At 46.7% G+C, this 69890-nt stretch overlaps 2 protein-coding genes and 1 long non-coding RNA gene across 3 annotated transcripts in view; all 3 read left to right on the top strand.

The window, feature by feature from the left end:
* Positions 1–23256: 23256 nt before the first annotated feature.
* TOP3B (topoisomerase (DNA) III beta) lies at positions 23257–38210 on the top strand. Its single transcript, XM_014943976.1, has 18 exons — positions 23257–23299; positions 23652–23822; positions 24565–24696; positions 25315–25421; positions 25861–25935; positions 26869–27065; positions 27497–27653; positions 28749–28862; positions 29751–29841; positions 30138–30292; positions 30547–30652; positions 32354–32500; positions 33173–33346; positions 34870–34998; positions 35223–35372; positions 35821–35921; positions 36147–36348; positions 37729–38210. Exons 2-18 carry the CDS (start codon positions 23753–23755, stop codon positions 38208–38210), a joined length of 2589 nt encoding a protein of 862 aa, XP_014799462.1. The 5' UTR covers positions 23257–23299; positions 23652–23752.
* On the top strand, positions 38131–58743 carry PPM1F (protein phosphatase, Mg2+/Mn2+ dependent 1F). The gene is made up of 7 exons (XM_014944044.1): positions 38131–38268; positions 46857–46987; positions 47748–47972; positions 48605–48793; positions 49550–49693; positions 50630–50723; positions 51201–58743. Exons 2-7 carry the CDS (start codon positions 46970–46972, stop codon positions 51572–51574), a joined length of 1044 nt encoding a protein of 347 aa, XP_014799530.1. The 5' UTR covers positions 38131–38268; positions 46857–46969; the 3' UTR covers positions 51575–58743.
* Positions 58744–64436: 5693 nt separating this feature from the next.
* Positions 64437–69890, top strand: part of LOC106889173 — a 9531-nt gene continuing 4077 nt past the window's right edge. Inside the window, exons 1-2 of the long non-coding RNA XR_001412268.1 lie at positions 64437–64555; positions 64672–64827. This is a non-coding gene — a long non-coding RNA (uncharacterized LOC106889173). The remainder of the gene's footprint in view (positions 64556–64671; positions 64828–69890) is intronic.

Below are 69890 nucleotides of genomic sequence, written 5' to 3'. Positions count from 1 at the left end.
CGGGCAGAGGCAGCCAGGGCCGGGCGGCACGGGATCCTTGGAGGGAGGAGATGTCGGGAGTGCCAAGAATGGCTGGGATGCGAGTGCGAGCCTGCTCCGGCATCGCTCTCCCCACCGCGCTGGCAGCCTCTCCTCTGGAGCTGCAATGGGTTTCCTAATAGATTCCTTGGAAGTTTCAGGTTGGAGAGCTCTTCCAGGGGCTCTGCCAACAACACAACAGAAAAGAGGATGAGCTCAAATGCTTTTGTAATTAGGAACTGAGTGTTTCTTGCAATTAAAAAGATCTTCCAGGAATACAGGAAATAAAGCCAGTCTTTGAAGGAATTGTGCTTTCTAGACATTAAAAGAGTAAAGGTAGCTTTAATCTGGATTCTGCTATGGAGAAACCGAAGGAAATTTCCCCACTGGAAGCCTTGAGAGGAGAATTTGCTCAGCAGTACAAATGAATAAAACAACAAGGCTTTGTGCTTGAGGATCTCAAAGCGTTTTCTGCTCTGCACCAGGAAATGTAATACCTCCTGGGAGCTGTGCTAAATTGGAAACAGGGACCTTCTAAAAGCTAGCTCAACCCTGCTCTGGCTGAGCACAGCCACGCTTCCACCAGCGTCGGTGGAAAAGACAAGTGATGTTTTGACAACCTGAGTCTTCAGTCGTGACTTTTCTTCGGGGATGCGGGGATTAGCAGGCAGTGCAGATCTAGTGAAGAAGCAGTTCAAAGAATTACATTTGCCACCTTGCACCCAGCCACGCCACAGGCTTTCCTTGGCCTCAGAGTGACAGAAAAATCATCCCCTCAGATGTTTCTTACCTGTGAATCTGCCCGTTTCCAAAAGAACGGGGGTGACACTGGGGTGGCAGCGAGGGATGCCCTGGTTGAGGAGGCTCTGGTTTGGACTGGTGCTTCCCCAGCTCTGTTTCAGAAGAAATGCAGAACTGAAGGAAGCTCAAACCCTGGTTTAGTTTGTATGAATCATCTCCTCTGTTTTCCTCTCATCACTACAGAGCCATTAGGCTGCAGGAGGAGCAGCAAGAGCAGCAGCGTGACTGTGAAAGCGAGGGGCAATAATTAGTGGAGGAGATGAGAACTGTGAGGAGCATCCTGTATCTCAGCTTTTCATCTGGGGAAGGCAAACCCTTTCCCAAGAACCCATCTGGGCTCAAGGGGCACTGAAGGGAGGTGGCTGCTGGGGAGGAGGTGACTGTAACCAAACAGGGGGCTCGTGGAGGAAGGTCTAGTTGTACTGCACTCTCCTACTCAAATGTACGTGGGTTGTAGCTGGCTTTTTGGCCAACTTGTGCAAAATAACTTCTTGCAACTATTTATTTAAAGAACTCATAATTAGAGCAAGTAGAGGAATGCTCAGGTGAGGTTGTGCCCTACCAGACCTCCTGGGAGCCCAGGTTTCATCCATGGTCATGGTCCTGCTGAGTTCCTGCTGGCTCTGCTGTACAACATCTGGCATGGCACCAAGACAATGGCACAGAGAGGTGGTACCTGAGCTTCCCTACCAAACTGTTAGGAATTAAGAAATCATAGGTTGAGTTTATATCAAAGCAATGATTTTTGTCTGTTGTGGCTTTTCTGAACCAATGCTAAACCCCTCCTAACTCGTTTCCACTGTGTTACTGACGTACCTAAGGACTGAGTAGACCCTTTAGCTCCCTACCAATTCCTGTGTTCGGTGGTACATAACATTGTCTCAGCTCCTGATCCCAGAGATGGCATGAGGGTGTACCAGCCAAGGTGGGATACTGTGACTTATCACCACAGAGGTTTTATTTGTTTATTTTAATGTGGAAAAAAAGCCTGTTCTGTTTTTGCACTGTTCTGCATACCTGCATTGACCGGTGCAGCTGGGAACAAGCCCCAGTGCCACAGCAGCCGTGCGTGGGGTTGTCACACACCTTGTGTGACACACACTGGCTAATGCACCTCTGTAAATTAGTCCTTGCGTGATTCAGCCCACACCAGTCAATAAAAGATAGTCCATAAATCTGATGGGTGGGAGTAACAGACCAACAAAGAAAGGGAGAAGAGGTGAACCAGGACTGATGCTGGGATTATTTTTTTGTTTCCCTTTCTCGTGAGCGGGTGAGCATCAGAAGGAAAGAGGAACAGTCTTTGGGACGTGGTGACAGAGAGATTCTCCCAGTAATGGGCTTGACTCAGCAAACAAAATCCTTCCCCATGGAGAGCCATGGAAAGCAGAGGGCACAGAGGGAGAGAAGGGGTGGTAGAGCTGCCCCAGCCCTCCAGCAGCAGCAAAAGCCAGACATGGAAATTGTTCCCTGGGCAGAGAGGACCCAGAGTTGTTTCTTTAGCTTTCCTTTGGCTTTTCCAAGTTTTTCTTGCTGTCAGGAAGAGGTAGGTGAAAAGGGTGGGGAGAGGGGGGATTTGTGCAATTCCTCCACTTGAGTGTAGAGAACAGAGAGCAGAAGGTGCGGTGAGAAGCCTTTTAAAGTGGTTGTAGATGTGTGAGGTCTGATTCTGTTTCCAGCCCCGTATCTGCTAGCGGTAAGTGCATGGGAGGTCATTAAGCCCCGCTGCCGTGCGGGGTGAGGCAGGAGGGAGCAGGGCAGCAGCAGCATCCTGAGAGAGCCACCCTGCCACGGGGACAGCAGGGAGAGGGGCTGGTTTTCGCTCACCTCAGCTAATGTCACTGCCAGCCACGGCCAGACACTCATGTTTAAAATCACACCAGTTGTTTGTGATTACACTGAGGGTTACTCTGGAGATGAGTGCAGCTGGCTGGCAGGGCTTTAAACATAGCAGTCCCTGTCTTTGGTGATCACCTAACATCCTGTTATTTACCAGATCTAAAAATAAAGCGTGTTTTCCCAGAGCAGAGAATCCAGCCTGTACAAAAAGGCAGGTATTTCCAAGTGGCTTTCCCGGCGGTAGGGATCCCTGGCTTATCCAGCAACCCTCCCTTCTTCCCTAACCCTCCTCAAATCACTGCTTACCTTGGATGGATGGGGACTGGGGGCTTGTCATGTGGGCTTTTATTCAATAGGAAAAAAGAAAAACCATTAGTAGTTGTGTGTAGATTTATTTCTGAGGGAGAGGCAGATGTAAGTCTGAGTGATAGTTTTCTGAGTTTATAGGAACAGATGCCCTTTTGGACAAAAGGAAATGGTCTGATATTCACCCTGCACAGGCACAATGTCTTGCCAATGATCACAGTACTTGCTAATTCTTGTTGCATCTGAACTAATCCGTGATACATCTGCACTGGGCCACAAGTGGGGGCAGAAAGGGACAGATAGGAAAGGAGAGATGTGATAGGGTCTCAGCTCTAGGCTGGCCATGGACTGTATGTGACATTCTTGTAAGTAAACTGACAGTGTCCAGGTTTATAATAGCTAAACTCCTCAGTTTCCTTTACATAAACATTTCACTCTAATGGAACATTATACCCAGGACCGTGCTTCAGCAGACATGCATGTATACGAATTGCATAAAGATAGACTAATAGATAAATAGATATCTGGGTTTAATAAACACTCACATTCTAACACTAATAGGCTGGTGAAATCTCACAGAGAGGGAGAGAGAGACTGAAGGAAAATACAAAATCCTGTCAAGAGTTTACAGACTGGCACAACTGGAAGCACTCAGCATCAAAAGAAGGAGGGGAGGAACAGGCCGAGATGGAACAGGCAAATTCTACATTAATAATGTTCTCCCATCTTGCAGCGAGGGATGGTGAACGAGCCAGTGAGGTGGGTGCCTGCAGTTTCTTCAGCAGTGAAATCATCATCAGAACCAAATCAGAGAGTTTCACTCAGGAGCTATGGAAGTAGAAGGATTCAGATATGTTTTTCCAAAATCAGAGGATTTCTAGGAGTTTATTTTCCTTGAAAGTCAGGTAGGTGTTTTTGAAAATTTTATCTTTGACTTCTCTTGGAGGCAAGAATGATTTTCCAGCAGGAGAGATTATCTTCTGGACAATTGTTTTCTGGTATGGTCTTCTTGACATTTTCCCCACTATCATTCAACAAAAAGAGGGGTGAAAAAAAAAGGATCAAAAAAATCCTCCATTCACCATCCCCTTCCAGACAAGTATCTCTTCCAATTCTTGCTCTGGGAACCAAGATCCTGTAGCAATGGCAGGTCCCTGCTGAACTTTTTGAAATGGTACCACTTGAGAGCACACGGTACCGATGGCTGGCACGGAAAACAGGAGCATTCCACATCCCAGAGCCCACGTGGGAGGGCTCAGAGAGCTCCCTTTGGTTATTCCCCATGACTTCAGAATTCAAGGTAACAAGGTGAGAAGAAGGAAGAGCTTCCTGACAGTAAATGAGCAATGAATCTAATGAAAAAAAAAAACCAAAACAAAAAAGGACTTCAACTGAGGAAATTAATTTCTAGATTCCAGCTTGCCCACTCTGGTCTGTCATTTAAATCAGCATTGTCTGTTACCCAAGTAAGGTCAGCGCCGCTATTACCTCAGCCCAGACACCCTTTTTTGCTCTGTTTTCACAGTGCCTGGGTTTATTTTTCTTCCTTGCCTTTGGCTCGGTGCCATGTCTTTGGTGAGGGCTCACCTCGGCTGAGCGTCCCGCCGAGGGGATGCTGGGTGCTCCATCCCCGGTGGGCGCAGCCAGGACCCCCCTTCCCTCACGGCTTCTGCTGCCACCACCTCTGCTCCCTGCCCTCTGGGGAGCTGGTGGCTTCAGGAGAGGGACCCTTGTTCAGCTGTCTCCAGTGCCTGTTTGCAGCTAGACCCAAGAGCAGCTCTCCCCCCTTCGCAGGGAGGCAGCGAGGGGGTGCCCGGCGCAGGGGGCTCGGTGCTCTCCGGCGGGGAGCGGGGCCCGGCACGCAGGGATCGCCTCCGCGCGCCCGTCATCCTGTCAGGCCCATTTACACATCGCATAACAGGGTTAATTTTGAAATCTCTCTCTCCCCCCCCCACCTCCGCCCCTTATTTTTGCTGAAATGGATTTACAATGAAAGTATTTGAAAAGGAATAATTATCTATATGAGCAACAGCAACACAATGGCTGCAGCCGCGGCGCGGGGGTGGGGCACCGTCGGGAGAAATGAGCCTTAAGTTGGAAATGTGCTTTTATACATGTCTACGTATTTACGAAGAGCTAGATGTTTGTAAATACCTATAAAATATTTGCTGGATATGGAGGTGACAGGATTTTAAATTGTGTGTGTACACACCACACGTGTGAAGCCCGAGTTCAGCCTTTGTTTGTCTCGTGCCAAACGCCACATTTCAAAATAAGTAGCCGACCATATGACTGTGTGCATTTTATATCTGGAGTGAAATTCATCAAGCAATTGGTTACTAAAACCTTAGAAATGCTTTCCAGAGCATTCCAGCCCAATTTATATTTTCAAAAGGGCGAGCAGCTCGCTCTGGACGTGCGGGAGAGCCCGTTTCATGCCGTAGTGGACATGAAGCCGAAGCTTTTTCTATAGTCTCTGTCCATTTCTCTCAGTGAATTGAATCCAGTCAAAGGTCAAACTGGCCAGAGGCACTTTTATTGTCATGGCAACCATGACTTAATCAAACAATCCTGAGATTCCAGGTTTGTGGGAACAGGCAAAGATCTGAAGAGACTGGAATTAATCAATCAAAGGGGGCAGGGAAGAAAATCCTAAGATATATGACTTATCCTTCCAAATCTATTACTCTGTCCTTAAACACACAAGAATTATACCTTGGACAAAGCCTCTTTTCAGACCAAATACCTCTGATTTTTGTTTTCTTGTCCTTTGCATCAAATTTCCTAACATACCTCTGTCCTACAGCAATCAAATCTCATCCCAGATTTAACCAACAAGAAAGAAAGAGGGGAAACAACAATTTAGGAAAGATGAAGATTATATTGTAAAAAGCTACTTAAAGAAAAAAAAAAAAAAGAAGAAAAGGAAAACCAAGGAAAAATGCAATCAACCACCTTTGATTTGAAAACCCGTTTAAGTTTGTCAGTAGTGATCTAATGCAGATCTGCAGGCAGCAAATGCATTCTTAAGACTGCTCTGCTTTCTGGGCAACTGCTGCACCTTCTTGTGCCCCCCGGCCGCGGGGCCGCTGCCGTCCCAGCACTGGGGGCACTTGGCTGGGAGAGGAGAATTAGCTAGAAACCTGAAATATCTTTGCTCTGGAGGCTTTGCTGCCGTGGGGTGCCTGGTGGGGTGGGGTGTTGGTCACACAGGACACAGGCTCCGTCACTCGCTTTGTGACAGACACTCATGAGAATGTGGAAGTGCTGCTGGGCCACACTGGGAGCCTGGTGGGGAATGGCATCTGGAGAAGTTCATCTCTCTGCCCTGCTCTTGGGTCCAAGGCAGGCCGAGAAGCAGCTGCCTTATTGTCCAATGACCACTCTGTCCCAGGGAGATTGCTGCTGAAATTTTGCTGTATTCATCTTATAGGAGGAATGCAGGTAATTACTTGCAAACCCCAAACCTAACTATGTTAATGGCAATCAGAGCATGAAAAGAACTGATTGCTTCTTGTTCTTAATGCAGAGGTGTCCTTGCACCCAATTGTACCCTCTCGATGCTATTGTGGGTGACCTCAGCAAGCACTCTAACGGGTGAATTGTCCCAGGAAACAAGCTCCTGTCTCACTGCCAGATGAGCGGGGGGGTCACCTGCAGAGGTAGTTGTTGGTTGTTAATGTATGCAGAAGAAATGTGTGTAATAGAGCATAGCAGCTGGACAGAACTCCGTGGAGAGCCAGGATACTGGCAGGACAGAAGAGAAATTACTGAAGCCTGAGCGTCGGACAGGGAAAGGGGAAATGAGCAGCTGGAGAGGCCTGGACAGAAGGACCACTGATGTGTGTCCGAGAGAAGGTGATCTTCAGGTGTGTGAAGAGGAAGGTCCCTCTTGTCTTGGCTGTAAGGAGACTGCTGGGACCCCTCAGGGTGCTTGTGGAGAGGAGACATCTGAAGCCACATGGGAGGAAGGGGAAAGGGACTCAGCACAGACAAACAGCAAAGTTTAGACAACAAGAGGAAGGAGGAGGAAGGAGGCTGGTCATATCAAGAGAGCCTTTAAGAGGAAGAAAGGCTGTACAGGGGCTATAGTTAGAGATAGTGGTATCAATGAAATTGAGGCGAGTTTTGATGGTTTTTGGTAGGGAGAGGCTTTTCTTAGCTTTTTGTCCAGGGTTTCAAATACTCTTCAAAGACCAGGGCAAAGAGCAGCACTGATAGGGATGGACTGCTGCCTCCTGCAGAAGAGCAGCACCCTTCTACCAAAACTGCCAGGAGCAGCAGGCACTCAGCACCACTGGGAAAGAAGCCATAAATCCTCTTTGTTCCTTCAATCTGTTGATCTTCTCAGGACAAGGTTGAGGAAATCGGTGGGACCAGGGACCACGGGCAGGTTATACGCAGAGCCAGCACCGCACATGACCTACGCTGAAATGAAATGCAAGTCTGGGAGGTAAAAGCCCCTATAAAACCCCTTCCCCTTTGCAAGAATACACTCCAAGTTAGCTTTAAGACTTAAGTACCATGGTTCCTGAATGCTACCTTTAAAGGTTAAAGCATTTAAACTATAGGAACAGCCAGGGGCAAAAAGAGGCCCATTTCAATTTGATATGTTGAGGTCCTGCAGAAAGCCAGGCTGAGGGGTCTCTGCGCTCTTTGTGCTTCCCTTCCCTCCTGAACATGAGATGGCTGTGACGCCCCGGTTGGGCTGTGTTTCACTGCCCTTTCCTCTTCCTCTCCCTGTGTTGTAGTAAATTAGCCATTTCCAAGGGCTGGGGCAGGGAGAAGCTCCCCGTCCCTGGCTGTGATGCTGCACTGGGCTGCTCTGCAGGGAGGAACTGAGAGCAGGTCAGGAAGGACGGGTGCATGAAGAGAAGAGCTGCTTCTCCCAAGCGTTCAAAGCTTTGTGGAGACAAGCAACATCCCTCTGCCACTGAGCACTGCCAGGGACTGGTGGGACTGTCCCCAAGCAGCGTCACTGTCTCCTCGGGGGGGTCATCTGCCTTTGATGGCAGATCACAGGGCACCTGCCCTGCGGGAGGGATCAGGATCTGTCCCAGCACACCCTGAGGGACAGCAGCTTTTTCCCATTTCCCAGCTATTATCGGGTCCCTGTTCTTTGAGGGGAGACCTGACTCCCAGTGTTTCATACAGCACCCACCCTGCGCCCTGGGTGTTCACTGCAGCGCGAGCAGCAGGACTGTCCTGCAGCAGGACCGGTGTTTAACTTGCAGAGATATGAGAACACCCTGCGGACTTTACCCCACGCTGTAATCGAAGGAGCACTCCTGAGTTTACTCTAGCCTAAGCCCTTCTGCAAGCTGCTGCCTTTTAATGTATTATCTGGGACGATAGCAATGATATTAATAGCAGGAACCTTCCTTGCAAAGAACCAATTGCAGCTACAGCGCGGCTCCCATTGCGCTCCGTGCTGGCACTGCTATCTCCCCGCACAAGAAAACACTTCCAGGTTTACTCCAGTGGTTACAATTAATGGAGATCTCCATCCATTTATCCTGCATCAGCATAAACAGTTCTATCTGTAGGTGGTGCCTGCTGTCAGCTCCCACCCTTTAAAATGAGGCTGGAACTTCCTTGTACTCAGAGATGTGAGTGAAGGCTGGAGGTGACTACTGGGGAACAGAAGTGTAAAATCTCCCTTCTGGGAGCCCCACCACAAAGAGATCTTCTACCATTGTGCTTCCCTGTTTTAAAAAGATCTCTTTAAAAACCTTTACAAATATATGGAGGGATTTGCAAGTGATCATTTAAGGGATCAGGAAAGCCCAACTACTTGGTAAAGTTCTTTCACCTTTGGTAAAAGAACATTAATGCTGGAAAGCTGCCATATGATCTCACCGGGTTGTCCTTACAAAGAGATGTCTTAGAATAGCTGCTTTTCAGGAACGAAGAATAGCTGTGTCTGACCAGGAAAGGTTTCTGAGGGTCTCTTCCAAGGCTTGCTTTTCTTCACGGCAGCGGATTAAGCTCTAAGAGCCACTTCTCTGTTACTATGATAGATCTCCTACTGCTATAGCTGTGCACAGCTACATGGGCAGGCTTCAGCCCTTTGGAAGGTAGGTGAGTGTCTCTGGTGAGAGGTCTGGATAACGCTGACTATTGAGTGCTCAATAATGTACTTTTTGGAATCAATTTTTTCAGGGGAAATGTTACCTGCACCAAGCAAAACCTGTGAACTTCATCTATATGTTACGAAACTTATTGTCCAAGTGCTCAGAAGAGACCATCCAGAGTCCTACCAGATGAGTTTCATCATGTTCTCTATCAGATATCCAGTGTCTCCGTTCTACCCCCCGTACAGCCTGGGACTGTGGCTTTGCCAGGGCTCTCTCTATTCCACAGTTTTCTGCTTCCACTTTATTAAGCTCCAATGTGACATTTCTCAATAGCATCATTTGGAACAAGCTCATACAGAGATTAATTTCTTTGTGAGTCTTCATCTGATTTATAAATAATTCTAAATCATCACAAATTCTGGTATATAGCATTGAACAAACGCTGCAAATATATCCTACAATTGTAGACTTTTCACCAGATGTATTAAGGCAGATTGGAAAACTTTGGCATGGAGGGTTTTTTTCCAAATTATGGATGTGTATAATCTTTTGTTGTGAATCTTGAACTCCCTGAGGAAGGACTAAGTGGATATGTCCAAGATGCCTTCCCAGCTGATGTAAGGATAAAGCCCTAAAAGTTAGTTCCGAAACTTCTGTGTGTGAAGGTTGGGGTGGAAAGCACCTGATTCAGTTCAACCAGAGGAGAATCTCTGATACCTAAATGTAAATCGATTTCTCCTCAAAAAAAACCCCACCAAAAAACAACCAAAACCTCCATTAAAACTCTTTTTAGAGAATAAAACTAATTCTACCTACCTGCATTACAAAAACAACTAACCCCAAAACTAACCCTCTTCCAAGCTCAGGAAAAGAGATTTATACTGCTTAACGAAGCCTGGAGTCTTATTCCACCCTTTACAGCAGCATGTGAGTATGAAGTTCATTGGAAGCTGATGAATTTACACCCCTTAGTGTCCGCTGGCAGAGTGTGCAGGTATTGAAGCAGAGCCCCAGCGGCGTGAGACACACAGGCAGGAAGCTGCATCAAGCTGCTTTTGAGGAAATCACACTTTTCAGATAAATATCAGTCAGCTGCAAACATTTTTCTCTCCAGGATGTGCGCGCTCTTCCAATGTTTAGAATAAAAACGTGGTGTTAGGAATTGGGAATATAGTTTTCACATATTTGATTACTTCGGCATTAAAGCAGCATGATATTAGTGGTAGCCTTTAACATGAACTTTGTTCTGTAACTTCCAGGCTTCAAAAACTAATGAGGAGTAAAACTGGGGAAAAAAAAAGTCTTCCGACAAGCTGGTCTTCAGCACCTTTTTAATGGATAACAGATTTGCCGTCATCACGTACCTCTTGGAATGTATTATGACAAGACACACAGGCTGATATAATGCATTGTCTTCAAAAGGCTGATAATGAGAATATATTAGTGAATTTCTCACAGATTGATAGGGGATGAATCAGTTCCAGTTACAGAAGCTTTTGAATAGTTTTCTCTGAAGAACCTGAAACCAAAGCCTCCCAGTGCTGACACCCAATGTAATCAGGCAGCATCACAGACTTTGTTAGAGAAGCTGTAAAATGGTCCTTTTGCTTCTCTGGAATTTGGAAAGCGAAGCATGCAGAAAGTTTCTAACTTTCAACACTGAAGAAGGCGTTTCCAGGAAAGCCCAGGACACTGGCAAGGAGTGAGAAATGTCAGGTTTCCACCGAACTGAGTTCTCCTCCTGGGGTACAGTGAGTTTGAAGCACCCTGAGTCTGGCTCTCTCCCATCTCCAGCGTTCAGCTGTGACTCCTGGGTGCATGTTTCTCAGATCTCCAGGTGACTGACCGCTGGCCACGTCCACGGGTCAGGAGCAGGGAGTGCTCTGGAGAGTGTGAGAGCATGGAGTGTTCCTTCCCACACAGGGAAAGCGGGGTGAAGAGAGATGCAAACCTAAAACTTAAAAACAAATACTTGTGTTATTAAAAGACTAGTACGTGCAAACCACTTTTTTTTTTATTAAAAAGTTTGATCAGCAGAGCAGTATTAGCCAATGTGAACGCGTGTGATGTGAACGCGTGTGATGTGAACACGTGTGATGTGAACACACACTTCCCTGCAGCAGGCGCGGCCGTTTCTCTGTTCAGCTGCTGTAATGTGAACGCGTGTGATGTGAACGCGTGTGATGTGAACACACGCTTCCCTGCAGCAGGCGCGGCCGTTTCTCTGTTCAGCTGCTGTCAATGCTCCCTCTTCTGTGCTCTTTCTTCCCTAGCTGTAAATGGCAGATCTAGAAATATATCCCACTTCCTTGTCCTGGCTTTGCCTTTTCAGCCAAGAAAGTATAGTGCCCACTCAAAACATTTTTAAAAGAGCTCTTCATACTTCTCCAGGCAGGTCAATGGATAGCTGAAACTGGAATGACCCAAGAGCACTGAGTCATCTGCTGACTTTTTTTCCCCTCTCCGCTTCTGCAAGTGATGATTTGTTTTCCTCCTTCCTCTTGATTACCTCTATAATTCTCTCAAATTGTAAAGTGAACTAAATTTCATGTCTCTTATATTATCTGTAGTGTCTCATTAGCCTTGGTACCATTATAACCCCTCTCTGAATCATCATTTGTATATGGATGTTAGACATATCAGCTGATTGTCCCTTTTTCTCTTTCCTTTCCCATCTCTTCTGAAAAACAACGAGTCTATTTCTGTTGATACACCAATATTGCAATTTCTCCCACTGTCACTAATAGCATAATGGCCTTATGAAGAACCTTCCTGCAGTGCATTTTTGCGTGACGTAATGAAAACAAGGTGGAACTCAACGAAAACATCATTAAAAGTTACCCTCTTAAAATTCATTCAGATAAGAATGAGAAGTTTTGACCAAGCAAATGCTGTTTTTCAGGGACTAAACATTGAATCAAGTGTTCCCAGACCAGTGTCAGTCAGGGCAGATGTGAGGTGGGAGAAGGTACCATGATGCTCTTCCAAATGCCATGGGTTTGTCTGCGCGTCCCTGGCAGGAGCTCCCTGAAGAGACCCCTGTTTGTACTCAGTTAATTAAGCATTAACCCACCAGTTTTACCTTGCACAGGTAGGGTCAGGGCTTGCACAGGAATTGCAGGGCTCCCTTTCCATCACTTGCTTTGGTTTGGATTTTGGAATGGGTGCGGGTTTGTTTTCCTCTCCTGAGCAGTCACGCTGTTATGATGGAGAAGCTGAAGGGCCCAATTACCCACCCTGTGATGTTGTTTGTGAAGCAATTAGAACTGACAGAGTGTGATTAAAACCAAGAAGTTATCACTTTTTTCTTGATGCAGGAGGGGTGACTGTTTACAGATGAATACTCACCAAATCTGCAATGGGAATAATTTCCTCACCCGCTCTGTAATCTCCTGTACTTCATTACCAGCTGAATGTATATAGCTGCATAGTTTTTTGCGCATGAATTAACACTTGTAGCTAATAGCAGTAAACTCACAAATGGACTATTACTTTTTATAGCCTTTTAGCAGAGCCAGCCTAATGGAGCAAAACTGTTAACAAATTAAGATACATTTGACAGGGCTTCAAGCAGGAATCATAACCCGGGAGCCACTGCTTGGGATGCAAACGCAAAGCTGTCTGTAGAACCAGCCTGTACCTCAGCTGGTGTGCAGCAGTGAGTGCTAAACCACAGAAAAAGGGCTAAGGCAACACCTTTCTGTTCTTGGTGAGATTTTTCAGAGCAAGAAACTGTCTTCCTTTAACATTTGTAAGGAGCCTGTCACATCTGCAGTGCTACAGGATATGAAATAATAACAACAGTAGTCATAGAAAAATAAGTCATGTCTGTCTACTTATGGTACTGTTTGTATTTTAGACATTGCATGATTATAAGTTACTGTATGTATTTTAGACACTGAATGATTATCAGGCTACAGGAACGTCTCCAGGACATTCCTGTTGTTGGAGCTTGTTGACTATTTGCAGCATCACATCACGCACCTGCGTTATGCTCCTACCGAGCAGCTCAGTCTATGCCACCAGTCCCAATTGCCATGCAAATTAGTAACTCAAAGCCCCAAATTAGAGACATTCAGGTTGGTTTTACTCCTCTTTCTCTATCTTGAACCTCTGCTCCTCCCTTGGCTTGCTAAAACTTCAACATAAGGTGAAGGCTTCTTCTCCCCCTAATACCTTGTGATATTCTACTAAGAACATCCAAGGTTACAGTTCCAGTATAATTATATTTCCCCATAGGTGTAAAATATGTCTGCATCAATAGCTTATTAAGAGTGTAATAAAAATTATGACCTCACAATTCTGCTATTAATATAACAATTCAGAGCCAAGAAAACTCCCTGATCCTTCCTATGCATCTGCTGTAACGTGGTGCAAGAGCAGAACACCTTAAGCCAGTTTAATCCTTTCTTTTCACCCCCTAGCAATATACATTGGCCCAAGAGAACAACATGAATTGAAAGTTTAATTTATTAATATGCAATAGTGATAATGTCAAAAGAACAATATGTAAAACCCCCACAGAACAGGATTACACAGTACATAAGGGAAAGCCTAGAGCTAATATTTAATATAGCAAAACACAGCCAAAAATAACTTCTCATCTAAGGAGCAGAACTGGAAGAACTCTGCAGAGGAGCCTCTGCCCCAACCAGCCTCCTCTGGCCGAGCCTCCTCTCATCATGCTGTGTTCTGTGAGGCTCTGCTCCGCGGGGAACCCACCGAGACCCTGGTGTGCTCCATGAGCACCAACTGCTGGGAATGACCCTGGTGTGCTCCATGAGCACCAACTGCTGGGAATGACCCTGGTGTGCTCCATGAGCACCAACTGCTGGGGACCTGCGGAGACCGCAGTGTGTTCCAACAACTGCTGGGATGGGAGCAGCAGAGGCATGAGGAGAGCCAGCCACGTCCAGCGCACAGCGACCTGCAGCAGCTCAGGGCACTTGGGTAAGTGAAGCATGAAGCCAACTGTTCACTTCAGCTAAATTGTTCATTTAAGCTTGGCTGATTAAACTCTCACCAGCAGCCAAAGTATCCTGCAGCCTTAGCCAGGGTACAGACACATGAACATTTCACCAGCTTCACCATAAATGAGCAATTTGCCCTATAGTCTTAAACCAGTAACACTCATGTGAGTGGAAGATGTTTCAGCCAGAAAGGGCAGAAGCAGAGAATGACAGAGAAGTGCTCAACCAGCAGCTGAAGGACAAACCTGGAAAAAAACTGAGAGGAAATGGGAGAGATTCTGTAGTAAAGGCAAAAAAAGATGAAGATCTGACCTAGATACAAAGGTCAGTCCCATCCTTCCCCCCCTTGCTAGGTCAGGAGAGGCAGTGAGGAGAGCAAGATGTCCCAAGGGCTGCTGTGAAGTCCATCCTAGGTTCGGAGCCCACCTCAGGAGGCTCAGGGACACACAGGGAGCTGTGCCGCAGGGCATGGGAGCTGGCGGTGGCCTGGGTCTGGTGACACCGAGAGTGGGGGACATCACCTTGTTGACTGCATGTTCCCATTGCTCAGCTCCTCACAACGTCAGGGAAAAGCTGAGAGGTGGAGGATGGTGCATGTGGAGACACGGGTGAGCATTATGTCACCCCGCAAGGGAGATGCTTTTACTCGATGCTGGGGTTAACAGCAGCGTCCCAGCTCCCGCCGTGAGCAGGATCTGACTCCTCTGTCCTTTTCATGTGCTTTCCCCTGCCCTGTGAAGGGTCAGGCTCTTGCTGTTGCCCGTCTCAAACTAAGGGTGTGTAGCTCGGCTGAACAATGTAATCTAATGACAATCTGCCAGTAGGTGATGAGTCTAAAAATATCATGAGAAACAGCAGAAGAATATAACTGGGAGTAATAAAATGAGGTTGATAAAGGAAGAGTCACCTGAAGAATCTCTTCTGGGAGGTCTGCTATGCCAAGGCATGGCCTCCCGGGATAAATGTGAGCCTTCCTATGAAACCATTCATAAATTATGTGAACTGTTTGCTTTTAAAAGCCTCGCAGCAGAGACAGCCATCCATATCAGGTCACCTGTTAACTCTTGATACTTCCAGCCCCTTTTCTTCGCCTGTTGCCAGTACCCTGATTACGAGGCTCTCTTACACTGATGAGTTATCCAGCCTTATCTGTGCCATCAAGGCTTGTCTGTGTGGAGCTTATTCACAAGAAATTGAGCAGAAATATTTCTTGCTCAAAATGCAAGCTATTTTACTGGAACATTGATGTCCTATGTTTGTATCCTGGACTTGAAGTAAATTTTTAGAAGTGTTCAAAGTGACAAATTCTAGTTTAATTTTTAAAAGTGACTTGGGCACCTCACTCATGGGGAATTCAACCCATTTGAATTTGGGTCCATTTAAGTTCTGGACCACGTTTGAATCACCTTTTCCTCTGGACGGGCTTGGATCTCTGATTGTAACTGAATCCAGACCCTTGTGCTTAAACTCTCCAGTGTGAACTGTGAAGGAAGAACACCCATGTGGACTCTGTTGATAAAGCCTTTGGGTACTTGTGTGAGATGTATTTAAGTACTGTTAGGGTTGGGGTTTTTTGTGGAAAAACACATTTGACATTTGTTCTTTACTGGTCTTTAGAGGCTGACAGTGAACACAAAAACCTCACGTGTAACATGAAAATAAATCTTTTATCTGCTGGCTTTCATAAACATGGCACACAATGCTTTCTTCCACTCCACAATTTGAGAAAAGAATTGATTTGATCCATTTAAGTGATGAATGCCCAGAAAATAAAACCTTCTTTCTGGAATGATGACCTTGGGCAGATTAGAGCAGCTAGGTAAGAAATCCAGCAAGTATTTATCAAAGGCTTCTAAGACAGTGCAAACTCTAGTGAGTTCAAAAGCAAGAGACTTTTAGTCTTCATACAACTGACAGGGTCATAACGTTTCAAGAATGCCAGGAATCCGTGTGGCTGTTCCATTAAACACCCCTGATTAGTGAACGTGCTGATAAACTTCGAGAGTCAGAGGTCAACACTGTGGAGCCGAAGGTACCCCAGGTATCTGAAAATGTCTCCAGAATTCGTGCTCCTCTCGCCTGGTTAACCCCTTCCATCACTCCACCCACCGAGCCTCAAAAATGGGAAGAGAGTAAGCGTCTTGGACACAATATTTCCCAGATAATTCTGCAGAGATATTGAGTTATTCTGAAAACTAAGGAAAAATGACCTCAGGCACCTCCCATGGAAATGTTCTTGCCAGCTGGTGGTTCTTTGATTTCAGCTTGAGCTCGTAGTCAATACATGTGTCACACACTGCGTGGCCACTGGCTCCTCCAGCCTCTCTGCCCCCAGCTTCAGGAGATACGATGATGGCAGCAGGCCCTGCACTGAAACACCTCCAGAGCTACCGAACTGCCAACACCACTGCGATTTCAAAATCCCCAGACGGGGCCCGTCACACCCCCGATGCAGCACAGACTGGCTTCTGCCCCAGCCTCCCCGGCAGCAACTCTGGGCTCGGGCTTTAACTGCTCCTGCCGTGGTCGGCTTTTCACCCCACACTCTGACTGTGGGCTGGGAGAGGAACGAGCATTCCTGTCCGCTGAGGGCCACAGCGTGACCACATCAGCTTCTTTGAAAATCAATAGGAAAAATGTCGGGGCATGCAAAGAAAGCAGGAACAGTCAAAGTAAAGACAAGTGATGTCCTGTAATGGCTGTAATGATTCTGAAACACGCAAGGTCACAGATAATTAGGAACCTAATTCTCCTTTGAAAGAATCTGTCAAGTTACTTCCCTACCTCAAAAACAATTGCTGATTGATGTTATTTCTGGGCTAACAAACTCATTGAAGGGACTCTGAACGGAGGCTGGACAGCCTCTGCTCTCCAGGTGGGGTTAGGTAGCCACAGCTGCAGAAGAAAACCCAGGTGAAGAGGTTTTCCTTGTTGTAGTGCAATAATCTTGATAAAGGTGCCAGCGCTGCTGGAAGAGAGAGCTGCAGTGCAGCTCTTCTGTTAATCAGACCCTCAGCAGCTCACGCGAGAAGGATCTCCCTGTTTGGGTGCTCTACTGTGTTTCGGTTGCTCAGAACAAAAATTTGAGGGCTCTTTCTCAGCTTGTATCATGGACAACACTTCAGCAGGAGGATGCAGAGCTCTCTTGGCTGCATCTAGTAGGACTTTGAAGCCGGTTTATGCCAACATTGACTACAACGTGCTGCTCAGAGCTGCAGAGCAGGAGAGTCAGTCGCTAACACTAAAGGTCAGACTCCTTCCTCTGTACCATCTTTCTGCCCAATTGGTTTTGTTTTTACTTCTAATTGCAAAGAGCGAGGTTAGTGCTGGTCTCCTGTAGGAGAGAGGTAAGAGGTTTCACAACAAGCAGTTGAGTTGGTTGGGAAGAGAAGCTCTTTTCCCTGGGCTCTGCCTGTGCCCGGCGCTGTGGCGTGGATCCAGACACAAAGCAGCATCCAAACAGGAGGGTGCAAGGCAAATCTGGACTTCAGCACGAGCGTGGGTGTTAGCTCAAACTGTATAACCAAAATCAACTCACAGCTCAAAGGCCAGGGCCACAGCCAGTGAAACTGCAGCTCTGCAGCTCCCAAAGCTGTGGGACTCGGCTGGGTGGCAGGATGAGGCCACAGGAACCTCTCCTGTAGGTAGTTTTAAAAACACTGTGATTGTGAACTGCGTTCTGAGAGGTTTCTGGTAATGAGGGGCCTTAGGGTTTTTTTCGAAGTTGGTTCTTTGTTTTTTTCACAGCTGCTTCAACCTCAGCAAGGCCCTGGACTTGAGGGGAGATGAATGGTCCTTCCCAAAGAAAAAGTGGTGTAGCTACAGCTGTTTGGGTCATTTTGGCTTCAGAGATGTGGGATAGAGAAAGGCCATAAGAGAACATGGTTGCAACAAGAAGGGTAGAATATAAGAAACTATGATTAAGGTTTCAAAGTCCTGAATTCTGCCCCATTCTGTGTGGAATGAGGTGTGAAATTTGGGCAAGGATGAGGTTTTTGGCTGGTTCCATGTGGGTTCTGCTGGGGGAGTGCTCTCAGCACTGGGGATTCAACCCAAGTCAAAGCAGAAATTCCAAGTTCTAAACCTAATAAAAACTCTGGTTCAAAAACCAGCTGAGACTTCTGCAAAGTGGCAGCCAAGAATTTACCTCACCCCTGATTTATGCAACTCGGACTTTTAGAAAGCAAAGGCATGAATAATTAAATATGCAGTAGACATTACAAGGCTGTCTAAAGCTGCTTGTATGGTTATGAATTATAATTTACATATTTCTTTACATCCAGGTATTATTTTTGGTAGCGGGGACGTTTACAGCATGCTGTTGTGTTATCTACATGTGTATCGTTTGAACGAGAACTTCAAAACTGCAAGTGCAGTCCATACCCAACAGAGACACGGCCGGAGCACGTGTCTGTCTGTCCTGCCAGCCCAGCGCCGGGTTCCTGAGGGGTCAACTCGAGCATCTCCCCGTTGCGGTGTCATCGCTGGGAGTGCGGTGTGTGTGTGTGTTGGGGGGGGACTGTCACGGTGCAACCCTTCCCCGCCTGCTTCAATTATTTTATTTACTCACTTTGTAAACCCCTAAAGCGGTTAATGATTGAGTACTGCTAAAATTCAACCTCTCGATCTATCTTACGTCATTAATAAACTTTGAACAGCTGTTAAACCATAACCGTATCAGATATTGTCCTCCGCGATGGACACAGAGCAGCTCTGCACGTGCCCCGGCTGTGCCGGGCAGTTGTAGCCCGGTCTCCGTGCCAGCCCTGCCCAGGGCAGTGTCAGGGAGGGTGGGCAGCAGTGGCTGGTCCTCGGGGTGGGAGAGAAGCAGCCGGACCCAGCGCGGGGTTGGACAAGGCCGGTTTCCTCAGGTGAAGCTCAACCACCGACGGGGAGCCCTGCGCAGGAGCGGGGAAGGAGCTCAGCTCCTGGGAAACTGGCACATCCCCGTCCCCGTGCCAGCGGCTTCCCTGGTGTGGGGGATGAGGATGGCGATACCTGCCCTGGCAGGACAGGCTCTGCGGGACGGGGCAGGGTGCTGGTGGTGGGGGATCCCAGGGCATGTCCCCACGCGCACGGGGAGACGCAGCCGGTGCAGATCCCTCTGCTCAGACAGGCTCCCGCTCTCAGCTGCCTGCCTGGAGGCTGCGACCTGGTGTGGACGCAGCTAAATCGCTGTGAATTTGCAGGTAACCCCCTGAAAGCTGCTGAGGTGTGTCCCTCCTCCGGCTGTACCCATGGGTCTGCCCTACAATTGCATATGCGTGGGGACAAGTGGTTCAAACGGCCACTGTCATGTTGCCTTTGGGTTTCTTTCTACTTTTTTTGATTATTTTTTTTGTTCACTTGTTATCACAGGCTGCATTTGGAGAGGGGCTGTATTGTCCTACCTGGATTATGGATAATTGTCAATGCCAAAGCTGGGCTGGATTATACAGCGGTGCAAGACCAAACCTGAAAAAAATGCATGTGTTTCATTTCTCTCCTTCCATCCCTGTGGATCCACTCCCATTCACACAGATTCCTTCCACGTCTCTCCTTCAATTTAAGGTGGCCTTAAAGTGAGAAGAAACGCTGCATAGAGCAAAACGGGCACTTTAACATCACAGTCTCTTTATTCTGATACTTCCCCCCCTCGTTTTCACAGGTGATCCTTTGTTTCCCAGCAGTACTGCCCCAATTGGCAGACGTACGTTGGATACATATGGACTGAAGCCTGGTGTTCCCTAACACAGAGCTTTGGTTATCTGTCAACTTTTGCATTTTCCTTTAAACAAAAGGGTACTACTTCAGGGGAAAACAGAGTCAAGAGCCAATGGTACGTCATGGGTGCGTGTATGTCTCAGCAGGTAATAATGTCCTGTTTCGTCAGCATTCACTCTGTTCTCTCCCTTCTATTATTCAAAGATTAATTTTTTAAATTTCTTATAAGGGGCACAAGCATCACTTTCACTGCAGCACAAAGCCTCTCAAGTGCTGCTGCTGCTCTGTCTGTGGTAGACTCTGTCTGCTGCTTCCCAGCACTGAAGTATCTGGAGCCCAGATTTGTAGTCAAGATTTCAGACACATTTTTGTGGCCTCATAGTTCTTATTTAGTTTAAAAAAAGTAAAAAAGAAAAAAAAAGAAAAACTATTTTAATAATTTGACCTGCATTTTCATCATTTCTAATGTCTGTGGCATCCTTCCAGATGTGTTCCTGCCTGCCTGACCCCCCTGTCAATACTTATTAATTTCATGGCAATCTTTTCAAGTGTGTTTGGAAACAAACAGGAAAAAGTTACTCTAAGGTCAAGAATGAGCCTGGGGAAATGAAGGAGGAATGATCATGCTCCCTACAATAGTTTATATTTCTGTATAGATTTTTCTATCTTGCTCTTAAAATGGGTTCTACATGTACAGATCTGTAAAACGCCCCTGAAGAGGGAAGTTGCCACTCGAGTGCTGGAGGTGAGAGGAGGCACCAAGGCTTTAGTCACCAACAGTGAGTCACTGCTGGAACGAGGAGGTCCAAGGCTCCAACCACTGCACACGCTCATCTGCTGGAGAGGACACATGGACATCTCAGTCGGGGTGAGAGCTTTGGCTGCTTAGATAACCATCCACTGAAACGCCCCGGCGGGTAAATGGTGCTGGAAAACTTGGGACTTCACAGGCAGCAGGACCAGCGATGTCAAAGTGTCCTCAGTGGGCAAAGTGTACGACCCAGAGCTGTAGCGTTCTTAATTTGATAGGTTTCCCAAGCCAGTGTAAAACAAGATCTAGCTAATGATGGAAACCTAGAAACAAAACTGGTTTTCTCTGAGAAAACCACAGGAGAGGCTATTTACTTTGGTTTTTTTTATTACTCTGCCCCACTCGTACAGCTAGAGCGCTGTGTTTATGGCCTTCAGCTCTTCAGAAGAAAAGTGAAGAAACACCAGCCAGAGCCGAACAAAGTACGGGAGAGGGGTGCCAGCAGTCCTGGCTGAAGCCTGCCCCAGCGCTGGGGGAACTGGAGTCTTGGCAAACACGGCCTCTTTCCCCCGGAGCTTCTCCCAGTGGGAATGCAGAGCCTCCCAGAGCCGGGTGCTCACTGCAGGGGTGGTGGGGTCAGGGAAGATAAATTTTTGGAGACTCCTCAGTGTGGTGAGAAGTGCTTCTAAAGAAAGGGTGGCAGAACCTGAAATAGCAGTAACAGGCGGAGGAGAAGAGCCCTGTGAGAGGAGGTCGCGGCGGGAGCCTCGCTCTCCGGGGCTGTGACAGTGGGCAGGAGCCCGTTCCTGGGGAAAGTACGATGCAACGTGGAGCAAAGTGAATTTACAACATCCCAAGGTGCAGCCCAGTGCTGTGCTAGAGAAAGTGATGGCAACAGGGTAAAACCTGTGTCTCTGCCAAGCGCTATTGTGAGCTCCTGGCCCAGGGACCCCCACAGTGGCCGTGCTCTGCGGTGGCCAGCACCGGCCCTGGCCCGGGAGCCATGCCAAACCTGCCTTGTAGGGCTGCAGAGCCCATCCCCAGCCCGGCCGGGTGACCTGGTCCCTTCGGCAGTGCTGGGACTGATGCGGCTCCACGCTGGAGGGTTGGGAATGGGGTGAGCCTTTCCAAAGTGCAAAGGGCTTCCCAAAACTGCCCTCTCCTGGCTGTGAGCGCTTGGAAGCGACCATCATGACCCGATGTCCGCACCCGGTGGATTAGGCCAAGGAGGGCTGGTGAAGGTGGGCTGTCGGGAACATGGGGGTTCCTCCAAGCTGGGAAAATCTGTGTGGCCCAATGAACCTGCCTCGGATGCGTCCGTACCAGCACGCGGGGACTGGGAGAGCCCACAGACCCTCCCCTCCGTGTCCGAGGGACCCGACTGCGCTTCCGCAGGTACGTGCGAGTCGGAATTTGCATGTTACATTGCACACTTGAAAAGAAAAGTAATGCTGGATTTTGTAGGGGGCTTTTACCAGAGGAAATTGAAAAATATGTATCTGACGTATCTGAAGACTTGGTTTTAACTTGCATCCTGATTGTTCCAGATGTTCCCCAGATGTCAAAGGGAACGAGGCACTGGAACAGCAGAACACATTTGTTTTAACAAGTTTTAACTTCAGTATTGCCAAAGAATTAAAAGCCCTGGGTTTGTTTTGGTTTTTCTTTCACTGGTACCTCCAGTATCTATTAATTGCCTAATAATCTAATTGAAGGTGAATTAGTTCCTTTTTATTCCAGACAGCGTGAGGCTGATATACATCCTGATCCTGGCTGCTTCCCAATTTCTTCTCTTCAGGTTTGTACGGCACAGAGCAGCTTTTGGAAAAGAAGTGCTATAAACCTTGGCAGGGCTTGATGCACCCCACAGGGGTACGAACGCAGAGCTGAGCTCCGCAAAGGCCTTACGAAATCCCTTCGACTTGGGGCTTCCCTGCTCAGCACTTCCCGTGGCAGAAACATTCCAGATGGGTGGGAGAGGAGCAGCAGCAGGCGAGGTGGGAACCTGCCCCGGTTTGGTGACAAATCCTCCCCGGCAGAGCCCGGTGTCCCGGGGTGGCAGCCATGGGCAGGGCCGGGCCCTTCTCCCCCCAGGGACACCGTGCCCCGGCCCGTGCCCTCCCGCTGTCCTGCCCCTCGGCTCCTTCCCGGGGAGAAACCGGCGTCCGGCTGCGAGGGGTTTTTCAGGAATTTGATACAAATTCACGATCATTCAAAACATCACTGTTATTTCCGCCACCTGCCCTGGGCGCAGGGCCCGGGGCGCTCTGGCTGCTCCTGGGGCACGTCCCGGGGCATTGGGGCGGCGCTGCTGGCGGCCGGACAATGTGTAGGGTTCCAGGGGCTGGGCCCGGGGTGAGCGGGGTGTGAGGGGTGTGCGGGGTGAGGGGTTGCGGGGTGAGTGGGGTGTGAGGGGTGTGTGGGGCGAGGGGGGTGCGGGAGGCGCGTGGGGCAGCGCGGACACGGTCCGTGTGGGTGGGTTTGCTCAGAGGCGTCTGATCTGCGTGCGCCCCACAGCCACGGGCCGGGCGGCTGCGGGCAGGCCCCGGGGTGCCGGGGCAGCGCTGTGCACGCGGCCGGGTGGCCGGACAGGAACGGCAGCGGCACGTTTTCCTGCCGTTCCTGTGTCCGGTTACGCGGCTCCCGTGTCCGGTCCCGTGCCCAAGGCCGACTCCCGCCCTCAGCCCCAGCCCCGCCGTGGCTCCTCCCCGCCGCCAGGGGGCGCCGCGCGCTCCCCGCGGAGGGGCGGGGCCGGGCGGAGGCGGGCGGCGCGCTCCTTCCGGCGCCGTGACCCGGAGGCACAAGCGGAGGCCATGGCCGCCTGCTGAGCTGAGGTGAGGCGCGGAGCAGAGCGGGCCCGCCCGGGGACGGGGGCCTTCCGCGCCACTCCTCCCGTCCCCTCCCCTCTCATCCCCTCCCCTCTCATCCCCCCAGGCGGCCCTCGAGCCCCTGCGGGAGCGCTGGGACGGGCGGCGGCGCGGCTCCCCTCGGTCTCTCTCTCAGCCGTCAGGCCCCGGCTGTCGCTGGGGGCTCGGGTGGGAGCGGTGCCCCGGGTGGGAGCGGTGCCCCGGCCGCCCCGCCGCGCTCCTCCCTGCCCGCGGGGACCGGCAGGGTCTGCCCCTGCCTCTCTGGGCCCCGCGGTGGTTTGACTTTGCAGTAAACCTGGTTTGTGCTCCCTCTCTTCAGGGTGAGGCCCGGGTCTCGCTCCCCAGCTGCGTGCCGCCCTCTCAGGGGGACACAGACCCCGCCGTTAAGCCCCGTGACAGCTTGTGTCTCCTCAGCCGAAAATGAAGACTATTTTAATGGTTGCGGAGAAGCCTTCTCTGGCTCAGTCCATCGCCAAGATCCTCTCGAGGGGTAGGAAAGACAGCGTGTTGGTTCAGTCCTTCTGCATGTCGCTCTGCCGGCAGTGGAGTGGGATGAGAGTACTCTGGAGGGCACAGCCCGAGCGAGGGGATGCGTGCTGTGTCGGGGCAGCTGCGTGTCACCGAGGTTACCAGGTGTTGCTGTAGATGAACTGAAGCTGAGAAACACCCTGGTCAGTTCCTTGGTTGTCTTAGGGCAGCTGCCACCTGGGAATGGTGGCTTAGGACAGGCTGCGGTCCGTAGAGGAATTGGGTGGCCCTTCACATTCGGGTGCTTATTCAAGCTGAGAGTAAAGGAATCTGGGTTTCATATTTTATGTAGCCAGAGTATGTGTGTTAGTGCATATGGTTTTTAGAAAGTGCCGATCAAGTAGTAAGTTGCTGTTCTGAGATTTTTGAAGCAATAGTGAATATTTTATAAATAATGTGGGAAACGGAATGAGTTGGTTATAACTGTACTGATCTATAAAACCAGCTGTATTTTCATAAGGGTTTCTTGGTGGGAGGGAGAGGATGGAGGAGGTAGTGGATAGTCTCAATTGAAAATGAAATAGGCTTTAAAAAAGGTCTGAAGTGATAATTAACCAAAATAAAAACTTGGTCAATGAGTAGAATTTTGTGATCAGGAAGACCCTAGATGTAAGATTTAAGAAAAGGGAGCTGTCATTTCACAAAAAATAATTTATTTCAATATTTTTTTTATCTTGTTAATATTTATGATCTTATTTTCACAGGAAACATGTCCTCTCGCAAGGGACTGAATGGTGCGTGCTCTGTGCATGAGTACACTGGATCGTTTGTAGGACAGAGTGCCCATTTCAAGATGACATCTGTGTGTGGTCATGTCATGACTTTGGATTTCATAGGTATTTGTTCATAAAACATTTTAACTGATACAGGTTGTAGAGCCGTGAGGGACTTCTAATAGGAAAGTATCCATGGTGTAAATAACTTGGGGAGAATGTTAGAATTAGGGAGAAAAGGAGGATGAAAAGATGACTTGTGGTCAGCAGTTCTTAATTTTTTGTTTCTAGTTCTCTGCTGACGACTTACACGCCCGTGTGCCACTTGTGTGCGTGTCCCATGTGTGTTTTCTGTGCTGAATTATGTCCCTGGAGCAGGAGGGTTGATGAGGCTCAGTTTGCCAGCCTGTGACCTGGCAGTAAGACAGAGCCCAACGTGCACTTTATGTGTGCACTGTGAAAACAAGGAAAAATAGCTCCCCCCCTTCCCCCGATCGACTAATTGTACAGACAGAAGGTCTTTAATAGCTTGTGTTTCTGAAAGGTGTGCAGTATTTAGCATAGCTGCAATTCACATGGTGCTGAGCGGTCCCTTGATGTACAGTAAAGCAAGATGTGTTAGAGTAACAAGGTTTCCGACACATATCTTGAAAGCCAAGTGTTTTCCAAAGTAATGTTTGCTGTTGTTTGTTTGTTTTTATGTATACATAGAGCTCTATTTAATACGCTTCTGCTTTTCAGGAAAATACAACAGCTGGGATAAAGTGGATCCAGCAGAACTTTTTAGCAAAGCTCCCACAGAAAAGAAAGAAGCTAATCCCAAACTGACCATGGTGAAGTTCTTACAGGTATTCTTTCTTACGAGATTTGAGATGTATCTTTTTTTTTTTCTCCTTGGCATTACTTTTCTTTATTTCATTCCTTGTTTCTATTCTTCCTCTGTTGGAGGAAACAGTGAGACCTATCTTTATCCTGGCTGCACACAGACTGTGGCACTTTCTGAGACTTCTGTCATTGGAAAGTTATGCTGATTTTTTTTCAGGTCCTGCAGAAAAGGACCTCTGTTGTAGGCAGAGTGCTGGTCCCACGAAGCACAGCTCGCTTCTCTCTTCAACCGCTCTTTGAGTACCTGCAGACTTCTTGTCACTTCTGCTATAGTCTTCCAATCGTTTTTGCACGAAAGAAATTTATCCCTAGTACTTTAGAACAGAAACAAAAAGTATACAGTTAGTGAGGAGGCAGGTCTTTTTCTGAGTTGCTGAAGAACTGTGCTAATTTTTCTCACAGGTGGAGGGAAGAGGCTGTGATTGTATTGTCTTGTGGTTGGATTGTGATAAGGAAGGAGAAAACATCTGTTTTGAAGTAAGATTTCCATTTTTAAGACCTATACTCAGTAATAGTTGTCTGTGACATACAGTACTACTGGCATATTGTTTTATAGATATACAGTAAAATTCAAACTAAGTTGAATGAACTTCTTAAAGGCATGGAGGACCTTGGTGGAAAAATGGATGTGCTTTTGAACTCCTCATGTGTCAGTTAAAGAGTATAAATCAATTTCAGAGCTGTTGCTCATCTGAGGTGAACAGTAAGGTATCTTAAATGTTTGAACATTCCAGTGCTTTGAGAATTGGTCTGTATTTCACAGCTGGGGTAATTATTTTGCTGTCCTTACAGAATTTGATCCCCTCTATTAACCTTTGTTCATTAAGCACTTGGACTCTTCTGAGCACAGAGGCCCCTTTTCACTGTAGGCTCACTGCAGGAATGTGGAGTTTGCACACAAAAGGTAGACATCTAAAACTTTGGGGTGTGAAGATTATTTTTTTTAACATCCTCTTTCCAGAAGTCTACATGTCAACATGAAGAGTATTTTTTTTTTAAAGATGACATTTTATCAAGTAATTGTTTTAGGTTCTTTAATTACCACTGTATCATAACTGGGCCCTGCCAATCTGTAGAATAAACCTGGATAGAAACTGGTACATGTTCACCAAAAGGTGCTGCAGCTGCATTGGTGAATTCCTTTGCGCTTAGCAAAGAGTGGGGTTTCCCTTCCAGCAGCTGCTGTTTAATAAATAAATCCTTTGGTTTTGCTAATTCTTAATACAGTTCTGAGTGGACAGAAGAATGTTGCTCTTGCTTACCGGTTAGTGTATCGGTGTGCCATTTTACTGAATTCAGAAAGTAGTTTGTATCAGCAAATGTTATGTGAGTGGGGTGGTCTGTTCTTTAGAGAGAAAAATGCTGACTTTGGCCAATTACTCTTAAAAATATGCTTCTGATCTTCATTAGGTTCTTGATGCTGTTCTTCCTGTTATGAACAAGCCTCGTGGCACTGAAAGGACGATTTATAGAGCTAAATTCAGCTCTATTACTGACACAGACATCTGCAATGCCATGAATCACTTGGGAGAGCCCAATCGCAATGAAGCTCTTTCAGTGGATGCCCGCCAGGAGCTGGATCTTAGGATTGGCTGTGCGTTTACAAGGTGACAGCATAGGTTACAGACAGCTTTATGAAAGATTTGGGAATACTGCTCTGTCCACAGAATGTGCCTTGGCACTCTAGTGGCTAATTCTGCTCCATGCCAAACCTAGCTATTTTACGCACAGACAAATGAAAAGAGATAAACTGTGTTATGGCTTTAACTGAGCCTAGGTAAAGTACTATCAGCAGGTATTGTATGTTCTTATTTTATCTCACACTTTCCTTTGGGAATAAGCAGGATTCTGTGAGGCAAAGTAATTCTGACTTAATTTGCTTTAAGAGCCCGTATTTCTCAGAATGCTCTTTTCCTAACGGCTGAATGTTTTAGTAGGTTACTCATATTTGTTTGTATAAGTTAAAGAAAGCTTTTGTTTTTCAAGGGAATGAGGATATTAATGTACTTATTACTTGCTCTTTTGTTTCCTTTCTTAGGTTTCAGACTAAATATTTTCAGGGGAAATACGGGAATTTAGACAGCTCCCTCATCTCCTTTGGGCCGTGTCAGACCCCAACACTTGGATTCTGTGTTGAAAGGCATGACAAAATCCAGTCATTTAAGCCTGAGACTTACTGGGTGCTGCAAGCTAAAGTAAGTTTTACAATACTTGTTTGTATGTGAGGAACATGTATTTTTACCAAAGAAATGCACTTATATTTTCATTTTATTCATTCATAAAGTTGTAGCTGTTGACAGGAATTCACAAAGCCTACCATTTACTCGTGTTCTCGTTCAGTTCACATGTGTGGCAGCACTCTCTGTAGAACAGATTCCAGGATGTCAGGTTTGTATTAAAGTGGTTATTGTTTGCTGCTTACAAGAATTCTTCAGTGCTAACCATCTAAGCCTGGACTTGGCCAAAAAGACTACTTAAAACGGATTGGTTTTGTTCCCTGGGGTCCTTGGGCTTATTGTGTTGTTAATTTGAATCCAGGAATTAATTAGGCTGCCAACAAACATTGGCATTGCTCACTATTGGAATTTTAAAGCAAATAAAATGCTCATTGTGTTAATTGGCAGTTGAGTCCTCTGAATACTTTGGCAGCTTACAGCAGTTTTATAGCCTTGCTGCTGCCCAGGCTCCGAGAGCAAACCGACATGGTTTTGCTGCTTGCAATCACAAGGAACTTTTAACCAAATAAGGGGTAGATAGGTAAAAAGTTGCCATTTTTAGATTAAAAAAAAATAAATCAATCTGGTGTCTGTTGTCATCTCTTTTCTGATGTGTCTTGTGTGTTGTGCTAGAAATATTTGGTGCCTATTTCAGAGAGTTTTGTGCTCTCATATTGGTTGCTTCATATTTATTTTTGTACATGGGACTTAAATCATGATCTACTTACAGTTTAATACAAATTATTAACTTTTCTAAATCAAAATGGTAAACTTTTGAATTTCTGCCCATTTCAGCCTTTACTGCTCTGGGCATGAAAAATAAGAATAGTATTTCAGTTAACTGCAGGAATAATTTCAGTCATTCCTGTGGTCCCAGAACTCAAAAGTGCTCCCTCTTTCTCCAAAGCCCTGTGAAACCTGAGTGCAGCTGCAGGTTTGGAGCACTGTGGCCTGGGACAGGGAGTACTGGGATTTGCTTACTAGGTTATTGTTGAAAATATGCATTCTCACACTTCCAGTAATAGAGGTGGTGGGAACTTTTCTCTTTTTTTTTTTTTGGTGTGTCCCCACTAGGTGAACCCTGAAAAAGAAAGTTCTCTCACTTTGGACTGGGATAGAGTGCGGGTGTTTGATCGTGAGATTGCTCAAATGTTCCTGAATATAACCAAGACAGCCAAAGAAGCAAAGGTAGGAATATTTACTGAATGTCAGTAGAGCCGTATTTCATGTAAAGGGAATACCATTTAATAATGCATTTGATACATGTTGTTTTTTTATTAAATAAGGATGTACAATATCTGTATCTTGTTTTTTACTCCATTCAAGTTAATGTAAATGAGAATAAAAGGCAGGAGATTTTTTCATTGTAGTTGGTATTACGCTGCTGTGGTCATCTCAGCAGAAGCCCCTCCTTAGCATTGACTTTGGAAATGATCATCACTCATGATAGGAAGTCTCCGTTACTAAACCTGCTATGAAATACTGTTCAGATCTCCAGCAGACCTCTTATTTTGCATGAGACATTGTATACATCAGAATTTAATTACTTATATGGCAATATTCCTGTAGGTAAATTTTTAATCATATGTATGGTACAGTCATAGTCAATTAGCTTCTAATTCTGCTCTGTTCAGTACTTGTTTGACAGTATGTTTGGATTTAAGTGCTTACAGCCATCAAAGTTCAAAGACTGCGTGAAGCTTTTAAAAATCTAGATCCTTATAGTTAGGACCATTGCTTGGAATAAGCACTTGTAGTGCCAAAACTACGTGCTCCTGCGGTAAATGGGAAGTAAGGAGAGCAATAAGCTGCCTTGCTGCATTCCCGGTTACAGGCCTGATCTGGTCCATAGCACAAAGGGACCTTAATACTACAACTTTAGAATTTATTAAAATTATCTCCAGTCAGATTTCCTGAAGTAAAAATATATGGGTAGTTACTGTTTGAAGAAACCCAAACAGGTGTGACAAGAACAGGTAATGTTAGGTGTGCCACATGTTGATAGGCATGGTGGAAATGAAAGGTTTACCAGTTACCAAACTTCAAAACTTTTACTGGGAAAATGCTATTTTCTAGGTAGAATCTGTGAGTAAAAAAGAGAAGGTGAAGCAGAGACCACTGGCTCTGAACACGGTAGAAATGCTACGAGTGGCCAGTGCTGCTTTAGGTATGTGTAAAAGTTCAGATTTTCACACTGTTTTAAAGCAAAGTATTTTGGCTTCTCAGATGAAACAACCCAGGACGGATCAAATACAGTTTGATACCCTCCTCTCCATAAAAAACATCATACGTTTAGAAAGCTTGTCAAAAGTGAAATGTTGAGTAAATCAAGGTGACAAAAGTCTTCTGGAAAGGACAAACCATGATTTATTTGAATGCTTTGATAAGGTATACTTTCAGATGAGCAAACAAGTCATCACAGTGATGTGTAAGTGATTTTTGTTTTCTCTTATCCCATCTTAGGAATGGGTCCACAACATGCCATGCAAATAGCAGAACGGCTTTATACTCAGGGTTATATTAGCTACCCTCGAACAGAAACTACTCATTATCCAGAAAATTTTGACTTGAAGGGGTGTTTGAGACAACAAGCCAATAATCCTTACTGGGCAGACACTGTGAGTACACACAGCAATACCTGCACTGTTTAACAGGTCCTTCTCTGGTCTGTGGTTTAGAACGTATCTTACTTGCTATATTACGACCTATACATCTTTAGAAGCAATAAATATCTGTAATTGCTTTTATTTGTGGAAACTTTGCTTGGAAATTGTTGTATTGTGAAGGATTTGATCTAAAAAGTTTCCTAACCTGCTGAGAGAGCCCCATTACCCACTTCAGCCCACCCAAGTGCTCTCTCTCCCTTCCCCAGGTGAAGGCCTTGCTGTCAGAAGGCATTAACCGCCCGAGGAAGGGCCACGATGCAGGAGACCACCCTCCCATCACACCCATGCGAGCGGCCACGGAAGCAGAATTAGGTATGGGCAAATGCAGCAGTGCTGCAACACTGCCAGCAGATCAGGTCCTTCAGGTACAGGAGCCAGCCTGAAGATCCCCGAGTTCACACAGAAAATACAGTTGTTTGAATGGCAGGAAGTGAGGAAAGAACAGACTTTATCTTGACTTAAACCTCTGGTGACAGGAAAGTTCAGAGCTGATCTGCTCTTCTGGAATTGGTCCTGGGCACCATGGAAAAGAAACAGCCAACTTAACAATGCCTGCTTTAGGAGAAATTTGCCCCAAAATAGAAACTTCCAATTGTTGAAATTTTATTGGATTTTTGTACGGGAAAGTCAAACTTCAACTGCATTTTAATTTAGTCTCTATGGTTTGGGGTTTTTTTTATATTAAAAGGTAACATTTAACTTTCTGTACACTGTTATCCCTTAAAAAGGGATTTTAAAGTGATAAGAAACTGTAGTGAATGTATGGTATTGTTTATTAATAATAGCTAAGATTGTTGTAGGAAATGAATAACTTTTTGTTTTCATGAATCAGTGAAATAATCTCTGATAGACAAATGGTATTGTTTATTAATAATAGCTAAGATTATTGTAGAAAATGAATAACTTTTTATTTTCGTGAATCAGTGAAATCTCTGATAGAAAGAGAAATGCTTTAAAATTTTGAGTATTTGTGTAGGATACTGAATTGCTCTGTAGGATTTTTTTTCTTTATATACGCAGTAAGATGAAACATGCAAAGCACAGGACTAAGACTTAGCAGTTGTTGGTAGCAGTGTAGCCTTGTGACTGTTTGATTTCCTACCTGTAGACTGAATAAGGAAACTTTGCTTGGAAATTTAACCTATATTAGCATTAATAAGTAGTATTTCGGAGCGATCTCTTGCAGTACTTCAAGCTGCCCAGTGCAGCAGTTGCTAACACAATCCCACTTCAGGATGTAGATTAGGGTGTGGCAGTAGGACATTTTATTTCTGTTCATATGTCTTTTTTTTTTTTTTTTAAAAAAATTTAAAGGAAAAAAGGGAAGTTTTCCTACTTTATCCTTTCGTTTTTTTTTTTTTTTAATTTTTAAAGGAAAAAAGGGAAGTTTTTCTACTTTATCCTTTTGCTCAGACACATTGTAAAATTGGGAAATGGACTAAGTTGGCAGTCTTGCTCCAAGAGCATCCACCCGCAGCTCGTGTTTGTGTGACCTGATGGTTCTATGGGCAGGAAGTTTTAGAGGGGAAACTGGATGGACTTTTGAATGTTGCTTTCTTTTACATGCTGTTTTTTCCCGTGATACCCGTGGAAATCTGGTACCTCTTAGTGCAGATTTAACGTGGAGCTGCAGGAGTACTTCAGGATGTAGATTAGGGTGTGGCAGTAGGACATTTTATTTCTGTTCATATGCTTTTTTTTTTTTAATTTTTAAAGGAAAAAAGGGAAGTTTTTCTACTTTATCCTTTTGCTCAGACACATTGTAAAATTGGGAAATGGACTAAGTTGGCAGTCTTGCTCCAAGAGCATCCACCCGCAGCTCGTGTTTGTGTGACCTGATGGTTCTATGGGCAGGAAGTTTTAGAGGGGAAACTGGATGGACTTTTGAATGTTGCTTTCTTTTACATGCTGTTTTTTCCCGTGATACCCGTGGAAATCTGGTACCTCTTAGTGCAGATTTAACGTGGAGCTGCAGGAGTTGAGCCCTGTGGGTAAGATGTTGTTTGTCCCCAGGTGGAGACGGATGGCGGCTGTACGAGTACATCACTCGGCATTTCATCGCCACTGTCAGCGCTGACTGCAAGTACCTACAGACCACCATTTCCTTCAGTATCGGCCCCGAACGTTTTACCTGTATTGGAAAGGTGGTAACTTCACCAGGTAAGACTAACCAGGGAGGAAATAGTTAGCTACAGACTATTTTTTTCCCCATTAATACATTGAATGGATATAAAAGTGGAGTGTTGGGGACAAGTACAACTTTGAAGACATTTTTGAGCTATCGAGACCAATAACCAGATCTTTGTTTTCATTTGCATACTTCAGTTACAGTAGAAAAAGTCCTATTTTTCATGTAGTAGTCTCAAAGATGTAATGCCACATTTGCTAGTGTGAAGACTGATCTCTTTACAGACAGCAAATGCCTTTTGAGGATTAAATTACACAAAGATTATTTTTTTGGGCCTCTGTATAAAGACTGTAGCACCACCACTGAGGTTTTTATGGTAAGCTGGCTGTATAGTCCATATTATATTAATATGACTTACTATTTGTATTTCCTTCGTAAGAAACTTTTCCCATCCATTTTGACACTGTGCTTTCGTTCAAGGAAAGCATTTAATTTTTCTCATGTATCAACCCGCCTCAAGCCATGCACAAAATGCAGTGGGAGATACTGTCTGTGATGCTGTACTGCATGATGTGGCCAACAGCCTCTTAACTTTGGGCTCTCTAATGTGGCCTGTGTTAAAATTAGAAATGTTTACCTTGGCCTTGTGAGAGCTGTGAAGATAAGCTCTCATCATTTTTGTTTGTTTGTTTCTTTGCCTCCAGGGTTCACAGAAATTATGTCATGGCACAGCATCCCATTAGAAGAGAGCCTTCCCCACTGTGAGAAAGGAGATCTTTTTCCAATTGGTGAAATAAAATTGCTGGAAAAGCAAACCAGTCCTCCTGATTACCTGACAGAAGCAGAACTTATCACTCTGATGGAAAAGCATGGCATTGGTAGGAACTTGCTTAGCTTACCTTACCCCGTAATACAGCCACCGAGAGCAGAGTCTGAATCGTGTGTTAAAATTAGAAATGTTTACCTTGGCCTTGTGAGAGCTGTGAAGATAAGCTCTCATCATTTTTGTTTGTTTGTTTCTTTGCCTCCAGGGTTCACAGAAATTATGTCATGGCACAGCATCCCATTAGAAGAGAGCCTTCCCCACTGTGAGAAAGGAGATCTTTTTCCAATTGGTGAAATAAAATTGCTGGAAAAGCAAACCAGTCCTCCTGATTACCTGACAGAAGCAGAACTTATCACTCTGATGGAAAAGCATGGCATTGGTAGGAACTTGCTTAGCTTACCTTACCCCGTAATACAGGCACCGAGAGCACAGCGAGTCTGAATCACTGTGATGCTGTACTGCATGATGTGGCCAACAGCCTCTTAACTTTGGGCTCTCTAATGTGGCCTGTGTTAAAATTAGAAATGTTTACCTTGGCCTTGTGAGAGCTGTGAAGATAAGCTCTCATCATTTTTGTTTGTTTGTTTCTTTGCCTCCAGGGTTCACAGAAATTATGTCATGGCACAGCATCCCATTAGAAGAGAGCCTTCCCCACTGTGAGAAAGGAGATCTTTTTCCAATTGGTGAAATAAAATTGCTGGAAAAGCAAACCAGTCCTCCTGATTACCTGACAGAAGCAGAACTTATCACTCTGATGGAAAAGCATGGCATTGGTAGGAACTTGCTTAGCTTACCTTACCCCGTAATACAGGCACCGAGAGCACAGCGAGTCTGAATCACTCCTCTGAACAGTCTCTGTGGGTAATGACCTTTCAGTGTTCGTTTGTGTAGGTGCAGTAACCATCTCTTTTCCCCCTGCAAACTGCAGTGTCTGTAGCACTTCTTGGCAGGTGGTAGATTCTCTCTCCCCGACATTCCTTTCCCTTTCTTATCCCTGTGCCTGGTTTCTGGCCAAAGTAGTCTCCTTCCCTAACACATCCTTGTCACCTCTCTGTCAGAAGGAGATGATGTTGTGTTGAAGAATCCACCTCACCATTCTTAGGGATGATTTCCTCTCTTTACAGCTTGCTTCAGCTTTGCTGGCTCCAATAGTCCTTATATATCTTATTATACAATTTACCACAGCGCTACTTTTTTAAAAAATTATTATTATTATTAAACCTGGCTTGTTTCCTTTGATACATTGTCATAAATTTGCCCATTCAAAACAAGCGTAGTCTGTTACTGTGTTTCTCCAGAATAAGTGGTTGTGAGAATAAGTGTCTTCCTAATAGTATTTCCTTGGAACAGATGGAAGAATTAAGGTTAATACATACAGTTCAGCCTTTGCAGACCTGCCAAGGACATGAAGAGTTACTGGAGGTTATCCACTGAAGCTGGGTAACAGTAAAAAGATATCAGAATTTTAAGCAATCTCAGGAGCACTATAGATTGACATAGAACCAGAGGAGTCAGAAATTTGACAGACACTTTGTTTTGCTCAGGATGGTTATGTTGTTTTCCTCTGTGTGGCAGGAACTGACGCCAGTATTCCAGTGCACATTAACAACATCTGCCAGCGGAACTACGTCACGGTGGAGAGCGGCCGGAGACTGAAGCCTACAAACCTGGGCATCGTCCTGGTTCATGGGTATTACAAAATAGGTCAGTTAAATGCTTTTCCCTTTCTATCCTAGGGCTGTTGTCACCATATGAGTAGCATTTCTGTCTGAAATAACACCTGTAGGAAAGTATTACTAATTCCAAAATCTATAGTCATTAAACTTGTTTGTTCATTTTGATACCGGTTTACAAATGGACAGTTTCCTACCCCCGTTTCTTGATCTTTCATTGTTTCTTCTCTGTTGCTGTTGTCTCTGTGCTGTTAGATGCAGAATTGGTTCTTCCTACCATCCGCAGTGCTGTGGAGAAGCAACTCAACTTAATAGCTCTGGGTAAAGCAAATTATCATCAGGTCCTGGAGCACACCCTTGACATTTTCAAAAGGAAATTTCACTATTTTGTGGATTCTATTGCAGGTAAAACTTTTTACATGTTGAGTTCCCTATGATTACTTAATTGTTGCAAAGATGCTAGTAGAAAATACTTGTAAATTAGATTCCTATTGGAGGTTTAGGCTTACTAGAGAGTTGTGTTCCAGGACTGGAAGTTTCTGGTCAAATTAAGTTGTTCTCCAAAAGGAGATGGACTAAATCATGGCTCCAAAACTCCACCTCAGATTCATTTTGTGACTGCAGTGGTGAGCTTTCAAAAACTTGAGACTAGCAGAAGTACTTACCCATGTGTGCTTGTGCATGCTCACTGCAAAACACTGTGTGTTTAAAAAGTCTTCCTAAACAAGGAAGAGCATTGTGAATGAAATATTTTAATTTCCACTTATTCTTCACAGGTCCTGTAGATGATTTTGTGCAAGATTTCCTCTTAAGAACTGGAATTCTAACACAAATATGCTTATCTCTTTCACAGGTATGGATGAGCTGATGGAAGTGTCTTTTTCACCCTTAGCTGCCACGGGGAAACCCCTTTCCCGCTGCGGCAAATGCCATCGCTTCATGAAGTATATTCAGGTAAATTTGCCTTATACTTGGAATTTAAATTTCACTTTCTGGGGGGCATTGAATAGAAACCCCTTTTCCATTACTGACTTTGGCTCGTTCAAGCGTGGTTGTCCAGAGTGTATTTCTAAAACAAAGACCCTGATGGGCTCTGAGAGCAGTCCCAGTGGGGTTTCCTGCGAGTTGTGAAGCCCTGTTGACACTGCAGTTGTTCTGGAGGTTTGTGTTCTCTTCCAGGCCAAACCAAGCCGTCTGCACTGCTCTCACTGCGATGACACCTACAGTCTCCCACAGAATGGGACCATTAAACTCTACAAGGAGCTGCGTTGCCCCCTGGATGACTTTGAGCTGGTGCTGTGGTCGTCTGGGTCCAGAGGAAAGAGCTACCCACTCTGTCCGTACTGCTACAACCATCCTCCCTTCAGAGACATGAAAAAAGGTAGGGAATCTGTAGACGTGCAGGGATTGACCTCACTTGAAAGAAATTAGGTGCCGTCTATACGGTGTGCTTTTTAGTAGTTTTTAATCAGTGTTGCTTAGGATAAAGTGCTGTTCAAATTAGGTTACCTGAAATTCACATCAAACTCTCTGACCAAAATTTATTAGTTAACTCATTTCTGAATCCTTTTTTTTTTCCTTTATAAAAGAAAAATTTAATATACGTGCATGCAGAGTAGGTGACCTTCCTGACACTCGTTATGCAGTGAAGGACCCTGAGATTCTGGCAGGTTGCAGATGGGTGTTTGCTGGGTGTGGACAGTGCTATAGATGGAGCCCAGCTCTTGAGAGCATTCTGGTGCTGAGACAGACGGGGTGCCAAAAGCTGTCCAAGGATGCAAGAAGGGGTAAAAATTGCATTTAGCTTGTGAGACCAAAACTTCAAATCGTGCTTTGAAGCTCTGAGTGTCAGGAGCTTTTTGGAATCTTTCTACTACCATCTTTTAATTAATAATGCCTTGTACTAACAGTGTACAGTGCAAGCATAATCTAGCAGTGAGGAGCCATACATTTAGCATAAAACACAGTGGTTTTCACCTGTACTGTGTCCACGCTGCCTGCTCTGAACAGCGACAGGACCTGGCAGTTCCGAAGGCCGTTGTATAGAAACATCTTTGAGCAAGGGGTTGTTGTGACAGTGAAAAGGCGGTTCCATTCTGTAGTGATTTAGAAAACCTGTAAAACACTCAGGTGTGTGTGAATTGTGTGTTAAAAGAAAAATTTAATATACGTGCATGCACAGTAGGTGACCTTCCTGACACTCGTTATGCAGTGAAGGACCTTGAGATTCTGGCAGGTTGCAGATGGGTGTTTGCTGGGTGTGGACAGTGCTATAGATGGAGCCCAGCTCTTGAGAGCATTCTGGCACTGAGACAGACAGGGTGCCAAAAGCTGTCCAAGGATGCAAGAAGGGGTAAAAGTTGCATTTAGCTTGTGAGACCAAAACTTCAAATGGTGCTTTGAAGCTCTGAGTGTCAGGAGCTTTTTGGAATCTTTCTACTACCATCTTTTAATGAATAATGCCTTGTACTAACAGTGTACAGTGCAAGCATAATGTAGCAGTAAGTGAGGAGCCATACATTTAGCATAAAACACAGTGGTTTTCACCTGTACTGTGTCCACGCTGCCTGCTCTGAACAGCGACAGGACCTGGCAGTTCCGAAGGCCGTTGTATAGAAACATCTTTGAGCAAGGGGTTGTTGTGACAGTGAAAAGGCGGTTCCATTCTGTAGTGATTTAGAAAACCTGTAAAACACTCAGGTGTGTGTGAATTGTGTGTCCCTGGGGGTGGCCGTGCTCAGGCTGTGCTCTCCCTGGGCAGGGATGGGCTGCAACGAGTGCACGCACCCCAGCTGCCAGCACTCCCTCAGCATGCTGGGCATCGGGCAGTGCGTGGAGTGCGAGAGCGGCGTCCTGGTGCTGGACTCCACCTCGGGCCCCAAGTGGAAGATGGCCTGCAACAAGTGCAACGTCATCGTGCACTTCTTCGAGAACGCCCACAAGGTGCGTGTGTCGCCCGAGACCTGCGAGCTGTGCGACGCGGCCCTCGTGGACGTCGACTTCAACAAAGCCAAGTCCCCGCTGCCCGGCGACGAGACGCAGCACTCGGGCTGCGTGTTCTGCGACCCCGTGTTTCAGGACCTGGTGGAGCTGAAGCACGCGGCCATGAGGCACCCCATGCACCGGGGCGGGCAGGGGAGGCGGCAGGGCCGGGGCCGGGGCACTCCTTCCTGCGGGACTTCCCCGCTCCGCTGGGCCCGGCGGAGCCGCTTCCCTGGAGCGCGGCGGGGAGCGGCGCCCTGAGCAAGGCGGAGGTGCCGGGCGCGCTGGCCGAGCGGGCCAGGGGCCTCCTGGGCGGCAGGTGAGGGCCCGGGGCGGGCGGCTGAGGGGCGCGGGGCGGGCGGCGCCTCCTGGGGAGACGGCGGGGCCCGGCACACCTTGCTGAGGCAGCGCTAGATGATGTCTTTAATCAGTATTTCCCCGTTCTTAATTGTTCCTGTGAATATTCTCCCGAGAGCCGGGCTGTCGGTGCGCGGTGCTGTCACAGGCCTCCCGCCGAGACCTGCGCCCTTCTCACGGCTGGGTGCTCCGGGGACGGCTGTCCCGCTCGCGGTGCGCCGGAGGTTAAATTACAGCCCCCAATTAGCGTGACGGGGCCATTCATTCGTGCGGTGCCGGGGTCGGCCCGGGGCTGGGTCGGTGGGTGCCGGGGGAGGCGGAGGAGCGGGCCGGGGAGGCGGTGGGTGCCGGGGAAGGCGGAGGAGCCCCCCGCCCCGCCGCAGTCGCCAGGGCGAGCAGGACGGGGTCCCGCGGGTCGCTGAGGCGGGTGGTGGCTCAGGCGCCGGGAGCGGGGTCGCCCCGCGGCTGGAGAACCCAGCTCTTCTCTCGGCGGCGGTTCTGTCACCCCCGGTCCCAGGAGAGACCCCTTACCACCTCCGTCCCTACCGGTTTAGTCTTTAACGCTGCTGAGAACTTGGATTCGTTACTGCTTCTGGCAGCTTAGCGCTTCGCCGAGTTCTCTGGCTGTAACTCTTGCCTTCTGGTGCTCTTTGTTCCGCTCCCTGCAGCACGGCAGGGACCGCCGGCCGGGTCTGGGCTCTACTAAGTTCTTGCTGTGGTCTGCTTCGTTAAAGTGTGTGTTAAGAGTCAGAACACGGATTGTGGATGGTCCAAACAAAAAACTAAACATCTAAGTGGAGAGCTGACTGTGCTGGGATGACTGGTGAAGACAGGGGTTAAGGGGACTGGCTGTGTTGGATGTTACGTGCTGGATGTTACCGGGTCACTAGAGGAATTTGATAAAGAGATAGAAAGCAGGGTTTGAATTACTTGTCTCTCTAGGTACCATCTGGTGAGTTTATGAACACTGAATAGATTCTGTTGCTGTTGTCGAGAGTCTATATGTGATTTTTAGATACTTAAATTGCCTTAAAAAAAGTCAAATTACTTCTGTACTTTATATCGTGTAGATGCTCCTGGACATAACACTGTTCAGTTAGGTGTGCCTTAAACCCAAAGATGAGAAACTCATACAAAATAAACCTTAGTTTTTTTGGGCCATAGTTGAAAAAGATGCAGTTGATCATTGCATTACTTAGTTGTGCTTTAGCTAGATTGCTCTTGAACAAAACACAGCTGTTGCATTCCTAAAAGAGATTGCAAATTCATCACGTGCATTGAATCTTTGAACTCTTTGGGACCAGAGTGGTTCTGGGTGAGGGCTGTAGAGAACAGAGTGGTGCCAGTCCTCATCAAATGCTTATCAGATGGCAGCCCATCTGCCACATGGGCCACGCTAATATTTCCTAGAATTGTTTTAGAGAGGAAAGTGTAGAGAGGAAGCTGTAGAGATACGGGATAGGTTCTTCAAACTGCAGTGATTTTTAAAACTGCATTTCTGAGTTGCGTACCCGCTAACAGTCTGTTGTTCTCTAGTGGGCACGTTAACGAGTGGGAGCAGAGAGTGCTGCTTTGGCCGTGCTTTCATCTCTCCTGTCACTTGTGGGGTGCACACAGGAAGGAGCCTGCCCTGCCAGAGGCTGCGTCTTCCACATCCTGCCCTGCAGCCCCGGCTCATCAGACACCATGCTTCGCCCAGAGGCTTACTCCCCAGCTGGCAAAAAAGAAAAGGAAGGGAAAGATAGCTAAAGAAAGCAAAGCAGAATTGAAGTGCAGCAGTCTGCTTATCCTTCTTCTCACAAACTGTGCTTGGAAAACAGAAATACATAAGGAAAGTGTTTTTATGAATTCTCATGGCTGCCTGCAGGTAGAACGGTGAAGCAGGGTGTGTGAAGCACACCCAAAGTGTCAGATGTAGGGATCCCAGCAGACTTCCTGCTCAGTTTTGGTCACCTGTGACAAAGAGAAACCTCATATTCAGTTGCAAAAAGGCTGTGGTTTCCTGCTGGGTGGGCTAAGTTCGTGCATGTGGAGGAAAAGACTGGTTGAGCCCAAGGCCAAGACAGGAATCCAGTATTTTGAAAGTGCAGGCCCTCTTCTCATAATCCATGTAACTAAGGACCAAAACTAAAGTCTCTGATTGTGCGAGAAATTGCCAAACATTACACTTTGTTTGCCATGTTCCCCGGTTTGCTACTGCAGATGAACTCAAAATGCTGTTTCAAAGGTTAAATAAACTTCTGAATTGATTTGAATCCCTCAAATCCTCGATAAAGTAGATCAGGGAATGTAAGGTAGCAGGAGAAAGAAGAATGCTAAAGGCTTTAAGAAAAGAAGAAATAAAGGGAGGTGTGAGACAAGGCATGTAAATATTTGTGTGAAAGTTAAAGGTGCAGAAGTGATACCGGATCAGGGAGCGAGTTCGCAAGAGGTCAGTGTGATCCAGTGATCCCCTGCTGCAGGTGGTCCCGGCAGCATCCCTGGCACACAGCTCAGTGGAAAATACACACATTCAAATATTACAGTGCCAATGTAACCAGGTGTGACACTATGAAGATGTTACGGGGTGTACCTTGCTGACTTCTGGCAGTGATGCTTCTTCTGTATTTCCTCCATTTGAGACTTCTTTAACACTCCAGCATCACAGAATGTATTTTAAATGATAATTAGTATTGAGAAGGGTTTCTCTATAGATCAAAGGGTTATTTAGAATCAAGTTTGGCACATGGTTCTGCAGTTCTGCTTCTAATTTCTGCATTGTCAGGTACTTCATTTGCACGCACACAGATGTCTGGGTCGTGCCTGGAAGCGCCCAAGCCAGAAAAGGTCCAGCAATATCCTTGGCTCCTGAGACAACATATGGTGATGTTTATCTTGTCCTTCAGTTGCTTGGAGGCATAAACCCTTTGTGCCTTTGCAAGGAGAAATGTTCTTCCTCCACTGCCCATCAGGCTCGCTGTTGAGAGGAGAATGGGGTAAGGAATAACATTTGTTAGGACCAAGGACGAGTTCCTGAATGCTGTTGCTTCTCTAAGGCTACACACATCTCTTACATGCAAGCAGCTGGATATCTCAGGCTGACCCCCTTGAGTGCCTTTACTAAGCTAAAATTAATTATTTTAACAATCATCTACAAATGCAGCTATAGCCAGACACTGGCTAAACCAGCCAACCGCTTTCGCTCCCTGGCAGGACATGGACTGAAATGGCTAATCCGGTGGAGCTTTGCAGATGGTTCTACTTTGAATAATTCATTTAAATCAGTGGAACTGCCTGCCTTGTGTGGAGCTAAATACATATATAAATTTCTGAAGAATTAGGGCAGGCTTAAGTACTCTTGTTTTGCAGAATTTTAATTAACATATGCTTTTGAGTAAGAGCTGTGTGTTCTGACAACCTGTGGAAATGGGTCAATGTGAGTGAAGACTCCTTTAGTTACTTCCAAAGCTTTAGAAATGAACCTGAAATTTTACCGACTTGTCCTGAAACAGAGCATAAGATGAAACCAGACCCCCAACACAGGAATTTCTCCTTTCCCTTGTTAGGAGCTGGAACTTGTGTGGCCATCCTGTGACAGGGCCAAGGAACAATGAGACATTCCAGCAGCCTTCCTGTGCGAGGGGACGTTACCACAATAGCAGTTGTGAGGCTTTGCTTCCGCTTCTGCACCCTCCCCGGCCGTTTGCTGTGGTTCATCTCTCCTTGCCCCAGCATCCTGTGTGGTGTCTGGTGTTCTACTCTCTGGTCTTACACCCAAGGTGGGGCTCAGGCACCTTCATCCTCAACATTTCCCTGCTTTTAGAATAGTTAATACAGCAACTCTGATGTTTTGATGTGATGTGAGTGTGAAGAGGGGGAAAAAAAAATACTTTCCTTGCCTCTGGTTTACCCAGTCTCTTCTTAAACTCCCTTTAGTTGCTTCCTCTGAGAAACCAGCCAGTACCCTGTCTGCCATAACCTCTGCTTTTAGTAAATCCCCTGGAACTTGCTCACTTATTCCTGGTTTGTACCATTTAGTGTGTATTGTTGTGATGCATTAATACTTCTCTTTGCCCAGAACATGTTCACAGTGTGATCGCTTGAGAGAAAAAAGTGAATTCCATGTGTTGTGCTTTTCTGGTCACCGCCACCCTGGGAGCTCTGGTTGCTGCTGTAATAAATACTAACGCTTAGAGCCACTTAGAGGGGAAACATTCTGTAGTTGATGATAAGAATAAAAAGGGAGGAGGGAAATAAAAGTGGCAGATAGGGGAGAAAATACTGAGTACAAGCAGCTTTTGTTTCTGAGGAGCCTTGTGACCTGCTATTATTTGGGCGGTGTGAGAGGACCTTTCAGTTGGTGGAGAAGTGCTGGCGTTGGCAGGTCCCGCTGAAGCCACCGTGCTGACACGGGGGAACGTGGGGGAACGCACCCCCGGCCGCGGCGCTGTCATCTGCTGGGTTACAGAGCTGGCAGAAAAAGGTGCAAAAATACATCTTCCCTCCAAAGGAAGTCAGCCGCAGCTGAGTGGTGCTGGCAGCTTTTGCTCTCAGATACAGCACTGCTTTGTTTCCCACCATATGCATATATATCTGTGTGTATATCCCCTCTGAAAGGAAAAGAGGACCGTGCTGTGGTGTGCTGGCCCACAACACCACTGCTGCCTTGTTGCTGCGGCTTGGTAATCATACCTAGAAAGGACATCATGTAACCTTTTGTTTGTTTATTTATTTATTTTAATTCGAAAGGTGACAAATGATCAACCACTTGGCCAATACAGCCAGTAATCTCTTGTGCTCCTCTTTATACAAACAGAGATTTCCTGACAGTGCTGTGGGAGAATGTGTGTGTGTGGTGGTAGGATGTGAATTATTTTCCTTCCAAAAAAAAAAATAAAAAAAATTCAGGAGGCGTTGCATCAGCCCTGGGTGTTGGTACATCCTCGTGAGGTTTGTACCACGCTCCAGCAGGTGCATCTCTGAACTGATGTGCAGATGTGCTGGGGAGCTGATCACCCAAATAAAGCCCCAAAAGAAGCAATCCTACTGGGGTTTCTGCTTCCTGAAGGAACTTGTGTATATTCTTTCTTTTCTGAGGGCTGGTACGTAACGGGTCACTAGTGGCCCTGTGATTGATCTGACGTACACGAATCCTCTGTGGCTGTGACAGCGTGGCAGCTGGCCTTTTAAAGGGGAACAAAATAGAGAACTAGATTGCATTGCAGAAGAGAAACAAGGTGAACAAGAAGAGAAGTAGGTTCTGTTCTGCAACTCCTGCCAAATCTAAGCTATGCAAAGTACCATAATTGCTTTCTACTTCCGTGTGTAACTTTATTTTGCCCCAGAGGTATGTATATCAAGAGAGGCTCTGCGTAGCTCCTCCTGGCAATAGGCGGTGTGTCCAGTGGTCTGGAGCCTCTCGCAGAGGAGGATGGCATATCTGTTTAAGTGTGTTTTTCATTAGCAGGACTATTGCTTTACTCTTTAACTTACCAATTATTAGCTATGCTCACGTTTTTAAAATGAGGCTTGCATTTTGCCGTGAAGTGGCTGGAGGATATGAACTCCTGGCTATCTGACTGTAGCTGGTGGTGGAGCTGCAGTGCCTCATCTGTACTGTTACAACATGCATTCATTCTTCTGAAATATTTTTTATTGTGGTCAAAACACACCCTTTTTGTTAGCAAAGAAATAGCCTGTAGCAAAGAAACTCTTAAGTCTGTTTACTACTAGCCTGCGTAGGCCGAGGGTAGGTAATTAGCGCTGTGTGTGTCATAGAAATGGGGCTGACATGCTTGTAAGGCTCCAAAGAGAAGGTGACATCCTTTCCATATCACACACCACCTTCCCTCTTCTTCCCAGCACAGCTGTATTTCCAGTTAGGAAACAGCTACAGTATTTCTTCTGATTCATGAAGACTAAATGTGCTTGGTTCAGCCTGTCAGCAGGGTGTCTTGGGCTTCTTTGAAAGGAAGATTTTAACAACAAGTGACATTTTTCTTTGCTTACAGAAAAGGTTTGGAGTCGGTTATGGTAACAGGCTTCCACTTCCACACGGGTTGCCATAGGTACTGTGCCTGCTTCAAGTGCTCTCCAGCTGAGCGAGGCCTTGGAGCTCTCAACTAAAGGAGCAGTTCTCACTCTTCTTTAATTATGTATTTTGGTAACTCTTAAAATCTCTGATTTAGAGGGTGGAATTAGAACCAGGAAATATTTAAACTGCATGGAAGATGCCATTGCCTTGGAGCTCCATTTACCTGAGCTTGAGTAAAAAACAGGCTTATAAATGTATTTTCTCTTTTGTCAGCACATCAGAATCAGCTGCTCAGTGTTGTTATTGCTGCCTGCATAAGAAATAAAATCCCAATAAGCAACCATTTTCTTTGTATAGATTTGCAAAACTGTGGAGAGGGAGGAAATGCATAGGAAGCAAAGCTGAATGAAGTATATCAGTACTGAGGAATCCATGAATTTCCCTTCTAGGAATGGGTGGCAACTGGAAAAAGTAGAAGGATGTGACATAATAATGCCTAAACCTTTTCTTTGTTCTAGGCATCCTGTAAGCAGAGGCTTATACAGGACGTGTGAATTATAGCACTTGGTACATTGCCTTTTGTTTAAGCTGCTTTTTATGGACCCAGCTCAGCAAGTCAGGGCTCTGGAAAGCAGAAGTCGATGAAGTTTAAAATCATTAAGCCCTCTTCTGATGCCGAACTGGAAACCTAGCTCAGGTTTGAATTTTTCCTCGAACCTGGCAGAGAAGTTCTGAAGGTGACTGAAGCTGTGGCTCTCGCTATGCGTTTAAATGCATAGCTGTTTCACTTAATACTTGTCTCTATTCTTGGAGCTGAAACCTACTTTAACTAAAGCTTCTGACTTTCAGCTACACATCTGACATTGTTTTTGTGGCTTGTATTTTCATATTCCTTTCTTCTCCATCTATACAAACGCAAACAGGAAGCAGGATTTTTTTCGGGGGGGGGGTGCCATATCCGTTTGGGATGTGTTTCTTGCCTGACCTTTTAACAGGCTGTCTGTTGGCGTCAGAGTGATGATAAGCAGGCATTGTGATTTCTAACCTGGGTAGGAAAGGAACTGACTCCCCTAAACATGTTACTCCAGGGAGGGGGGAAAAGCCACTTTCTGCCCTTCCTGGCTGTGGCTGCAGCTGGCACTGGAAGGGCTGCAGAGGCTCTGCCATCTAACTGAAGGGCCAAAATGAGCCATGAAAGCCGGCCGGCGCCGCTGCAGAAGGTAGTGTGGAACGGGCTGCTGTTGGCCCCTGCTGCCAGCACAGGGCTCTCTGCCGCTGCCCCGGGAGGTACGTGCGTGGCTGCTGGGCTGTGACAAGGCCCCTGTTCCACAAACACAATGGGAAATGCTTTCCAGCTGCTTGTCACTGGTACTCGAACCCCACGGTCCTCCCCTCCCAGCACAAACCCAGCCATCTCTGTGGGACCTCTGCGGAGACCAGTTGTTTCCACCATTTCTGTCTCGGGAGCCAGCCAGTTTTGTGCAGGACTTTCTAAACGTTTCCTGGCAAAACAGTCTTGTCCCTGACTTGCTGCAGGTGCCTTAATATGTTATTTGCTTTGGTTGTATAATTCGGTGCTTTGTGGGTATCAAACACTCCATGAACAATGGATAAAATTCTTTTTATGGACATCCACGCTTATTCTTCATTGTGCTCGTAGAAAATGTCTGGAATGTGTGTTATGTACTGTAATTGTTAGTGCCTGCCACAGGAATATAGTGAATATAAAAGAGTTATTTTCTAGTAGCCTCATTTTAAAGTTGGATGGGGCTTATTTGTTTACAGATTCAAAAGAACTGAAGCAAGTATGTGCTTCCTATAAAGCCCGGAGCTTGCATAAAGCATTGAGTGGAAAGGAGAGGGTGTGTATTATTGGCGTTACTGTCTTCTAGGTGCTTTTCTAAAAACTTCAGCTGAATCACAAGTCTTGGAGTCTTTTCTTAGCCTGGTCCCCAGTGCCAGCTCTGCATCTTCTTGCTGTGTGATTTCTTTGGGCAACTTCCAGCCAGGAGGATCTGGGTGTTAAAGGGCTATAGGTTGGTACTAGGCAGGACTTTTCTTGTGGAGGGAAGGGAACTGGAGCCTTAATTAGCCTTTTGGGAGGTTTGTGTGTACTGCAGCACAGAGATCCTGATGCTGTCTGTGGTGAGACAGTTTACTGCGAGCTAGAAATGTTGTGTAGCCAATAGAAAGTTTGTGTTCAGAGGCTAGAACCAAAGGTAGCAGCTCCCATCCGAGAGCTCGGGAGGAGGAGGTACCATCTGCGACTGGAGTGTGAGGCAACAGTTTGAAAACATGATTCATACACTGCTTCCTCCTTGCGTTCTTGAGAAAGCAGCTGTCTAACTGAAGATCTTACTAAAGACTTGTATGAATAAATATTGAATATATGGTTTCCTCTGCTAGTTTACTAATGAAGTTGGAATTATTGATTGTGTGTAATGCTTTCTAATTCTGAGGTCACTAGCCTTAACGGGGAGGTTGTGGCTCAATTTAATGCAGTCTATTTTGCTTTCCCTCCCTTTTCTTACCAGCAGAGGTGTCTCACCGCTTCTCGCAGCATCGTTGATCCACGCTGCTGTTGATGAAGTCCTCCAAACAGACTTGACTGAATTTAAGCAGCAAAGTGTGGAAACAGAGGGAGAAGGAGATGAGGAGAGTTTCACCTGTGAGTATGTTTTTTTCCTTTTGTGGTTTTCCCAGAGGCTGTGTGTTGGAAGACTTCAGTGTTTTGAAATGTTTCCCAGAATATTTGGTGAGGCTGTTTGGCAAGCAGCAGCGAGCAGAGCTTTATTTGCTCCTGCTGGGTGTCTGGGGGATGAAAGGTAGCTGCGCAGAGTTTTGTGGGCACGATGCAAATGTGTCTGGAGCCCTGGACTCATTGTGTGGATTGGCTTTCTGGAAAGAGAAACTCTCTTCCCAAAAAGAATTAATGAATGTGTCCACTCTGCTTCCTCAACTGAATTAGTTAAGAACATTTTTTTTCCTCATTGGATAATTTCACTTCAGTTCAATTATGAGTTGAGCTTTTGACCTCAGCAAAACACTCTCAGAGTTCCATGTTGTTTAGTGGAAGTGGTTCAGTAGGACATAACCTGACCCAGAGCCGGGCTGAAGCTTTTTCAGCCCTCCTGTCCAAGACAGCAGCAATCTCCTGTCTTGAAGGCTTTTCTGCCTGCTTGATTATTTCCCTTTTTTTTTTGAGGGGGGGGAAGGGGAGTAGGGATGCTCTCCTACCACTATATCTTTTGCATTTTATTTGCATAGTAATATTTATGTCTAATATGCCAGGCTGATTTTTGGGTCTTCGTTATGATTTTTGGTAATGTAATCACCTACTTGATAAGCTGCTGTTTTGAAGGAGAACTAGGAAGTAAAGAAGCTGGTCTTACCTTTAATGTTACACTGTTTTCCATTGCAACTTGCAGTGTTGTTTTGTCTCTGTGCTGTCAGTGCTGGACGGAGAGCTGCTGCAGCGCTGCTTCTTCAACAAGCTGCGGGAGGTCTGCCTGGAGTGGCAGAAGCAGTTGCCACCCCTGAGGCCGCTGAAGCGCTTCCTGCTGGTCTCCATCCACGCCATCCGCAACACGCGACGGAAGATGGAGGACCGGCACGTTCTGCTCCCAGAGTTCAACCAGCTGTTTGGTTTATCAGTGAGTCTGGACAGAACTGGGGAGGGCGGTTTGTTGGCTCTTCAGCATCATTGTAAACACGATGGCCTAGTGAGGGATGGTCGGTGAAGTGTCAGAGTTTGTGGCCACAAGTTATTGATCATGTCTGTGCTGGAGCAAGGAGGTACTGACTCGGGTGGCTGGGGTCTGACTGCTGCCCTCATAAAGAGAGAGAGGTCTCCTGACCTCGGGTTTCATGTCATAAGTGATACAGGGAGACGGGAGGTTCACTTACAGTTATGTTGCTGCAGTTAAAATCTTCTTGTGACTGTGGTAACTGATACGTTAGAAAAGAAGCGGGGAGAACAGCAGCTGAACAAGGACATGTGCCAATTAATGAGGCTGCAGTGGGATTCCATAACCAACTGTCTGCTCTTCCAATTCCAGATGAATTTTAAGGATACTGAGTGACTAACAGCAAACAAAGAAAAGTAATTCCCCTGTAAAGTACCCATTTTATGCATTTTGCACGTGGGTAAACTGACTTAAACTGCCCTTACCCATGCTTACGTATGGAAGACAGCCCAGATAAAGGATCTTTGCTTGCTGGTACCACTTTGAGCTATTTTAGTTCTGAGCACTTACACGCTTCCTCTGTCTCCCTCCCCAAAAAGGATGACGTTGATCGCGCTTACTTTGCGGTATTTGACGGCCATGGTGGAGTGGATGCTGCCAATTACTCAGCAACCCATTTACATGTGAATGTGGGGCTACATGAAGAGATTGTTAAGAATCCAGCTGAGGCCTTGAAATGCTCTTTCCAGAAGACAGATGAAATGTTTCTTTTCAAAGCCAAAAGAGAGGTGAGTGGGTAGAGATTAATTCCATTATATTTAAGTAACGTGAGAACTGTTGGATAACATGGAAGATTCTGGCAGTACAGTTTGAATCACTGACTTTCTGAAATTACACTACATGTAGAGGTTTTCTTGGATAAAACTATTTCTCTTTTTGAGGGAAAACAAAATGACAGTGCTTGCAAGTTCAAGATGAGTGATTGAAGAGGAATGTGATGTGGTTTAAATGATCCTGACATCCCAATTATTTGATAGGGATTTTTGCTGCCTCTTTGCCTCAGTTAGGCAGCCTCTAGATGTTCTGTTGTCCCGCCTCTGACCTGTAAAAGAGGTTTCTCTCTTCCTGATAGTACAGTCACTATCTGCCTCTTCCTTGTCCCACCATTAATGTCACAAGCGATTGTAACATGAAAAAGGTATTCTGTGATTTAAATCATAGAATCATAGAAATTCATAGAAATTCAGATCCTCTTTCTTTTCTACGTGTCTCTGTGTGGGTCTCCGTCTCCTAGATAACTTTTGGAATTAATAGCAGAGCAGGAAGAACATAGCAGAGGCAGTATTAGCCATCTGCATGTTAGAATATGTAAGTGGTTTATTTCAAATCTGTCTAATATCTTGTACCTTTCTTCAGGTACCTGAGTCACGATTGGCATTGAAGTGTGGGGCATTGAAGTGTGGTTAAACCTCCATTTGCCATGTTGCCATCTAATCTAGTAGGGTTTGTTGAACATTCACCTGAATTCCTGCTTTCTTGCGTAGAAGCTGCGGAGCGGTACCACGGGAGTGTCTGCCTTGATTGTGGGCAACGACCTGCACATTGCCTGGCTGGGGGACTCGCAGGTGATGCTCGTGCAGCAGGGAAAAGCTGTGACACTGATGGAACCTCACAAGCCAGAAAGAGAAGTAAGTCTGATGTGGATTCTTTTTCTCCTGTGTGTGTTGTCAGAATCTCTCTTGAAACGTTTGGGAGTCAAGCCTTGGTAGGTGTTTGGTGCTTTACACAATTACATACATTGTATGGTAGGGTTCAGAGAACGGACCATTTGGTTTTTCCATCCACTCTTGAGAAGGTGATGCCTACGATTACGTCCCCTTCGGTAGTCCTGACTTCAGTTCCTGCTCAGACTGTCTTTTCGAAATCTGTAGTAATTAAAGACACTCACAGGATTTTTTTGTGTGTGTGAATTTCAAACTGCCTGTTACAAATGAACTTTTTCATTTGAGATTAGTAGCTATTTAAAATGTTAGCATAATGGAAGTCTTTCATAATATGCCATCCTATCATTCAAAAACAAGTGATAATCTACTAGCCTAACTGGCTTAAAGTATATTGCATTTTCTATATATTTTAAATAGCCAGGCATTTTATTACATGAAATCTGTTGGGGATCTTGCTAGTTTAGATGGCATTGCATGAGCCTTTGCCTTCATAGCATGAATATTTGTAGTAACTGAAGTAGATAAAGGAGTATCAATGCAAATGCTGTTGTAACCTACTCTAGATATCTTGTATTTTGTTCCAAATGTGTATGTATTTACCCAATTGCTGCATGAGATGCAAAGAAATGGCAGAAAGTGTACTCATTCATATGGGAAAAAAGGTGATGGTACAAAACCTTCAGAATCCTGCTGTTTTGTGGACAGGCCGTGGTACGGTTGGGAAGTCGGTGGGTTGTTCCCAGTAATCTGAAGTGCATGGTTCCCAGCTGGGCTCTGATACCTGTGCTTGCTCTGTTCATAGTGTACGTACAGAAGCTGAAGCAGCTCTTGGTTTGGGATTTTGTCTCTTTTCCCCTCTTTGATAAGATAACAGTATAAAGACTATGTTCTGTTTTCCAGGATGAGAGGGCGCGCATTGAGGCGCTGGGCGGCTGCGTGACGTACATGGACTGCTGGCGAGTTAATGGCACCTTGGCTGTTTCCAGAGCAATTGGTAAGATAAACCATCAGAATTAGTGTAGTTCAGATTAAATTTGATATAAAGTACACCACCCGAAATGGTATGTTTACTGTAAATGGCGTTCTCTTCAGCATCCACCAAATAGTGAACCACTCTTACTGTCTTTGCCATAAGGTGCGGTTGCAGCTATATAACTCTACTGGTTTTACCATAAGCATGGAATATTGTTTTACTTTACCTACTAGCCATGACAGTCCCAACTCTTTTATACTTCTCAGTCTTTTGCTTCTTGTAAGCATCTTTTTTTTTACTGTGGTGTTCCACAGTACCTTAACAAACATAGAGTATTTAATTTGTAAAAGCGGAGGAAGTAATAAATGTTCATCTAGGCATCTTTGTGTTTCTGAATGTCCACTTGCTGGTTTTTTTTTTTTTTGTCCACTTTAATATATCTTTCACCAAACTGATAGAATAAAGTAATAAAGCCTTTGTTTTCGTTGTTTGTCCCAGGTGACATATGTCAGAAACCTTACGTCTCTGGCGATGCTGACGGGGATTCATTTGAGCTGACTGGTTCTGAGGATTACTTGCTCCTGGCCTGCGATGGGTTCTTTGATGCCGTCAAGCCCTATGAGGTTGTAGACTTGGTCCTGGACCACTTAATGCAGAGCGAAGGAGTGGGTCTCCACGCAGCAGAGCGGCTGGTGGCTGCTGCGAAGGAAAACGGATCCAGTGACAACATCACGGTCCTGGTGGTGTTCCTGAGGGATCCTCAGGACATCTTGGCTGACTGTCTCAGAGACCCCAAGGGCCTCGGTGCTGGTGATGACGCTCGGAGCTCACCCTTCAATTTCCTCAGCTGTGAGGCAGCAGCCACACAGTGACAAAATGTACTTAATCCAGAACGTTCAGTTAAGTTCACGTAAGGAACTGCTTTCCACTGAAGAAGCCTCTAATACAGTAGGCAAAATGTGTCAGGCAAAAAATGACAAATGGACAAACATTTAGCAGAAAGGCGAGACTCCTTTTACTGAGTTCACATTTGTCTTCTCCTTTCTTCCCTCTCCCTTCCAAAACCCTGAGCAGATGTGGAGCTCTGCACAGCTGCCCTGTCTCTGGGAGCAGATGCTAGAGTGTGTCCAGGGCTTCTGGTCAGGTCCTTCTGCCCTGGAAGTGGTAAGAAACTGTGATATGTATAAGCTAATGGGTGAGAATACCCGTTTGTGAATTTCGAGTGAAAACTTCTATTAGCGCTTACAAAGAATGCTGTATGTTGTGTTTAATTGTGGTGTTACTGTGGAGACTGGGAGGAGAGAAGCTGTCGCCATTGCAGAGGAGCTTGGTCCCACCCGTGGTCCGTGGGGATGGACTCGGTGTGTGAGGGGCTGGGTGGCACCACGCGGCTCCCTAAGTTCCTCCTGTTCTGTACCAAAGATGGTATGAAATGAGGCGGTCTCTATTCAGAGACAGTCGTTTGTGTGTGCATGGAGAGGAGAAAATGAAAGTGAATGCTCCAGAAAAAAGAGCAAGAAATATCCCAGGCAAAATGTACAGAATCGGCTGCTTCTGGGATGCTCTGGTTTATAAACTGGAATCCAATATTTAACTGCACTGGGTTGTTTCTCCCTCACAAACATGCTTTATTGGCTATTTGGCAATCTGGAAAGAAAGGACCCTTATTGTTGTATTTGAGAGAGATCTTTACAGTATGTATACTCTAGCAGTTAAATATGCTCTGTTTCTGCCACTTTTTTGTGTACTATACAAAGGAGAATTTTATTTTTATTCTAAGCATTTATTTGTTTATTTACTGAACTTTACAGTTGGAGGAATTTTTTGCAGTGTTATTTTATTTTGTTGTGGTTTTTATTTAAACTAGAATTTTAAAGTGGCTGTGTCTTTATTACCTGCGTTTAAAAACTGACTACCCTCAAGTGCCTTAAATATTTCACCCAAGGATTGCTGGCTTCCTGTCATATTCTGGTGAGCCAGTTTATGGTGGTTTTAGAATGTGACTCTTTTTATTTCCTTAAAACTGGTGTTTAATGCACTTAAATATTTCATTTTTGTGAATGATTGTAGTGGGAACTAGGTTTCAAGAAAACATCTTGTCCATTCTTGCCAAATCTTGTGGCTTGTAGTAGAAAGTTCCACAATAGTGACTGTGACTTACCCCCTGCCCGTGCAAAAAAGCGCCACTGAGTTAATCATAAAGTAACAGTCTGAGTCATCCTGGCTTTTGTTTAAAAACAAATACGCTTCTGACCTTCACAGGAAATTTAGTAACAGGAACTAGAAACAGTTTAGTACCAGGTTTTGATTAATAGATGGTTAATTTGGCCATACTTGATGAGATGTGAAGCCGAGGTGGGGATGGAGGACTGGCAGGGAGTGTGTACATTGTCTGTGCCTGTCGTGTCCGTTACGTGCTGGGGCTCCTGACGCCTGGCCTGGCTCACAGGACACAGCCAGAGCTGGTGTGCTAGTAATTCCTGGTCTGAACAAGCAGTGCTTTGTGCCCGGCAGCACCACTGTGGGCCTCCTTCGGACGCGCCCGGCGTCGCAGGCTCGGTTAAAGCGTGCAGGGAGGCTGCTGCAGGAGGTGCAGGCAGCAGAGATGGCTGACGGGGAGGATGGAGCAGCGCTGCTGGTGTCCGCAGGGACGCTGGGCCCTGGGCTGGCGTGGGGCCGTGCGGGTACCCGAGCTCCCGGGGCTTTGGGCTGGATGGTAGGGTTTAACACAGCACCTCGGTCACTGCCTTGTTCTGCTGTGCAAGGGCAGGAGCTTTTCCCCTGAGGAGGCTGCAAGCGCTTCTCCATCCTGCATTTACCGTCAGGCAGGGAGCCTGGCTGAGACGGCAGCTGGGGGTAGCCGTTGTAGTGAATGGCCACTAGTGAGTTTTTGTAGTGAGCCCACGTCTGCTAAGGAAGCTTCAGCCTTGCCTAGTGATCCCTCTGGATTCACCATCTCTTTGATTTCTAACCCAGGTAGTCAGTGTCGTGCTACATTATGATGACCACTAGTGCCTCTTCGTGTCTTGGAAACAGTTCTCATTATTAATACAGAAAGGATCATACAGAATTATTTGATTTCACTGCTATCTGAGGTTTATCAGGAGAGGGGGAAGCTGTTGTATTCATGAAGGGAGGTGTGAAATGTTGGTGAATTCTTAGTATGGTTTAGTCTTTAAATCTGCCAAACTTCCTGAAACATGGAGGGAACTGAACAAGCCAAATTCTTTGTAATGTTCCCTTTATTTCAGCCTTTCTGGGGCAGATCTGCATTACAGAGGAGAGAAGGTCCAAGTCTTTCAATGGATACTTACATCTATGTGAGAATATCCTTACTTGGTTCAAATTTGAAAAATTTTTTTTTTTTTTTTTTTAAACGGGACTTTGATAGCACTTGGAGAAGCCACGAGCTGTAATGTGTAATACTGTTAGGAGAAGTGTCACCGGGGTGGGTGGGGAGGAGAGTGGGGAAGGGGCTCCAGCAGGAGGTTATGAAGTTGAACTAAAGAGTCCGAAATACGGAGCGGTGCTGTGTTTTGAATTTATAGTACTAATGTGCTACATTAGCTTTTCATACCTTTCCTCTTAAAACGTCTGGGATTTCTGGTGCTGGTTGTTCTGTTCTGTTTTCCTTCCCTCCTTTGGTTCAAGACAAAATGTAATTTTGGAGGAGAGAATGATCTCGCCTCTCTGGGCCTTCCCAGTGTCATCTACAATATATTAACACTTGTCCACCAACGAGAAATTGACTAATGACAAATAGACTAATTTGCTTGTTTCCTTCTTGTCTTTCTGATGGGCCTGCAACAAAACCAGTTCTTGATTCTAGCCAAGATCTTTGCAGCTGTGGAAGTTAGCTGAAGGATTCAAGACAAATGTTTAATGAAAAATTAAAGTATTTTTGTATTTTGCTAGACTCCAAATGAATGCCTGCTGCTGCATTTTAGCACCCAGCATCAGAAAATCTGCTCCTTAAAGCAGCCTGCAGTTTCAAAACAGAGCATGCTTAAATTCTTGTGTTGTGCTTGATTGGAAACCAGCCTGAGTTGTTCTGCTCAGTGGGGACCCAGCATCTCTCTTGCTCATGGGTAATTCTTATTTCTACCTTTCTTTCCCTTCCCTCTCCTGCAAAGAAACACACCAAAGGCAGTGAAGTCTTCTGGGTCTGACATAGACAAGATTACAATTTTACAAATGACATTTGTTGGGGGGGGTTGTTTTTGGGGTGTTTTTTGAGAATAGAGAGGATAGAAATGCAGGAAAATTTTTGGAACTGATGGAGATTAAGTAAAATCCACCCTCTGAATGATGGAGGAGTGAAAGAGAGAGACAGGAATGCATTTAAGTATTATTAATGCCTATTTTAAAAAGGAAGTGGGCTGGAAAATAGAGCTACAAATGTCAGTTCTTTAGAGTGAAATACCAGCGCTTGAAAGAATTAGAAACACACCCATTAAAAAGGCAAAACCGAGATGTGGTGACTCTGTCTTCGAACAGCCAAGGCAGGAATGGCAGTAAAAGCGTCTGAGGTCGTGTCACTGCCTGATGGTGACCCCCTGGTGCTGCCGTGGGGCTGGTCCTGCCGGATGGCAGGTTCTGCAGGTCGGCTGGTGAGGTGCTGCCGGGGAACCGGTCCCTGCAGCCGCTGCCCTGACGCCTCGTAATGAGCCCGCGTGGCTGGGGAGGAATTGGGCACCGAGCGGCTGCAGCAGAGTTGGCAGCTGAACACTGTTAATCACAGTGATGACTTTAATAGCATTTAATAGACGCTTATCTGAATTCAAAGTCAGATGAAATGCTGCTCTTCTTAAAAGCATTTCCAGTGCTATTAGCTTTTTGTCATGAAAAGCCACTGAAATTTCCATTTTGTTGTTGGATGTTGGGAAGAGTGCCCCTCCTGCTCTCGGAGTGCTGGGGAGAGGGTGGCTGGCTGCACTGGAGCACCCGTGCTCAGTCGGTGGCATAAAGCAGCTGTTTGGGGTTAAAACTCCCCTCCCAGGCAATCCTTTAAAAACTGACATAAAGCCGCTTCTAAAGAATGTGGCCGAGGAATGGGGGGTATTTCTGAATGGTGTGGCACAGGTGGTCACCAGCCACTGCCCTCAGTCTGTGATGGGCACAAACAGTTAGTCGAGTGTGAGAATGTTGGTTAAATTCCTGGTGTGCTTGTGCTGCTGGTCCTTGATAGCCCAGACTGGGCTATTTCTGACAGTCCTGAAGTAGCTGCAGGGAGAAGGGGGAGATGTGAGCCACAGCAGGGCACGTTGCAGGTGATTCAAATATAATTTAGCTCTAGTTAAGCCTGAATTAAATTTTCCTGCTTAGTTCTATCACTGTCCCTTTTATAGTCGGGCCAGAAGCATCAGACAAAACCCCACTGGGAAGTGATGGTCCCTTCCCCTTCTTGAGGGGCAAAACCTCCTGATGGACAGAACATCCGTCAGGAAGGGGGTCACCTTTCCAACTGACCCCAACCCGTGGCTGGTCCTCCCTGGGCTCCTGCCCAGCCATCAGACAGCCCGGGGAGCGCTTGTTCAGCAGCACTAACAGCACTGAGAGCTAACCCAGCCACCTTCTGCTCGTGTTTGGGTTGGTTTTAATGTATTTATTGGATTTTACGTTCTCTAAAGTTATTTATATTGATGTCAGCTGGAAAGTAGTCACGTGGAGACGAGGGAGTGCCTGGACCTCAACACCCATCTGTCTTAGACACCACTTGAAATACTACCTTAAAATGAACAGGTAGGCTTTAGTGCTAACCTGCTCTCTCAACAGAACAGGAACCCAAAATCTTGCTGAGAGTCACTGAGCCCTTTATTTGGTGTGACCTGTCAGGGCCTGAACAGAAGCTGCTCGGTGCCGCTGGATTAATGTGTTTTTGGGGCTGTGCCTGCTGCCGCCGGAGCACAGAGATAAACAAAAGGCAGCTGTGTTGGCAGCGGGGAAAATTCAGCAAGATGCAGCTTTTGTCAAACAGAAGAGGACAAATCAATAGGAAAAGAAATGTTTTCAAGCTTCTTGGAATGCAAACAATGGAATAAAAAAAAAAGCCTAGAAGAGTTGGCAGCACTCTGTCATCTTAAAACCACTGTTTTAAGCAAAAGAATTTGGCTGTTTTGTAATGTCTGCTTTATTTTGTTAACAAACTCCTCTCAGTCAGGGTTTCATGTCTTCTTGTTGATATGTGCTTTTTAGTCTGAGGAGAGAAGATACATTCATCTCCTTATAAAGTTAAATATATCTGGGCTTTATGACTAGTTAGATTATGATTATTGAATTTTCTCTCAGCTATTAAGCCTGATTACTAATTTCCAGGAGATATTAATATAGCAAGTACTGAACGTATTAATGATTAAATGGTTCTGGATTTCCCTGCACAAGGGCCAGACCATCCTTTAGTGCCCCAGGCCGTGGAAGGTGGGAGCTGTGACCATCTCCCTGCAGGAAGCATTTATCCCTTTACCTAAGGAAGGATGGCTCTTTTGGGTGTCTAAGCATAAAGAGATAATCACTAAGAAACCAGAGGGACCTTCTCAGGGCAATTAAATACTATGAGTTCCTCTTTTGCATGTTGCCCTTTTAACTTCAGTAGAAGGCATTTTGCTTAGTACTGGGTGATTAATGTTGCTTGCTTATTTTTTCTTTTTTCTTTCAGTGTGTCTAATAATAGCAAGATGTTTGTTTTGTTGGGGGTTAAAATTTTATACTGCCAAAAATAAAGGCCAGTATGAAGTTTTAGCTTTAAGTACTTTTAACTGACTTTAACTACTTCTAACTTCCTTTTATGAAAGTCAGTCCTGCTGTCTTCTCCGTATTCTCTTCCCAATTTGCTTTTTCTTCCATCTCTTATGTCCTTTTACATTGTCAGCCCCCCTTGCCAAAATGCTGTAAACTCCACTGTTAAGACAGTTAAGTTGCCCTTTTCTGATCTTAATTTCATCTGTGTTCATAGTGAATGGGGTCGTATCTTTGGAGGCTGCAGCACCAAGAGAGTAGGAAGTCCCATGGCAGGTAGGAAGATCAGAGACTGCCACAGCTGTTGGGTCTTTGGCACCCACCAGGACTGGACACATACTGGTGTTATTGCTGTTATTTGCATGTTGTTCCATAGGAACACTTAAGCTGATTTCAGGTAACAGTAGCTCAATATGGAATATAGGACTTCAGAAATAGTCTTGTCTCTGTATTTCCTTATTCCTGCAGATTGTTTGTGTTCTCAAATGTTTGCACTGTTTAGAGTGAGGGAACCAGTTTTCTGCCTGCCTCCGCCCCCTCTGCTCTCCCTCTCTCCCGGTGACGGAGCCGGCAGGTTGGTGACCCCAGCAAACCCCGGGGCTGCTCAGCCCTCACCCAGCCTCTGCTCTGCGCCATAATCTCAGTCCCCTGCTTAGTTAGTGGTAAGTTAGACCCCTGTAACTACTCCTGCTGACTCAAAAGTGTGTGTTCTTATCAGTATTAAACCAGTACAAGAGCAGAACTGTTGCGCTTGGCACGTTTCTTGCCACTGTGTTGGCTAATGAACCTTGAATGAAAGTAAGAGGGCCAGTGATTTTGAAATAGGAGCCATTAGCCAAGTGTTGTAGAGTCGTAGTCCTTATTTATTTTGTATGCTAATCTGCACTTGTGACCCTGAGCAGAAAAGCTGCAGTACAGCAGGTTTTATATGCTGTGGCTTAACCAGTTACCTAGTATCTTAAAAATCTTATTTAAGCTGACTGGTTTTGTTCACAGGTCAGAAACCGGTTGTCATTGATCATTAAATGCTATGCATATTGTACATTCATTTACATGGGTTGTTCTAATAGTGCTTGTGTGTATTATGCTACGTTATCATATTTTTTATATATCTGTATGTATTGCATGAGGTTTAATTGTTGGGTTTTTGTATTGTCACTTTTGTACTCACACAGTGCCTCATGTATCTATTTGCATATTGCAAGAAGTTGTTTCAAAGCAGTGATTGGAAAGCGGTGGGGACAAGACTCTCCGCTGTAGGACCTGATGTTTCTGAAGTATTAATAAAGCATAGTGATTTGAAGCATTCTTTGTTTCTTTTCTTAAATGTATTTTCCATTCTAATACTTCAAGTAGCTGGATCCGCAGTGGTCACGCTGCACATCTTTGAGTGGTCACCTTGTCACCAAATCTGCCTTCTTCCAGGGCACAGAGAGTGTTGGGAGCACAAGAAGGAACCAGTCCCTGGGATCACAGAGGACGCTTGCTTGAAAAGATGAGGTGACTAGAACCGCCTTAGAAATGGACAGTGTCCTGCCAGCTCCTTGGTGTGGTGGAAGTTTTCTCTCATTTTTACCAGCTCACAGCAGCCGTCGTGCAGGTGAAGTCTGAGGTGCTGCCTGGGGGCTTCGGTGCCGGGGTGAGGATCTGAGCGGCCCCGGTGCAGCGGAGACAGTGAGGGCTGGTTGTTGACGTGCACACTGTTAACGACGTGGTCTGTGACCGCAGGACGGGACGGATGGGCAGCGAGCTCTTGGAGTACCCTAGGGCTGATTTGGTACAGAACTCAGAGGAAGTTTTGAGACAGATGGTAACTTTCAAAATACCAGTCTGGCTTGGAAGCTGGTCTGTGTGATTGTTTCTGAGGTGCTGGTGTCGTATCCTCCAGAAAGGAAGGTGTAAGGAGAGCAGGACAGAGACCGGAGACAACACGGGGCAAGTTTAACAGTCCTGGGGGTCTGAGGTGAGTCTGTTAGGCAGGTTGTCTAAATTCTGTTGTATTTATCCTAGTGAAGAAGAGAAACTAAAATCCGGTAAGAGCCCAGAAAGCTGCATGGGAGCCCAGCGTGGGCTTTGCTGTCTGCCTTTGGTCAGGAGGAGGTGAAACCAGGCGTGGTGGTGCTCGTTGGCCGTGCTGTCTCACTGGGGAGGGTTTTCTCCCATCCAGCAGGTCTCAGCAGCCCACGTGCTCAGCGTGGGGCGCGCAGCCAGCCTTCTGCTCTGCGACACCACTCAGCGTGGGGCGCGCAGCCAGCCTTCTGCTGATACCAGTCATCTGCAGGCTCTGCTGCTGGGGGGGCGAGCAAGAAGTGATCAATAAGCCCGTGGAAATGAATGTAAAACTTGGATTTAAAGCTACATGAAGCTAAACGTATGTGCCGTTGATGGGGTTCATGACACAGAAGCGTTATCCACCTCCATTGTTGGAGCAAGCAACAACAAATCTTCATGTCCTCTCTAACCACCCCCAGCTGATGAATGTTCCTTTGTGGACAATGTGCTGTAAAATCCATAGCCCCTCATTTCCTAGACTGTAGAAAGCAATGAAATAACAGTGGTGATGAGGCAGATGTTTCTGTTTCAGCCTGAATTAGTGACTGTCAAACACAGACGAGGGCTGCTTAATTCTTGTAGAGCTGCTCACTTGACCTTGACTAGTACTTGCTGGTTTCATCCAGGTTCTCCAGGAAACTTTACTGGGGCTGCTGTGCGGAAATCAGTTCTTGAGCTCTGCCAGGTTGGTCTGGAAATTGCCTGTCCTCTGCTCCCAGGGAACGGAGTGAGCAAAGTGTCTCCAGCTCTCTGGTAATGCAGGCTGCACATGTCTCTGCTCTTCCACAAGGGCCAGACAAAACATTTTCTGCATCTAGATCACGTTTGCTCTTCAGGTGGCACTAATGTAGATTACAGGCTTTCACGGTACTGTCTCTATTATTTATTTTTTTTTAAGAAATCAAGCATAACTTTGAATATGTCGTGCAGAAAGGTCCTTGCAAATGGCATGTGGAGACTGTGGTGAGTATTTACCTGTTTCACCAAAGGGATAATTCAGTTGTCCCCGTGTAGCTGTGCAGATGTTTTGCTGTCAACATCCCTTACATAAAACTTGTTTATTTCAAAGCGTTAAGCTGTACTTGAGCTCTTCTGCTTTGCATATCTAACGAAATCTGTTACCTGGTGCACTCCAGCTAATTCTTCGTATCTTGTTAGATGCTTTTTGGTACTTGTGTTTTGGTGTTGGTTTGTTTTTTTTTTACTGAGTTAAAATGTTTTGAAGTTTGGGTTTGCCACGTTCTCATGTTATGTTGAGCTGTTTGGAAGGAATCTTAAGTTCTCATTAGAATGAGAAAATATTTAAATGTTTAAACGGTGCAGCTGTTATCTAGCCTTGAAATAGAAGTAGCTCTTGGAAAGAAATATTTTGAACGTGCCTTGACAAACACAAACCTGCTCATTTTGTACAGGAGTTCTCTGCCTGCCTGAGCACGGAGCGGGGCAGAGCCCACCCTCCCGCGGGTACCCGCGGCTCCTGGGGGTCCCGGGAGCCAGGAGGGAAGCGCCCTCCCCGGTCCGGGCCGAGCGCTCGCCCCCCGCCCCAGCCCCTCGGGGCCGCCCCCGCCGGGCCCTGCCCGCGGCGCCGGGGGGGGTTTCTCTACGGGATTGTCCCCCCCTTCCTTCCCTCTGCCTTGTAAGAAGCCGCAGTGTTTCTGGCACTAGTCCCATGTTTTGCTTTTTCCTGGTTAAGGCTCCAGCCTCTGGTTGGGGCCGGGGTCCCGCTGCCCCGCCCCAGACCCGGTAACGGGCAACAGCAGGGACCGGGGGGGCGGGAAAAGCCTTTTAAATGGGAGGCAGGAAGGAAGTCAAGTGTGTAAAGAGGTCAGAATAATATTCTTTTTGCATCCCTTAGTTAAGATTTAAAAAATCTAAAGCCTTGTTTGTCTCTATATAAGACCTGGAAGGTGTTTCTCCGTGTGTTTATCCGGCTGTTGGAGATACCAGTTCCTTTCCCAAACTAGGACCTGCTGTCAGTGTGGGGAAAGGAAAAAAAAAATTAAACAATAGACCAGAAGGCACTTCAGGCTTTCTGTGTCATTAATTATAGTCATTTAAAACCTTGTGCAAAGTCTATGCTGGAAGATGTTCTAATTTATAATTAATCCCAGCTGCTGAGGACGGTGTAATTGCTGGGTTACAGGTAACACGGGCTGGGCCACTGACGTCAGGTTTTCACCCAGCTTCTTCCTGTAGGTACAGCCGGTGCCACCCAGATGTGCCACAGCTGGAACAGCCAGCGTGGGGGGAACTGGAGGCATGTCGGGGGTTCTCCCCATCGGGAGTTCTCTCCGGCAGACGGAGCTGCCCAAAGGCCATTGGGCCCTACAGGTACCGTGTCCTTCGTGGTGGCTCCCAAAGGAGTCCTGGGGCAGAGCTGCTGCCGGGAGGGACTCGGGCAGGAGAAGGAATTCGGGGCTGCAATGTCTCTGCCAGCTCCCCCTTTGGACACCTCGAGCCCCCGTCTTTCTGGAGACGCTGCAGCTGAGGCGAAGGTCAGACTCGGCAGCGTGGGCAGGGTTTGCTGTCGCGTTGGTGAGGCTGCTTTTAGAAACACAATGTGATCCTCCCCCTCGCTCTGTCCCACCCTGCAGCGGGTTTGTAGCTCTTCAGAATGTTGGAAATATCAAATCATACACGGACAGACTTTCCTCTCACTGCAGACCCAGAGCTGACGGTGTGTGCGGGTGACGGGTGAGGGCACGGCAGTGACCGGCAAACCTGGGCCTTGGTTACTGGGGTTACATCCAAAGTCTGGTACAGGGTGTCTGGGGCTGCGGGCTGAGCCACTGGGCAGGGCTCCTGCCCCACGCTGCCCTGCATTCTGACCAGCAGGTCACGGGGAAGGCATCTCAAGTGCTTGGTTTTGGACCAACACTGAAACCTTTGAAAAACAGTTTATTTAATTTTTTATTTGGTAATGCTGGCAAGAGATTGGGAAGTGGCTTCTTTCTGTAGGGTAAAAGAGACAGAGAGGAGATCCAAGCAATTTAGTAGTTTTTAATTTGAAGCAGTTTAAGGAAAGATTAATGAATAAATCCTGATATAAACACTAATGAAATCTGTTTGTTTCTTCCCCTTACTAATCATCACCTTTTGTAATGGGAAGATACGTTGCAAAGGCCTGTCCCTACCATTAGAAAACTGTCTTCTAATTTTTTCTTGTTAATGAAATGTTAAGTCAATGAGCTATTCCCAAGCAGCCCTCGGCCAAGCCCGGGTGTGCATTATCGGGCTAATGGCCGCTGTGTCTGATGGCCCCCCCCGGGAGCGGCTCCAGCGCATCCTCCCGTCTCCGACAGCATCCCCCGGGAGCTGCTCCAGGGCTGGGCACTCAGTGCTGGCCCCGCTGCAGCCCGTGCCCCCATTGCCCCCTCGGGAGGGTCTCTCCTCCAGCTGGGAGAGCTCTGCCAGGAGACCTGCTCTGTTGCCGTCTTACTGCTCTCACTTCCGATGTATAGAACTGTAACTTCTTTCACTGCTCTTTAATGAAGAATTAAAAAGGGAAGGCAAAAAGCCATCACGTGTATGAAAAAATGAAACCAATCTTTTTTTCAGTCCTCACCATAGAATTTAGAGACCTTGGATTTTTAGTGAAATGGAGCCTGTACGCATTCTGGGCTGATGGCAGCTCTGGGAGTTGGCATCAACCAACAGAACTCCTGGGGCTGGGACTCTGCCGGAGCGTGAGCCCGTGGTGGGTACAGAGCTGGCAGCCGGTGGGAGCGGAGCTGCTGGGGCTCCAGGGAGGTTTGAGAAGCTGCATGATGGATGAGCTGGGGTGTCGGGGGGAGCCCGGGGCTGGGGTGTGGAGGGGAGACCACCGGGGCTGCGCTTTGCCAGAGGAAGGGTGTCAGTGGAAACACAGCCCTGGAAGCTGCCCTTGGGCGGCAGGAGATGCCGGGAGGCTGTGGGACGCGGCTGGAGAGGGGTTTTCACAAGGACCTGTTGTTCGGTCGCTCAGATTATATCAGCATTCTGGCTACTGAGAGGGATTTGGCCTTTGGGGTTTGCTTTCAGCTTTATTTATTTTTGCCTGTTCTCAATTCTCTTTGTGAATACCAATATTCTGAGTCACTTGGAGCAATTTCTGCCTTCGTTAGAGACTCCTTCCAGCTCCCCTTCCCCTGCCCGTGGGCTGCTGCCTCCCCCTGTGCCTCCCGGTGTTTCCGCAGCCCTGCAGTCGAGCATCTTCAGCCCTATTAATCTATATCTCAGCGTTGGTTCTTTGCAGGACTTGCCTCCTTCACCTGACCCGCCCTGTACTGTCCCTGCTGCTTCTGCAGCACGTTCCCAAGCATTCGAGATGGGGTGTGAGGCCACAGTTCACCCCAGGCCTCGGCAGCTCTGCTCGGAGCTCAGGGTGACGTGGTTCAACCAGAAAACTGGGCATTCGGGCCCCGCAGTCTGTTCCTTCTGGGTCATCCTGGGGAAATCCACCTATTTCTGTCTTTGTTCCCTTGATCTACCCCGGCGTTTGAACTGTCTGTGGTATCTACACCAACCAAACAGGACTATGTTTCTAAAAACCAAAACTAAAAGATGCGATATGAAAAAAGAAGTAATTGTATAGTTCTATAATGGGCATTCCTCTCTGAACTGCTGAGCTCTGGGCGCTGGAAAGCTTGTGCATAAGGATTTCTACAAATCAATAAGAGGAAAATAACCTGGGAAGGAGGATGGGTCTCTTATTACAGCACTAAGTGTCGATACTGTAGATGTCTTAATGCCAGTTAATGACTGTCCCTAATGGTATTCAAACAATGTACATTTGCTTTAGCTGCTTTCAAAGTCCAGATGAGCTGCTCGGAGCTCTCTTAATGATGCGAATTATTTAACGCTCATTTGTATGCAGTATGCTCCTGCCTTGAAAGTGCTTCACGGAATTCAAGCCAAATTCAGCCTCGCAGCTACACTGAAGTCAGTGCTTGTCTCTGCATCTGCTGGTCGCTTTTCTTCTTGGTTTTGCTCTAAGAGTTAACTTCTTGTGGTGTTGGTTTTATTTCTCTAAAGGTAATATCTGCAAAGGGGTTTAGTTGCCCTTCTCTCCTCCCAGTAAAGGAGCTGTAAGTACACAGTTCTGTTGATTCTCACGTCTCCCTCTGAACCCCTGCGAGAGGAGGACAGGCTGAGCAGAATATCATGTGTGTTCTTTTCTTTCCTCTACTTTGCACCTCTGAAGCACAGATTTGGTGATATCTGGCAGTTCTCCTAAAACCCATCCTGCAAAGAATCTCTGCTGTCTGATGTGTGCCAGTGGCCGGGTTCCTCCCCGTGGCCGTTTCTGGATGGACACAGCATGAACCCAGGGAGGCCCCAGTTGTGTGGGATCCTGCAGGTCAGTTCTGCTCGGGGTAACGGTGTCAGGATGCGCTTCCGAGGGCTGGGAGCAGTGTGGTGTGGGCTGATGGTTTGAGTTCAGACAGGGTGCAACAGACAGTCTCAGTTCAGGCATATACTAATTGATTAGTGTTGGGCTTCGTAACCATAATATTCTTGTAATTTTTAACTCATCCCAACTATTTTTTACGCACACATGAAAAGAAAATTAAAAAAATCATCTGCTGTCATATCACCCACTCCCCCTGGGTGATGGGTAGGGGTATGATTTTCAGTTTACAGCACAGACCCACAACCATCCACTGCCTGCCTGGAGGAAGTGGGAGTGGTGGAAACGTGTCCCTTCTATCCGTGCGTGTCACGGGCACGGGCTGAGATGCTCCTTGTCAGCTGTTGGACCTTCCCTGGCAGCAGGGGGATGGGGCAGGGGAGCGATGGGTTCCTTCCCCAGCTCCACAGCGGGTGACTCCAGAGGCCCCATTTTCTGTAGGTGCTGCTGCCCCTCTCCCTCCAGCAGGACTCTCCTCTGACACTCTCCTCCTCTCCCTCCCTGCTCCTCGCCCATCCCTTCGGCAGCATCTCTCCCTCTCCTGCCCCGGAGGGATATAATCCCCGCAGGAATGTGGCCCGAGGGCTCTGCAGGGCCCGGCTGTGGCTGCAGAGCTCTGGCAGTGAAGCAGGAGCAGTGATTGCGCCTCCCGCAGGGAAGGGCTGGGGGTTTGTGGGCTGTTCGGTGTGTGTCGGGCTGTTTGGGGGGTGTGTGTCGGGCTGTTCCGTGTGTGTGTTGGGCTGTTCCGGGGGGGTCAGGCTGTTTGGGGGGTGTGTGTGTCAGGCTGTTTGGTGTGTGTCAGGGCCATCCAGCCAGCACATCAGAGGAAAAACAGAGGCCAGACTTTTCGGCTGCGTGTGCTGTTTCCCTATTCATTGTGTCTGGGTGACGTATTCTCTGCCTGTGGTTTTAATAAATATCTCTCATAGCTACTTTCTTCTCCAGTCCCCTTGGGACAGCTCTTTCCAACACGGAGAGGAAAGAGGAGGGAGAACTTCGTGTGGAGCATCTGAGAAAGCTTTAACTCCAGCCGTGTCTGCGTGCAGCCGCGGTGTGTTACACAGCCCTCGGTTTGAGTTCCACCAAGCTCCCTCATTTAATCACATTAACTCCTCTTCCCTTTCCTCTCCATGTTTATGTGTCCACAGAGCATCAAGAAATGTTTGCAAGGAGGATCCCAAGCCACTGCTTGGAGCCAAATTTGTGTTGGTTTCTAATAAGGTTTTGCCCGTGGGCTGTTGCTGTGGTTTAGAGTAGCCTGGAAATTTCAACAGGGACGTAGGGAAAAAACCCACTGAACGGTCACAATTGTGTGTTGGGAAAGTGAGTTTGTCCCGTGTAGTAAGTGCCTGTCCTGACCCTGCTAGAGCAGAACAAACCCCCTTTTCTAGCAGAAACCAGAGTTGTTGTTAATTAATGTCTTGCTGAAAACGAAGTCTTTGCCATCTGTTCCGCCCCCTCACTACGAATGCCACTCTCATTATGTTGATTATGTAATTAAAAATGAAAATATATTTTGGTAGAGTGCTGCATAGGCATCTGTGCTGATTCTTCTGTTCCCGGGCGCCGTCCCCTGCCCCCACCCCATCAGAAAAGCAGGAGGTGACAGTTGTTGGACCTCTGGTCCCCTTATCCCGGGCTGCGGTGCCGTGGGGGGAGCAGCCGCTCCGACACCCCCCCCCAACAGCCCTTCCCGGGCCCTGGCCATCGGGTTTGGGAGGAATCCCTGGCAGGACCCTGCTCCTTGTGCTGAAGCTGCTTTAAGCTCTCGTGAGGGGTGAATGTGACCCCAGAAAAGTGAGAAGAAAGGGGGCCGGTGACCCCCAGCTCCCAGTGCCAGAGCGGGGCTGTCTCAGCGTGGAGGGAGAGGAGGGGCCGCTTTCCTGTAAGTGGGTTGGAGCAATTACCCAGGGCTCTTACAGCAAATGAAGTTGTCAGCGTGAGTCACATTCCCTTTTTTTCCTCACTGCCAAGTTTTAGGCAGTAACCAGACAGAGGGAGGAAAAAAAAAAAAAGGAAAAGCAACAATGGGGAAAAGTTGAACTGAAACAACCCTTCGTTCAGGGTATTGTTTGACGTTTTAGTTCTGATTGTACGTAGAGATAAAGGGTCTATAAATATCCTGTCTGCTAAAATTCCTTATCGCAGCATCGCCTGTCAGCTGAGCAAATAGGTTAGGTTCTCTGTAATTACATATGTAAATACAAACCCCTGATTATGTCCCTGCCCCACCTGGAATGGAGGCCGGGTCACTGGGAAGGACATTAACCTTCGCTGGTTTTACTGGGAGATGCCCCGGTCCCAGGAGAGCGAGTGGCACATCCCGCTGTGAGGGCTGCACGGAGCTGGGGTGAGCGGGGAGAGTTTATCTGAGGGGCTGGAGGAGATAAAAGCTCCTTCTGACACTTTCTGAAACCATCTCAGCATCGAGTTCTGTTCAACAAACGGCTGGAAGCTTTTCTGCTCCGCTCTGGAGCTTTTAATGAAGCATTGTGATTCCTGTTGTGGCCAATTGTGTGACACGTTTATTATCACTGGTATGCAGAGCATTTTTTAATGTCTGACAGCTGGAGAAAGAAGTATTTTGTGCATTCAAACTTTCAGCACAAAGCTGCTGTTTTCCATTCTGCCTTTGTCTTTTATTCTTGCTGATGCAAATCACCGAAAGACAGAACTGATTAAATTACGTTTGTTTACTTTTTCCTTGATGATAAGACACAGCTTGCCTTTCATAAAAGACAGAAACAGAGGATGTGAATGTTCCTACGGTATTTCTAGAAAGGTTTTTTTATCCTTATGATATAAAGGCCTTTATTTGCTTCTCATGTCTCGATTTATCAGATAATGTGCTCTTCCTGGTGTAAGTGGAGTAAGAATAGAGCAGCGAAGGAACAGTCAGCAATGGATCCCACTTGGAAAGCTTCTGGCTTGTTATTTTTGTTAATTCAGCAGTGTAAATGATGGGACCACATCACAAAACAAACACAGCGAGATACTTCTGTCCTTCGCCGCGGGGCTGCCTCCCACCCTCGCTGCAGCTGCACAGAAAGTCCCTCCAGCGCGGCGGTGGCTGGTTTGGTGCTGGGGAGAGACCAGCACCGAGGGGCAGGATCCGGGGTGTTGGGGAGACCAGCACCGAGGGGCAGGATCGGTGAGGGCTGCACGGAGCTGGGGTGAGCGGGGAGAGTTTATCTGAGGGGCTGGAGGAGATAAAAGCTCCTTCTGACACTTTCTGAAACCATCTCAGCATCGAGTTCTGTTCAACAAACGGCTGGAAGCTTTTCTGCTCCGCTCTGGAGCTTTTAATGAAGCATTGTGATTCCTGTTGTGGCCAATTGTGTGACACGTTTATTATCACTGGTATGCAGAGCGTTTTTTAATGTCTGACAGCTGGAGAAAGAAGTATTTTGTGCATTCAAACTTTCAGCACAAAGCTGCTGTTTTCCATTCTGCCTTTGTCTTTTATTCTTGCTGATGCAAATCACCGAAAGACAGAACTGATTAAATTACGTTTGTTTACTTTTTCCTTGATGATAAGACACAGCTTGCCTTTCATAAAAGACAGAAACAGAGGATGTGAATGTTCCTACGGTATTTCTAGAAAGGTTTTTTTATCCTTATGATATAAAGGCCTTTATTTGCTTCTCATGTCTCGATTTATCAGATAATGTGCTCTTCCTGGTGTAAGTGGAGTAAGAATAGAGCAGCGAAGGAACAGTCAGCAATGGATCCCACTTGGAAAGCTTCTGGCTTGTTATTTTTGTTAATTCAGCAGTGTAAATGATGGGACCACATCACAAAACAAACACAGCGAGATACTTCTGTCCTTCGCCGCGGGGCTGCCTCCCACCCTCGCTGCAGCTGCACAGAAAGTCCCTCCAGCGCGGCGGTGGCTGGTTTGGTGCTGGGGAGAGACCAGCACCGAGGGGCAGGATCCGGGGTGTTGGGGTGGGTGAGGTGCTGTCCCCGGGCTGTGCCGGGCGCTCCTCCCGAGGAAGGCTCCTGCCTCCCTCTGCCCGGCTCCTGCCGTCTGTGTGCGAGGGAGACGCTGCCCTTGTGACTATTTTTGTCCTGCATTTTTCCAGACCAAAGTGCAGCAAAGGATGGCAAAGGCAAGAGAAGAGTCTGAAGCTTCTCAGCAGCGTCGTCAAACCTCCCTGTTCCACAGACAAAACTGGATTTAGGGAGTGATGCTGCATGGCAGCGGAGCCAGACCTCATGGACTGCGGGATAAAAAGGGACACTGCTGCTGGCCCTGCTGCCTCTCTGTGCAGGGCTGGGGCTTGCCAGAGCTCGTGCAGCTCAATAAACTGTAAAAAGATGAATTCAGCAAAAAACATACCAGCCCAGGAAAGGAGGAGAGTTAGGTACTGTGAGAATGGAGCCTGGGACTGCAATGAGAAGTATGAATGGCAGGGTTTTGGAGGATTTGGGGTGTGCTGGGGAACATTTTGCTGCTGTTCTGCCCCAAACCTGCCACTTCTCCTCCCGGGTGGCAGGAGGTGCAGGCAGCCCGAGAGGGGAGAGAAGGGATCCTCAGACAGCGGAGGGGACGGAGGGGGCTGCAGGAGCCCAGGAGGATGCTGCCACAGGCGAGCGGGGAGGAAGAGGAACCAGGGAGGAAAGAGAACGCTTTCAGAGCCACCACAGAAGGTGGCTGCCACAAGCACCAGGAAATGCCTGAATGTGGGGCAATGGTCCCATCTTCCTGATCTGGCTTTTAAAGGGTTTGTTCTCCTGTAGCTGTCCCTGAAGGAGGAGTCCTGTTTGTGTCCCTTACTCAGGTACATGTTTCTCCAAACTGGGCTTTGATAAGAGCACAGATCCTGCATTCCTACTATCTGCGACAAGGAGCAGTAAAAGCTGTTTGGGGTTTGTGATGGAAATGTATCTGTATATTGGCATTTACCCAGCTGCACCTCACCGAGGTCAATGGGACGTGAGAGCGGGACACTTCCCCTTTTAATCCATTTTCTATGGGTGGGGGGATTTTGCCTCCCTGCGGGAAAGGC

This window comes from Calidris pugnax, unplaced genomic scaffold, assembly GCF_001431845.1.
Source record: "Calidris pugnax isolate Ruff unplaced genomic scaffold, ASM143184v1 scaffold138, whole genome shotgun sequence".
Classification (NCBI taxonomy): domain Eukaryota; kingdom Metazoa; phylum Chordata; class Aves; order Charadriiformes; family Scolopacidae; genus Calidris; species Calidris pugnax.
The sequence above is the reverse complement of the archived record's forward strand: the minus strand, read 5'-3'. Positions and strand labels throughout refer to the sequence as shown.

What these genes read in the sequence shown, in the direction of transcription:
- TOP3B (XM_014943976.1), top strand. Translation starts at nt 23,753, where the DNA reads ATGAAGACTATTTTAATGGTTGCGGAGAAGCCTTCTCTGGCTCAGTCC. An exon ending in CCATGGTGAAGTTCTTACAG is followed by an intron (nt 25,422 to 25,860) that starts GTATTCTTTCTT and finishes TTTTTCTCACAG; the next exon opens with GTGGAGGGAAGAGGCTGTGA. An exon ending in TCATGGGTATTACAAAATAG is followed by an intron (nt 34,999 to 35,222) that starts GTCAGTTAAATG and finishes CTGTGCTGTTAG; the next exon opens with ATGCAGAATTGGTTCTTCCT.
- PPM1F (XM_014944044.1), top strand. An exon ending in CTCACAAGCCAGAAAGAGAA is followed by an intron (nt 49,694 to 50,629) that starts GTAAGTCTGATG and finishes TCTGTTTTCCAG; the next exon opens with GATGAGAGGGCGCGCATTGA. An exon ending in GGCTGTTTCCAGAGCAATTG is followed by an intron (nt 50,724 to 51,200) that starts GTAAGATAAACC and finishes TGTTTGTCCCAG; the next exon opens with GTGACATATGTCAGAAACCT.